The sequence below is a fragment of the Apaloderma vittatum genome, unplaced genomic scaffold (genome assembly GCF_000703405.1).
Source record: "Apaloderma vittatum isolate BGI_N311 unplaced genomic scaffold, ASM70340v1 scaffold4356, whole genome shotgun sequence".
Lineage (NCBI taxonomy): Eukaryota > Metazoa > Chordata > Aves > Trogoniformes > Trogonidae > Apaloderma > Apaloderma vittatum.
This window is the reverse complement of record NW_009719830.1, coordinates 1-63,890: the sequence shown is the minus strand read 5'-3', so window position 1 is coordinate 63,890 and position 63,890 is coordinate 1. Positions and strand designations below refer to the sequence as shown.

Sequence of the window (63,890 nt, the reverse complement as noted above, 5' to 3'; positions counted from 1 at the left end):
TGGCGGCACCTGCTCCGCTGAGGCGAAGCCTGTGAGTCTAGAAAGTTCTGCGGGACCCCGATGGGGGTGCGGGCAGCAGCTGGGCTGTCACTACAAGGAAGCCTGGTGGAAACACAGGTGGGATGAGTAAAACCCGTAAGGGGTGACCTGACCTTTCAAGTTGGGTGATGGCTCCATAGCTGCCTGGGTACCTGGGCTCACAAGGGGAGAGGGGTGTGGTGGTGCACCCCCCACCCCACAGCCGCCCTGAGGGGCGGTGGGAATTGAGGCCAGGACGGGGACGCAGCCTCTCCAAGAAAAGCTTTAAAGAAATCAGATTGGCTGGGTTTCCTACAGTAGGACAAAAACACAATTGGAGATGTGCGCAGCCAACGGGTTCCTCCACAACCTAGTGACAAATAGTAGGAGGCAGGATTAGGACGAGACCCCTCAAGCCAGAAGCAGCCTGTGGTGGTTGGTGTTGGCAGGTGCTGTGCAGGTAACTTCAGGGAGGGCTGGAGAAGCACCCAACGAGTGTCTCCACACTTTCTGCAAGCTACCTTTTGGTCTTTGCAGCGGTGGGAGGTGTGCAAACATGCAGGCTTTTTGGCAAGTTGAGACACTTGTATTGGATCCTGGCTGATGTTCTCCACGATTGGTTTTAGCATCCGTAGGGGTCTTTAGATGAGAGACAAGGGGAACACCCAGAATCTCTGAAGAGGAGGTAATGGAGACTCTAGTCCCAAGTTCTTTGGGTTGTTTGTAGCCAAGGGTGATTAACCAAATACGGTTGCTGCCTGCTAAATGTCCTGTGGCCAAGTGTATGAAATCAATTAGTCATTTGAATTAGTGTTGGACACGTGTCCATGTAACAGTAAATACAGGCTGTCACTTAAGCAGTTGTGAGTGAACTGCGTGAGTGAAGTCTTCTTGCACACCTGGGGGTTGTCGTAGTAGCCCAGTGTAAAAGGGGCTGGAGGGTGTTGCACTGCTGGTACCCCCACAGTACTGACTTCAAGTGCAGTCTGCAAAGAAGTCTACCTGGCAACTGCTATAGAAGTCAAATAGAAAATAATTCTCACTGCAGCAGGATGCCCATTGCTATGAACCCTGCCAGTGGTTTTTTCAAGTTAGCCAAGCTTACTGGCAAATAAATCTCTCCCTTGCCTTTAACTCTTCTACAGAAACTGCAGTTATGCCTGGTTATTCATGTCAAGTTTATGTAGTGTATATGCTCTTGAATGTCAAAAAAAGTGTTACATGTTAAAAGTGCTGGTAAGGTTACAGTATAATTTTATACTGGAGAATTCTTCCAGGAAACTGTTGCCGTTTTCATAGTTTGGAGCAACAAGTTTGCTACCTAAGTGGCAACTGACAGGAATATTGTCCTTTCTGTAAAAGCGAGACTATGAAATCATTTTTCCACAGCTAAAGCTGATGACAGCATGTGGCCTTCATTAACTGCGTTTTTGGAGAAGGTCTACTTTCTTGCTCTGATTAGGTCATGTTATACAAGATTAAAGGTATTTTTCAGTTCAATTCAATTTCTTAACATGATGTTAAATCATTTTCTTTTTTTTTATTTTATGAATACACACTGGCAGTATATTTTTGGTCTTCATTATATCCCATGCCTTGGCTTTGCTCTGAGACATACTAATTCAAAAAGGTGATGTCAGTGGGACTGTCATCACTTCAGACATCACAGTAGTGCAAAGGAGGAGAAGCACAAGAGAAAAGAGCGACTTACTTGTAGTAGATTACTGAAATGCAAGTTTGGTTAAGACCACAGTTTTGTGTGATAGGTTGAAGCAAAAGTAAATTCTTAAATTTGCTAAACTGTCTGGAAAATGTGATGTTTCTGCAGACTGATTTAATAAATGCTGTCATGTTCTTCATGTCCTGAAAGGGCTAAAAGCACGACAAAGGTTTCTGGCTCTGGAGGAGTTAATCATCTCCATGGAAACTGACGGCAGTGTACTAATGCAGTGTTTAGACAGACTAAACTACACGCTGGGTTATAAAACACATTGTGGGGAAGAAAGGGACTTGGCAACAAGTTTTTATCGGTCTTGAAACTCCTGACAGAATAGCAGCTCAGAAGGGAGGAGTCAATGCAGTAAGGGCTGGAGGAGGAGAGCTTTTTAAAATAACTCCTAAAACAGTACAAGAAATTAACTACCTAGGTGGCAGCCTAGGAGAGGCTTTTTATCTTCAGAAGCACTGAAGAAGGAGAAAACTTTTAGTTTAGGAGTGTAATACAGACTCTTACTGTTGGTCTTTCATGCCTAGCCAGTGAAGTCCTACAAGTTTATTCCCTTCTCCTTTAATCTGATCTCACTAGACATTTAGTTTTTGATCTTCCTGTGGCTCAGTATTGATACAGACTCCTAACTCTGCAGTCATTAGAAAGTTTTAATCTTCACAGAAGCAGATGGTCAAATAAACCCATTGGAGAGCACAGGATTTCAGCATATACATTCTTTGAAAGTGAAGGTTGTGGTCTTCTAGGGGAAGCTTGGACTCCATACACAACAATAACTTTTTCCTTTATTAAAAAAAGGAGGGGGGGGGAGAGGGAGGGGAGAGGAACTACTGCCAGACTGGTCACAAGGGGTCTTTTCACTCAGTGTGCATGTTCCAGCCTTATGAATGGAGCAAAAGTGAAGAGGTGTGTTTCATCTGGCCCTCTGAGGTCAATCAATAATAAAATTGCTGATTTAACTCTTGGCTTTCTTTCTTTCCTTAACTGGATAGATAAGTGCCAGAACAGGCAGTACAATAATTAGACAAACAGCAACTGCTATGACTTGCTATCTGAACTTTGCTTCTTCCACTCCCACCCCCTGCCTACGACCCCCTCCAGATGTGAATATTTTTCTTTTGTTTGAATTAAGAGACCTTTTGGAAGAACAGACACCAGGCATGCTTTGTTCCATTGTGACAGAGCTGTGACATTTCCAGCTGGACATAGCTGACATGAAAAGGGCTTGTTTGTCCTTTTTTTGCAGAAGCAGCAGGAACTTTTGAGCTTGGCTGCTGAATGTTGCATTCACAGGTTTGGAAAAACACCTCCTACCTGGTGTACTCTGCCCTATCTACCCTTCAAAAAAGAGAACTCACCCCAAAACCCCTGTGAAATTGCAGGCTAGTTTTTGAAAAAACAGTCTATAACCGATAAAGTGCTTTGTCCACTCTGCATGTCTCTCACTTTCATCTCATGCATATACTTCAGAAAAGAGCTATGGCACTACCTAAGTTCAAAGGAGTTCAAAATAGCATTCCATTCTGTAGTTCACATTGGGGGAAGAAATACCAGTTTCAGGAAGGATGGTGGTGGGTAGTGCCCCTCTCTGTTCTAAATAACCTCAGACTTGGCACTAAATAACTTCACACAGTTGGATTTGGTGAGCTTTGGGGAGGTGAAGGTAAGCTCTTAGTCGCTCAGTGCTAGGGAAGCAATTAATTCCTCCATCCTGCCATACCTGTAGCACTGAGTCTACAACACCTGCAGTGTCTCACCCTCTTTGAAGTGAGAACGTGATGTGAGAAGAGCAAGAAACGGTAGACAAGGAAAAAGCTCATGAATTTGTTTGGCCTGAAGTCTGAGCACCTAATTGAAAACCTGCCCCTTGTTTTTCGTAGGTTTTTTTGAATTGTTCATGCCACCTTCTCAGTAATAAGCTAAAAGAGATAGACAGAATGACTTGATCATACATGAGATTTTGCACATGCAGTCTTTGCCTTGACATAGACTCTGCAGTGAGGTCACATGCTGTCTTATCCTTTAAGGCAGACAAGTAAGGTCTGCTAAGTTAAATTAAAATAAACCAGCTCCAATTAATTATAATACCAGTCTTTTGAGTGGAGTTTAATTTAAAACAAATTTTAGAGTTATGTGTCATGACAATGGTTGCAGAAGTGTTGCATCCACTTTGGAATCCCGACTTTTTTGGAGGAAGTAATGATGCAATTTCATTTCAGACTGGGCTTCCTGTTTTAGAAGCAGGAAATCAGAGAAGCATCCCATAAAGCTTGCAAAAAAACCACCTGCAAATTCCATTTTACCTGGAAAGAACTCAAGGAGATTTGCTTAGCTTGGGGAATTCCAGTGTCCATGGTAAAAACTGTGGTGAAAGAATGTGTTCCTTGTGACTCGTCATGTCTGACAGAAAGATGGTCACTCTAAACAGAATTGTCCTATTTAATAGAAGTGGAAATAGAAGTTGCTTATTTGTGTTTTTTCTTGGTTATGTGCAGTTAAAGTCCATAGCAGAGAGATCACCTTGTGGGATCCAAATCTACGTATTAAAAAAAAAAGTCGAGGTTACTGCTTGGAAGATGTAGTGAAGAATGTTATATAAGGATCCTTTGGTATCACGTTACTATCGCATATGCTTACTCCAGATTTCCTGCAGGAAGTAACTCCAGCAAGACCTATGAGCCAGCAGACAGCCAGATGTTTTAACCTTGAGCTCCATGTTTGATGTAGACATTTCTTTTGTTCTTACTTTCACTGATTAGCCACCTGTTCTTGCGAATGGTCCACCCGCCAACTGCTTGTTTCTGGGAAGAGGTGAGCTGGTGGGAACATGGTTATGTACAGCCTTATGCAGCGCTAACATTTTTTCAGCTTAGCAAAGGTTTTCATCTGGAGTTGGAAAAAGCCTGCTTTGTTCATGTCTGTTTGTCAGGATGCGCAGATTTGATATAGGAGTAGTGGCACAAGGTGATAGATTCATTCTCAGCTTCATCAGTGGACTTCACATTTTCCAAGACACAAAATACAGTTAGTCCTGCCCTGTCAGAGTCGCTTAGCTGTGGCAACTGGATTGGCACCTGATGAAACGGACATCTGCATAATCCCACTGTCAGTCATGATGGGTGAGACCAAGAGTCTTTAGTAGGAGCATTCAGTGAGTCACCTTGGCCTTAACTGGATTTTAAAGCTGTTAAGATGGAAACTTTTTTTTTTGATGTAACACTGTTGTCTGAGGTCATATTTCTTCTTCCTCACAGCTCCAGTACCATGTGGTGCTCTTCTGTAGCCCAACCAAACATGCATCAGTGAAGAAAGGAGCCTGTTGGGGCTGGGCAGGAGGTCTTATAATTAAATGAAACTTCCACTGGATGCTTTCTGGGAGTTTGTCAGAGCTAGTAAACCTGAGAGGGCAGCTTGAGTTAACAGGCAAGGCCAGGCTCTGAATCATACTAAGCTGAGGGACGGATTTCAGTCCTAATAATATGTGCAGTGTGTGTCTCTGAGTTTCCTTTTAATTATGAGATTTATATTTTTTTTCCAGTTCAAGATGAAGAAGCTTTTGCTCTGATGTGCTGCTTATTGCTCTAGACTTTCCGAGAATGATTCTGTCTTTCAGCTGGTGCTGTTTTAAGACTGTCTTAACTTTTCCTCAGTTTTGTGGCACTTGCTGCAAATAGCAGAGCTGGTCAGCCTCTTTTGTAGCACTCCGTGTCTAAGTACTTGGAGCACAGAGGAAGGAGGCACGCTGCTGAGGCTTTATTAAATACCACAGCTCTTCCTTTAGAACAGATAGCTGAAAGAGCACACCAAAATTAGCAGTGCTCTGGGCACTGGTGACTCTGCTACCAACTTTATTTGCCCATATCAGGCTAGGTCCTTATTTAAAACTGTAGTTAAACTGGATTTGCTTTGGAATAACTTGAGAAAATAAGTTAATTGGTCAATTTCAAATTTCTGCTGTTTGACAGTATTAAGTTGGTGTTGGGTCTGAGGTAAATGAGACCAAGGTAGGTTAGATGGATTTATGCCCTCACACTAAATCTAAAATCTGGCCCAGTTATCAGCATGAAAAGGAAATATTGGACCACCTTCATAACTTGTGTAAAGCAGGTGCAGTGCCACTTGTCTTAGCAGCATTTCACCATCCTGTATGAGAGCTGAATTTGTCTAGATGTTTTCAGGTTTCTAAGAGGACTGTTGCAAACACTAGAGAGCTTAAAATTATTGTTAAAAAAATAACCTTCTACTGTAATGTGAAGTAGTTCCCCTGAGTGACCTAAGTGAAGATCTAGTGCATTAACTGACAGTGTCTAATAACATAAAAATGCCAGTAGTTTTACACAACCCTGATTATTTTATTTATTCAAAGTTGCTGCCAGCTACAAAAGATTCTGGGAGTCTTTTGGAAACAAGATAGAAGTCTCTTGAGTTGCATGCTGGTAAAATAAATCTTGACTATGAATAGTCCAGATTCCTGATAGTGTTTATATAAGAACTTTCCAAAGGGCAATTTCAGCCCTTAGAAATAGTATAAAGACAGTAAAACTCAAGTTAAGTAGCAGAGAGGCACATATATGCAAAAAATAACATCAGACCTTGTCAATTATGGTTTGCTTGAGAGGTAAAATCTCATTTTTATTTTAAGAGGAAAGGAGGTAGTTTGGTTTGTCCTTTCTGGGACTGAAATGTGCCAAGAACCAGCAGAGAGCAGTGCTGGGGAGAATGCTGGGGAGATGACTGTCCGCTGAGGTCTTGGGTTGTGCTAGTGGTCTGTGCCAGTGGGCTCAGCTCTGAAAACTTCTGTCTTTGTTACAGGTGGGGAAAGAGGATCACAGCAATAGGCTCAATGGGAAACTTGCAGTGGAACAAATTATTTAGGAGCTATAGGAGTGCTAAAAGCCCTTCAAAGAGGAGTCTCGGTGTAAGGAGAGGACAAAGATTCATGGAGAAGGGAGACGTCCTGTATGGGAGCATTGATAAAGAACTAAATATAGGCTGGTCAAGCTAGGAAGAATCGTTAGCTGTGACACAGGACAGGCCACCCCATCTGAAACTATGTGATGCATGCCCAAGGTGGATCTAATTCATGCAGGAGAGCAAATGGCTACTGTGGCTTAAGGGAACACGTGAATAGGAGAACCTGCATAAAACAATCCAATGCTATGCTGATTCATCTCTGACAACCTGTAGCATGTTCATTTCTGAGTGGCAATGAAGGCTTAGGCTTTGAAAAAACCTGGCTGGGTGGCACTGGAACAGGTTGCCCAGGAAGGCTGTGGATGCTCCATCCCTGGAAGTGTTTAAGGCCAGGCTGGATGGAGCATTGAGCAAGCGGGAGATATCCCTGCCATGGCAGGGGGGTTGGAACTAGATGATCTTTGAGGTCCCTTCCAACTCAAATCATTCTATGATTCTATGACTGCCCATGGGTAGAGCATACATGCTTTATCTGGACTCTAGCCAAGCTGTTGCCTTCCTCCATTCAGGTGAATAAAAAGCTCCTTTAAATAGCCTTTCAAGAAGTGCAAGTTGCCTGGCTGTACGTGCAGGATTTGAGTTCCTTTTAATTTCTCCAGGTGAGTTATAAGGAAAATAAAGCTTAGCTGTAAAGTAACGCAGATCACGCAGCAGGAGAAGCAAATGAAATGAAGCCAGATCTAACATGTTGTCTAAAGGTACTTTTGATATACATGTGCACTCAGAAGATAAAAGGAGAGTGTGCAAACGGCAGAGCCATCAGTGTTCAACACATTTGTTATTGATTCTGGACAAGAATACACACTAATAAAAAGTCTACCATCTTCTCTAGTTATCTGTGTGCTGTTAAAAGTGTCAGAGCATTGTATTCTGCTGGTTCTGAAGAGCTTAGAACTAGTTTATTAGGGATGCAAAGAAAGGTATATGAAAGAGCCCAAGGATGAAAAAGAGATACCATAGATTCTTCCCTTCTTAATGCCTTGATTTTGACATGAAAAGGCCCAGGTTTCTGCTGGCCTGCGTGATCACTGGTGATTTGGCAAAGCAGATATAAATTGCATGAAATTTGCACAATGCTTGCACAGATAGTAATGGCTACACCAGGTGCAACAGTATGAATTATAGCATTATTGCTTCTTGCTCCCTGGTGGTTCATTAAATAAAAATAAAAATAATCCAGCACGTAGGAAATGGGAGTACTTGTATTCTGCAGGGCCATGTTCAAAATGACCCAAGCTCCCGCTGGCCTAGACTGAAAGATGTGAATTTTAACTCCCTCATGCTGTATTGTAATTACAGTATGGGGATTTCAACATCTGTTTCCTTTTCTCCATGTTTCCCTCTGTATTGGGTGTTACTGCAGTGCAGCCTGCAGGGAGGACTGCTAGCATTATGTTAGTCTGTTAATTTTCTGTAGAAGAGCATTGGAGCATTTGTTCAGAGAGCAAGTTCAATCTCTCATGCTCAGTGAATACATGAACAAGCAGAGATATTGCTCCTCTGATGTTTAATCAGCCCTCTCAAATTTCTTGGATCAGCTGTACATAGGAAGATCTCCCCCTAGTGAGCAGCTTTTGGTGTTGGTCTCCAAACAGTTAAAATATAAGGGAAAGAATGTCCTTGCTTCTACCAAGACAGGAAAACCACAGAATGGAAAACTTCCACTTGACTTTGAAAGAAGGGAAATGGCTGGTGTTGGAAGGGCGACAGGTAGAGGAGGAGAGAGCCAGAGGATATCTCTAGAAACCCAGCTATTCCCGAGACACTTCTTCAGCTCTGTGTTCTTTTGGGGAAGGAGTTCCAGGCTGGTCCCACTGTTCCAAGCCCTTTATACACTTTCCAAACACCCGCCCCAGTTTCCTACTTCCTGCCTCTTCTGACACTGCTATAAATATCCCGCCTGTGTTTTGTAGATCGAGAGAAATGCACATTGCAGATTAAAGGGGATTGAGGTGACAGTATGAAACAGTTTTTAGACCAGCTCTTGTGAAGTGTGCGATTGCTGGGGCCCTTCTGGGCAAATGAGGGACTCCTTTAAGACCGGAACAGTGTCCCTGTTTATCATACTTACCTCTGGACTAGGATACACAGGCCTGTTTCTAAGTATACAGTTTTCTCCAATAAATAATATGCTACTTATGGTGCACAACTAAAGGCTGAACAATTTCTGGTATTTGGGAGAAGGGAGGGTGGGGAAAAGAGCTTTAAGAAGTAAAAGGAGACTCTAGTCGAGGGACCACACTGCACAGAGAAATGAAGCACTTGCAATAATGAATTACCTTAAGCATGTTGGTGAAGAGGATCAATCCAAGAGGAAATAAAAGAGCAAAGTGACCCCTGGGGCACTTAAGTAGCTATCATGTACAGTACTTCAATAGCTACAAAATACAGGGCCCTCCCTTAGCATCCTGCAGGGCAAAAATCACAAACCCAGAGAAGCGTGGGAAGATGAGCAGCAGTTCCTGTGCAAGAGCCTCAGTATTGCAAAGGACTGTGCTGGGGATAAGGGCAAGATGAGTTCTTAAGCCCTTTGTTTCAGTTCTCTAAATAGGAAGAGCAGCACCTGTCCCTTTTTGTTCTCTTTTTTTCCCCCCCTTTTTTTCTCTTTTCTCTTTTTTCTTTTCTTTCCCCCCCCCCGGAGGGTGAGGGATTAAGGATTTAGTTGGTTATTTCCTTAGAGGATCAGGATAAAAGGGAACTTCAATAAGTCTGTTTCCATCTTCTCTAGAGGCAGTATATTTTCAAGAGAATTAAGCAGCTGTTCTGCTTTTCCCCCAGGGTGTAACAGTTTGCAGATTTACAGAGAAGCGCAGAAATGGAGGATTCTACAATATCAGACAGATCTCTTAGGTGGCACTTTAAGAGACCCCAAGTTATCACAGGAAGGCTTTAATGGAATATTACCCATTTGGAGAAAAGCTTGTAGAGCTGGTAGCAAATAGCCAATGACCCTTATCAGTATGTTGCCTTTAACACTTCTACTTCGGAGCATGCACCTTGCAGCAGAACCTGTGATAGTGAGTCATATGCATAATCCAGCTATGCTGGAGTTCTGACACTCATAAAATATACCTCCCAGAAGCCTGATGTGGGATAGTCTGACTTTCCCATAGCCCCTTTTGTGGTTGTCATCCTAATTCCTCATAGATAGAGATTGATTCAAACCCTGCAGTTTTAAATTTCTTCCAGAACTCTTTAAAAGCATTTTATTATTTTAATTCTGGAGTCTATTTTTGTTATCACTATGAATGTCTAATCTACCTCCCACATGCACTCTAAATTGCAACTCTCTCTTGAGTTTCCCAGTGTATTCTGGTTTGCTCTTTTTCGTTCAGATGAGAGGCCAACAGGATGGAAGTCATGTACATACATTTTACTCTGAGGACTCTCCTGATGCTGAATAATTATGGGACTATTAAAAAATAATAAATCCTTGTCTTGCAGAGCCCTACATCCCTCTGTGTTGTATGATTTAGCAGGAGCCTGATGGAGTAGCACTGCCAGCTTGATCCCAAGAAGACTTGTCTTTTCCAACAGACTGACACTTTTGAAAGAACAGCAGAGTGGGAAGCAGGTCCTTAATGGCTGTTATTCCAATGACATATTTAAATTGGTTGAAGAAGTAGTGTAGATTAAATGAAGTAGGCAGCACCTGTGTATTTGCCTGGATGGGAAGCAAAGCTTTCACTAGTACCGGAAAAGTTTTCAAGCCAATAGGTTCCTTCCTGTAAGTGCAAGATCTCATGTTTGTTTCTGAATGCCCTTCTCTCATACCGATTTCCTCCAGTCCTAATGGCTTTTGGAATGGATAGGGTAAAGGAAAGCACTGGGTCTTTCTTTCTCCCCTGCCTCAGAAACTGTTTTCCTGTTTGTCTTCTCTGCAGTATGGCAGCTCAAGCTATTGACGTAAACTTTGTCCTTTGAGTTGTTCAGAGCTCCCTGTTTCTGAATTTGACAGCATTGCCTACACACATCCTGACTAGGCAGCCTTTTTGATAGAAGAGCAAACAGAACAGGATCCAAGGGTGACAGTTCTCGGCACATCTTGGGGTTCACGGTTTTGTGCAGGGTGTGGTCTGTATTCATCAAACCATCACAGGGTCAGCACATGGCAAGGTTCCTTCCAGCTTGTATTCCTCAATATGTATGTGGACCAACAAGGAAAGATTGACCGAAGTTGTTACTGAATAGTATTTTAGTGGTGCTTTGTGGCAGCACCACTGGGTTACACTGGGAAAACCAAGTTTTGTTCAAAAAACCACCCAGAGTCCTGAATGGGAAGGAAAGAGTTCACAGGAGTTTTATAGGAGGAGGTGCTTAGCCCACTTAGACTTCTTTCTCTGCTGAAATCCATCAGAGCTCATGACAACCATCCTAACTTGGGCAATTACAAAATGCTGATGCATCCTCACTGAATTTTGGCCTGTATCTCTTTATTTTATTTTTTCCTTATGAGAACATCTCCTCTAAAGTTGCTGCAACAGCTGTATTGTCATAAACATACGAATATCAGTAATGTGAATGACCAGCGTACACTAGTCAACAAAGCTAAACGGTTAAAATAAACAAATAAAGTAAATTATTGTTTCTGTATTCCCAGAGTAATTTTGCTTGGCAAAGACCAAGCACTGAATGGAACTATGCGGTCATGAGCTAGCTACATGTTTGCCTGCCAATTTAATAGCAAGAGCCAGCAGGATCTGTGTTCCTTTCACCCAGAGGGGGAAAACTATATTTTGGTGAGATTTCACTAAATTGATAATGGCTTCAGCCCCATTTTGGTTTTAGACTGTATTGACAGCAAAGCTACAGCTGACAGGACTAGGCAATGCCAATCTGCTTTCTGTAGAAGCAGAAATGCTTTCACTATCCAAGACTGTATTTCTTCCCTCTCCTGTTTGGAGGGTGGCAGGGGAATCCTTACTTATATTGGTGTATTTTCACTAAAATCCTGTACCAGAAAATGTTACTGCAAGCTGTGGCAATGAGAATGTAATCTGTGGCTGTTTTGCGTAGTTGGAAATTTGTTGGGTTTGTTTTTAAGCCAGTTTATGACTCTCTGAGTGTAGCACTGCTCCAAACCTTATTAATAGCAGTCCTTGTCATTTCAGAGGTTTTATCTTTTCATTATTACTCATACATGCTCATTTCTGGATTTGCTAATGCGCACTTGCACTTCCTCAGCTTCATTGCTTGTGAAAGGAATCAGTGGAAGGAAACCGCATACAACAATAGCCCCGTTTTGTTAACTCTGGTTCTGCTTATCCTGCATAATATTAGAAGTAGGCATGAAACTATACATTGATAAGCCACACCTCTGATTTTTCTCACGTGAAAAAAAGCCATATAACTCTTCTTCATTGGTATATTAAGTGTGAAATTAAGCAGTTCCAGTGGGATGAACAAGTGGTGTTCAGGGGCAATGCCTTTGTGCTTCTGTCTCTTTCCATCAGAGCTACAACAGTTCAGTATTCTTGACTCCAAGTGTTTCCCTTGGTGTAGTGGAAAATCAGAGCCCAGCAAGGCAGCTAAAAATCCAGGCTTAGACGTGTGCCTCGTGTGCGTGTGTGTACATCTTACAGTTCAGTGATGACCCTGATGACTTCTTGAACTTTTAATGACAATGCAGCTGTCTGTTCGTGGTGCTAATTAACCCAAAAGCTGATCCCTTCCTCCCCCTCGTTATCCATTCTATGGATGAGATGTGAAAACAAGAAGACGACTTTTCCCGTGCCCTTAGGGCTGTCTGAGCCTGGCAGCGGTGACCCTGCTTGAGTAGAACTGAAAGAGCTGCTGCCCAATGGCCCATACTCCTTTTTAATGGGTTATTAAAATTCCACCTTCTCCCGTTCCCTCCAGTCCTGTTACAGTTTAGGAGTGAAGGCACTGGGGGGAAAACAGCTGCAGGAATAACTCTTCCTCTTTTCTTTGGAGAGGCAGAGGCAGCTGTTCAGTTCCTAAGTCTGAGGATTCCACCACTACTTATTTAGGGCCTGATCCCGCTCCAGTTAATGTCAGAGGAAAGATTCCCACTGGGTTCAACAGGCAGCTGAAGGAAGCAGCTTCAGGAAGCAGCCTGCAAGCAAACAATGCTGCTTCAAAATGCTGGAAATGGCTAGAAAGGAAAAAGGGAGTAGGAAGGCATTTGTCACAGGTTGACTTGCTGGCTTGCTTGCAGTCTCAAAGTACAAGCACTCAGCAGGCCAGAGTTTTCCTTGAGAGACAGGTTAAATGACTGTGTTTGTGGTATCCTGAGTCGCTTTTTAAAGATAGCTCTAGTATGTACACATTCATTTACAGTCTGAAGTGTTGACAGACTTTTATTGGCACAGTGAATTAAAGGACTGATCTCTGATGTCGAATGCTTATTTTAGGTTAGATACTCCTTGAGATCATAAAGGATAATGGCTTACTTTTTGAAATTATGCCAGTTCTCAGCACCTGCAGCTCTCATTGATATGAATTTACTTGCTGCTTCTGAAAAACGAGGGGAAAACCAGAATTTGCTCTTGCTTGTTGTCACCTCTGATTTATACAGTGAAACAGGAGTCTAGAAACTTGCTGGAGAATTTCTGTTCCATAGAGCATTTTGAAATGGTGGAAATTTATTCAATGTGAAATGTGAGGAAAAATGAAAATACCAGAGTCTTCAGCATGGAGTCTTCTGGAAGAAGGAATTTTGATGCCTCTGAATCTAATGTTTTGAAGGGTTAATTCAAAATGTCCATTTTGAATGAAGGTGTCATTTCAAATCAACATTTAGACTTCAAGTGTAGTTGAAGACAAATTTACGATGAAAACAGGTCTCAATTTTTCTGAGAAGAAAAATAAAAACCAGTTTTGCTGAGGTTGATGCTGTCCTTAGAAATTTGTGGCTTAAGTAAAAACACGTTTCCTGGCAGGAAAAGGCATTTCCAGAAACATTTCCATGAGTCCCATCCCTGATGGTTTAACAGTAACAGCCTCCCCTTCTGGAAGTGCTGATCTTGATCAGGTTACATGCTACCTCTCAGGCTGGGAGAGATTCCAGTTCATTAGTCCTCTGGGGTTTATAGTTAGCTTTTTCTGCATGCTGAGAATTCCCGTTAAAACACCAATCTACATGCCCCTTGCTTTCTCCAGTCCTTGGCGATGGGCAGTTACTGCATTAATGAACAAACAAGTATGTGGTTGTGCTACTGCCAGTGGACTGAGACGAGGTATTTCCCCTTGTGTTCCGGTTAGTTCCCTCCCTGTCAATGTTTAAACGTCCTTACACCTGTGTTCCAGGTGCAAGCTTAACTGGAGCTCTGCAAAGCTGGCTCCTGGGAGGGTGGTTCATTACTTTGCCAAAATAATCCTGCTGCAGCAACCTCTTGGGAGACCTGGACAGGCAGGAAGCAGTCAGGCTCGGTATATGCCCTGGAAATGATTACCCTTATCTGTAAACATTCAGCAGCGCAGTTTCCAGAGAATTTCTGCCTCCCAAACAGTTAATGGGCCTTAGAGCATTCAGAAATAGCAATCGGTGTGCCAGGGAAGCTGTGAAATGACTACCCAACTGATTCTTGTGATGTTTTGGTTTTTTCCTAAGAAGTTACAAGGACACCTACTATATATATACACACACACACATACATATATGTAAATAAATATATCTCCCCGTGTGTGTGTGTGTGTGTGTGTGTGTGTGTGTGTGTGTGTATATATATATACACAAGGATACCAGAATGCAGGCTTACCTCCCCCATATTGGAATTTTATGAAAGTTTTTGTTAAGAATACTTTACGAGTCTCTCAGACTTAAGCAGCACAGATGAGCTGACCGGTAGGTTTGCTTCAAGTAAATCTCCATCAGATTCATGTGGTCAGACTTCAGAATTTCCATATACAAAACACTAATTAGCAATACTGACTAGGAATAAAACAGTATGAGTTAGTTTTGAATTTGTATAAATACCTGTTCTGAAAAAAAGAAAGGTCAACAACTGCTCGTAGACAGACACTGTTAACCATTTAGTGTGTTCTCTGTGCTCAGGGAAGACTAGCCAAGAGTCATATCTCATTAATATATTTCATTGAGAGCATCAGGATGCATGTGAGTATCTGAGTAATGACACACAACTTCTACAAACCTACTCTGATTATGACCTATGAGGTTGTTCATGAACATGAACTTTTGATGCAAAGTTTGTATGAAGAAAGTTTGGGTCATAAGAGAACAAGATAGCTATACCATTTCTCTCTCCACTGCAGTTTCTATGGAACAGTTTTGGTCGGTCTGTCAGTGGGACAGTCAGGGAGTTTCTGAGAAAATTGTTTGAGGAACAAAGGTAACTGGCCAGTGTCTGCCTACCCTTTGTGCTCTCAGTGCTGTGTCATTGAACAAGGGAAAATCCTGTGTCTTCAGAACCAGAGGCTGTACAGTGTGCAGCATGTGTGGTACTCATGTCAAGAGCTGCTGCCTGCAGTTGTTGCCTTCTTAGACTTCCAGGTCTTCTTCTGGCCTGGTCTCAGCTGATACGGAGTTAATTTTCTTCCTGGTAGCTCTGGTATAGTGCTGTGTTTTGGATGTAGAATGGGAACAGTTTGATAGCACACTCATGTTTTAGTTGGTTCTAAGCAGTGTTTACACTAAGTATATTCTTCAACTTCTCACATCACCCCAACAGTGAGTAGGCTAGGGGGTACAAGAACCTGGGAGGAGACACAGCCAGGACAGCTGACCCAAAGGGATTTTCTATATGACATCATTCTCAGCATATAAACTAGAGGGAAGGCTGGCCAGGGGCCAGTACTTGGGAACTGACTGTATATTGGTCCGCAGGTGGTGAGCAATTGCATTGTGCATCACTTGTATATTCTTATTCTTTATTCTTTATTCTTCTTATTCTTACTCTTACTCTTATTGTTATTCTTAAATTGTTTTCACCCTTCCTTTTCTTTCCTAGTAAACTGTCTTTATCTCAACCCACAAATTTTACTTTTTTTTCCCCCAATTCTCTCCACCATCCCAGGGTGGGATGTGGGGAGAAGAAGCAGAGGAGTGAGTGAGTGACTGAGCAGCTGTGTGGTGCACAGCTGTCTGCCAGGTTAAACCACAACATCTCATTACCTCTTTCATAAGATGTCTCATATCACTCTCCTTTGTTTTTTTTTTTACCTTACTCCCTCAGCAAATCAACACTTGAGTTCTTCTGGCCTTTGATATTTCTCTGAAGGTCCAAAATAACGAATGATGTTTTGGAACAGTTATGACAGGGTACTACATGGGATTCTAGATAGGTGGGCGTGCTGATGAGCCTGAGGTTTGCCCTGATACTGTCCTAATCTTGACCTGTAGTCTAACTGTGAATTGTTGTACTTAAGGCTGATTCAGGACTCAGGGAAGTTTTCCACTTGCTTTAATAAACACTGGATCACAATCCAAGTGCTACACCTAAGTCTTTACATGGTGCTCAGACTCCAGGGTAAAATTCTTCATGTAGCTAAGCTCAGCTACATGCCATTAGTGACTGTGATTATATAATAGACATTAATAAGATGGGCAATTAGAAAATTCCTTAAGCATTATGATAAACTAGAACTGTGTTATGAACACATCCGGTGTGTGTGAACAGTCTGCCGACGCTTTCACTTGTGAACAATTTGTAACGGCTTAAGAATGGTGGGCAAAGGTACTGGCTTCTCACAGGAGGAATTGTTTGAATGCAGGTTTAATTCCAAGGTCTGGCAGGCCTAATGCTAGGTCCTGTCAGGTCCAGTGCAAGTAGGAACAGCAGAGCAGCACATATAGACCTGACCTGGTTAAATATGTATACCGCTTTGGCGTGGACAGCTGCTTATCCTATCAGTTTAATGTAAGTTTTCTAATGCAGGAAGGAATTTGCAGGCCCACCCAGTACCCTTGAAATCTATACATGTTCCCAAACAGTTCTTCCTCTCTAGCTCCTACGTGCAAAATTGAGTGTAAACCATGTGATTAGTGGTGTGCAGCCTCCTTGCAGAGTGCTGGCACCCATCCCAGCTGGGCGAGGTGCTGAAGCAAGGAGGGTCCTCTGAAGTTGCTGGAGGAGGGAGTGCCAGGACTGTGGCTTTTGATACTCCCTGTTTTGAAAGGTTTATATGGGCTATCAGAGCTGCCCTATTTCTAATGAGCAGAAGAAAACTGCTTTCAGATGTCCTCTTTAGCAGCACTCCCCTTCCTCTTTGTCCTCCTCCTGCTGTTGGGCCATTTGGATGTGAATTCCCAGTGTGTTCATGGATTGTGTGATGGGTTAAGGCCTAATAAGTATTGATAAGTAGACAGATTTGACTCAAGATTTTTCTGTTGCCTCCTTGAAAAATACAGCGATGAATATATTACACTGTTAACTCTGGATATCCCACAGAGGATATCTAGCCATACCATTTCTACCTATCTGGCTTTGCGGATGTCTCACTATTAGATGCAATGTAAAGTAGCACTACCAGATTCAAGCCCTGGACGTTCACTGAGTGCTGTATCAGAGCAGCTTTCCCCACTTCTTGTGATGTATGCGAACAGCCTCTTGAGTGCTTGGTGAAGATAGTGGTTTTGTTCCACCAAGATGTCAAGCTGCAACACAACAGCTTGCAGAAGGAATAGCCATATCCAAGTAGAACAACTTATCTACAGCTTTGCAGGCTAAGGAATTTTCCTTCTCAGCAGAAATGAAACTTCCTAGGAAATTCGCTGTCAAAAAGAAAAAATGGAACGAAAGGGTATGTCTGCACTGCCTCTTCAGCCTCAAATCATGTGAATGCTTGCAGCAACAGACATCTCATTTTAGGGCTGTGTATTACGCTTGCTTATGATCAGCAGTACTTCATTCTTTAAGCAGTGCCTGTGACCGCAAGGGAGTAAAAGTCTGCCCCATGTGAATCAGAATGGGATTTCTGTGATTGTAGTAGATTCTTTAAAATACCACTCAATCCATTTTAATCACTCTAGCACTTGCTCTTGTAGTTTATTATTATGATCTGTGGAAATGGAAGATCAGCCTCGCTTGCATCTGTATCACTAAATCACAGGCAAAGGACGTGCTTTCTCCTTGCAGAGGCTGCTCCCCTAACTGCACTTCTTTAGGCAATTTATCTCTCATTATGTGCTCCAATTTGCTTTCCATGTTACTGCTCACTTGATGGCTTGGGAAAAGATCAATGCCAGATGCACATTCCTTTCAGGCAGTAAATGCTCCTGCAGCAGTAAGTCATGTGTACCAGCTCCTTGTTTCATTAAAATCGCATATGGTTTCCATTTGCCCCTAATTGGTCTCACTTCAGCTCTGCCGTATTCTCAGAGTGGAACGCTTAGACCTGTGGCTCCTTCCAACAATTCCAAAGAGCTATGAGAAACCAGAGCCTTGTCTATCTCAGCCTGGCTTCTTCTCCTCCTCTGTGTACTGTGTCTAGAAGTACTTGATCTGGAAGTGAGGATTGAGTTAAATCTTACTGCACAAATCTTACGTAGACTGAAAGAAAATGGTAAAGGTGTTTTGAGCTGAGCGTTGCCTGACCAACTTTGAGTTATATGCTTGTTATTTTTATCCACTTTTGTAAACTGGCTTTGGAAGTTCTTTTGTGTGTTGGTTTTGTCAAGCATCTTTCCAACTCTGCTAACCTTGGCTGAAGGCAGTTGTTTCTTTGGCAGTTGTGAGTGGCACAAAATGAGACAAAATGCTCTCTGCTGAAAGCATGCCTTGGAGAGAGATTTAGGGTGCCTCTCTTCTGCACTCTTTTTGTGAAACTCCCTTCCCTCCACTTGCACTGGTTTTCCTTCCCTTACTCTGATATTTGTTTACTGCCTGTTGCCTCTATCCTGAATTTAGTTTCCAGCAACTAGTTAAAAAATATTTAGATGGAAAGTTAAAAGCCTGCCAAAAAGGAGTCAGAGAAATGGCTAGATGGAAGGAATGACTTTGGTTTATCTTTTTATTTTACTGGAGGTTTTTCAAAGCTGTAGGCACGCTCGTTAGGTAGTCTGCAGTTTCTCTGCATACATCCATAGCAAACCTATAATGTTTTCTTGGTGCAAACTGTGAGACTACAGTAATGTGTGTAGCTTCCATGGCTCAACTAACTCGGTGCCTGTTCTGGCTAATCTCTTGGGCCTACCTGGCTTCCTCGAGTTTAGTAGGTGTAATAGCTAGTAACAACAGACATTGTTTTTTTTTTTTCTTTTTTTTTGGTTCCTTTAGTTTCCCTGTGTTTATCACAAGGTAATTCCTGAAACTAGTTTCCCTTGGCATGAAACATACCGTCTACACATGGATCTAAAATAGTCTACTTGTAAATGGATACAAATGCATTTTTGATTGCTCCTTTCTTCCTCCTTCTTTCAGTCTTTCCTCCATCCTCACAACAGTGTATCCATGTATGATGGGAAAGCAAAGGAGATGACATCAGGGGTTAGATGCAGGTACAGTGCTGGGCAGCTGAAAATACTTCAACCAAATTGTATATAGGAACCTGAATGAAGTGTCTAGAAGAGAATTTGCAGTTTCTTATCTAACAGAGACCTCTACTTTCTCTCTGATTTTAAAGTATTTCAAGGTGAGCTTGAGCTTCCGTAGAGTCAGATGCATCATATGGAGAGGAGAAAAATGCTTGCTGCTGCTGCCATCAGAAAGAGAGTATCCAGTTAATAAGATACAGATGAAATGCCAAGCACAAAGCATATTCTACTTATTTTATACAACCTTATGTCTTTAATTTGTGGTCTTGTTGGGAGGATTAGCTTTCTCCCAGGTAAAGCCCTTCTAGAGCAGTTCATACTTTTTGAAGTGTTGGGAGGTCTGATGCAATCATAGTCTTGTATGAAAGTGTTGTATCACTCCTTATTTTGCAGAGTTGGAAATCAAGCAGTACAGCATGTTGTGCAAACAGATTCCTAGTGACAAGGAAATCTACAGGGATGAGAAACCTGGTTAATGTTTAGCAAGTATAATTGTGATCAGTTGTTTTAAACAGAGCTTGGGCCTGAGTGAAGCCATTTAATTGCCTTCCACTTTTTTGAGTGGCTTTCAGACAGCCTTATCATGCCTCAGACGGGGAAAGTGATTTGAAGCTGTAAAACAAAGGCCAAAAGTAAATGTCACAGTTCTGGTTAGAAAATAGGAAGGAAAGATGCCTGGGTGTTTTGCCTTCCTGTTTTTATTTAGAATTTTTTTGTTAGTCAAAATGTTCCAACAGCTTTGCTGAAGTAAGCACAAGTTCTTCCAATGTGATATTTATGTGGCAACTTTCTGACTGGTAGAGGTGATCGGTGTCAAGAAGCTGCTCTTACTCGGTCAGTTTTCCTCAGAACACTGAAGAGGCAACAGGTCAAGATATGGACTGCCAGTAATGGGAGCTAGATTGTCGGTGAGGGGTATGAGAGGAAGGCAGCCAGCAGTGAACCTCTTACTTCACAACCTTTCTTTGCTTTCTTGATGAGATTCTCTGGTGGAACTGTGTACCAGCACAGTTGTATTTGGCTTCTACCAAGACAAAGCAAAGGAGGTTTGCTCTTGTGGCTTTGGCTGGAGGTCATGACGGAACATGACAAGAAGGCTCCTCTGGTTTTTTTTTCAGCCTTCTCATACTTCTCGAGAAGCCTTCAAATGAATACTCTAATTTGTAAAAGAATTCTGTTTTGATTATGTAGGACGAGGTGACTTTCAGTACAGACAGATCATCAAACAGACTGGAGACTTCCATCTGTTTTTCTCCCTCTTCATTAATCTCCTGCTGTTATCACAGAATCATAAAAGGGCTTGGGTTGGAAGGGACCTTAAAGATCATCTAGTTCCAGCCCCCTGTGCCATGGGCAAGGACACCTCCCACTAGACTGGTTTGCTCAAAGTCCCATCCAACCTGGCCTTGAGCACTTCCAGGGAGAGGGCATCCACAACTTCTCTGGGCAACCTGTTCCAATGTCTCACCACCCTCATGAAAAAAATTTTCCTCATAATATCTAAAGTCTACCTATCCCTCTTTCTGTTTGAAACCATTAGCCCTTGTCCTACTACACCACTCCCTGATAAAGAGTCCCTCCCCCTCTCCCTCCAGGCACCCTTTCAGTACAGATGGGCCACTGTAAGGTCTTCCCAGAGACTTCTCCAGGCAGAAAAACTCCAATTTTCTCACCCTGTCCTCATATGGGAGGTGTTCCGGTCCCCTGATCAACTTTGTGACCCTACTCTGGACTTGCTTGACCAGGTCCATGTCTTTCTTACACTGGGGCCTTCAGAACTGCACACAGTACTGCACGTGGGTTCTCATCAGAGCGGAGGGAGAGAATCACCTCCCTTGATCTGCTGGCCACGCTTCTTTTGATGCAGCCCAGGATGTGGCTGCCTTTCTTGGCTGCAGCTGCACATTTCTCGCTCATACTTAGTTTGTCACCCACCAACACCCCTGAGTCCTTAATCAGCATTTCTCTCTCCGTTCTGCATTACTATGGAAGTGGAGGAATGGGTGAGAGGCTGATTTCTTCTCCCTGTTCCAAAGCAAGCCCTACTCGCTGCTGATACAGCCACTAGGCACTATAACCGAACTTCCCAAGAGGCTGTGTATAGCTGGACCAGACTTCCAGTCCAAAGGACAGAGTCCACTTGTAGCTTTGGTCCTCTGTTTTTAGGGAGGCTAAGAGCATTGGTAGTAATTACAAACAGATCAGCCAGAGGAAAAGCAGTACAGCTCATGAGAGAGAGGGAGCAAGATAGACACAGCAATTCTGTCATTTTAGCAGCCCTGCGCTGATGGCGCCAATGTTAGAAAATCTGTGTTTCAAAGCATCCTGCCTTGCCCGGGTTAGGAGACACCCCCATAAATGCTAGAATAAACTAATACCTCAGTAGTGTGCTAAGTATGTTCAGGAGACTTAAACACACCAGCTGCCGTAGCCCTGTGTGATGTGAGCCCTCTAGCAGGTTCTAACACAGTAAGGAGTTCTTTGTGAGACCAGTTGAATGAGAGAGCTGCTAGTAAAGTTGGTAAAAAGTTCTCAGTAAATTGCTCTTGGAAGTGAGCCCTTGTATAGTCTTTGGATGGATAAAATGGCAACCATCCTCCTTGGTATGGCCTGTGTCTAGTGTTAAGGCACAATTTCCAAGTGTACTGTTCTGTTGGGGGTTGTTTTTGCTGTCCAGTTCCTAGTGTAGTCAGTGGCCTCAGGATAGAAGGAGCCTTTCTTGAGCCTCCTGGACACATGACTGCTCCCCGTATTATTTTATTTCGCCACTTTTTGGATGTGAAAGAATGTACTAGGAGAATAACTTGTCCCCTGTGTCTCCATTAGTAAACAACATGAATCCTCCACATCCTTCACTTGCTTAAATGCAATGAGCAGGCATGCCAGCCAAACCTCTCACTTAAAAATACTCATACTGCACACCAATAAACTAAATCCTCGAAACAATAATGAGAAGCGTAGCATTTGTTGCTCTCTTGAGCCATTCATGGTAACTGGTCACAAGGGAAGCGGGTTTGGAGCAAATCCTGGTCTCTCAAGGGTGTGTGCCTCCACTTAAAATGCTGTTTATGGATGACAACCAGCCCACTTGCGTGAAAGCATCTGGTTCTCATGGTGTAGTTGGGCATGAAACTGGCATACCTGCTGTTCGCGTCTGCCCTCTGGTAAAGGGAAAGCGAGTTTTGTTCAAGTGTCGCCATCTAGTGGCTGGTCCCGATGAAGGACTCGGGCTGGGATGATCAAAGGCAGTTGATGCCTTCGCTTTTCAGTTGGGTAGAAGTGCTGGTACCCATGTAGTAGCTAGAGTATTCCTGGATGAAATGATTTGGTCATTACAAGTCTTTTCACCATGGTGATTCCTCAGCTTGGCAAATGCTTGTCTTAATTTCACGTCTGCTTCCCTCACGTTGGTCATTTTCTGTTTGTCTGCTCCTTCCCTCATGAAATTCAGAAGGCCTTCTCCTATCTCAGCTGTAAAGACAGTGTCCTCTTCTGCTTCATATCTTACCTTTAGGCCTATTTTTCCTATGAATCCTTAAGAAAATGGCCACAGGGTAAGGGATAGAGTACTTGATAGTATTAGATATTTGATAGTATTAGATATTTGGGCAAATAAAAAGTACATATAGAGCCTTTTTCTGCCGTGCCCGTTCTGATTTGTTTGCCTTTATAAAACCTCAATGAGTGACATTTGGAAAAGATGTGGTTTTTTATGTGTATACATGCACATGCCAATGAAATACAAGGTGCTGTATGCTCTATACTTATGTCAAATCAGAGCCATCTCTGTTTTCCTAAGCAATAAGCTAGTTTACATTGAAAAAAGAAAAAAAAGGGAAGGGAAGAGAAATAAATATATTAACCTTTTGTGATACATTGTTAGATGTATTTCTTGAACCCTCAAACACAGCAGGTTGTTATTTTAATTACTTTTTTTTTAGAATATCAACTAAATATCCGGTTTTCTTTCTCTCTGTTCTCTCCCTCATCTTTTAAATCATGTCAAATCTTGAGAAGCAGCGCATATGTTTCCTCCTCTTTGAATCATGGCACGGCTGCCATGCTTATCTTATCAAGATTTATATCCTCATCTAATTTAACTTTTCATAAATAATTACAAATCACTCATGAGACCTTGCCAACTGCCTCAGTCCCACAAAGTGACCCGACCTGAAACCCCAAAGTACTGAGAAACATTCATCTCGGAGTATTTTCATAGGCAGTACTTCAAAGAAATTGTGGCTTTAAAATATGCAGCTATTTTGGTGACCACTTGTGTGGGATAAAGTTTCTCAGCAGTAATAGAAGGACTGTAATAGAGCTTCAGGGAGAAGAAAGGAGTTCAGGGAAGCAGTCACAGCACCTTTTGCCTCATTCTGCTCACGGAGTAGGAGTCCTCAGAAATAAACAGTTGACTTCGTTAACATAGCACGGACCAAATTTGCAGGAGAAATATAAATTTCCGATAATTTGCAGAGGGCAAAAAATTCCTCTGGCAAGTATGCATGGCACCCGCTCAGTTAGGAAACATATTCTTTGTTTTCTGACCCAGGTGCAAAGAGTGGTCCAGCGATTTAACTGGTGAGCGGCGGTTTGAAGGAGCAAAGATAGGAACTGGGAAACGTGGCTGCAGATGTGCAGCTTGGAGCTCTGTTCTGGGCGGATTTACAAGTGGCTCTCATGCAAGGAGGCTTAGGGTGGTGGAGTTGGATGCACAAGAGCAACCTCTGAGCAGTCCTGTCCGTCAGGCATTTCTCTCCAGTTACCCAGATGCATCTAATCCTCAGCGGGTGTGAATTTGGCCTCACAAAGTACAGGGGGTAGGCTTAAATCGGAGTATTTTCTGCTCCTTGCTTAACAGCTTGACTTTGCCTTTAATACGGAAAAAATGAGGCAGGATGGGTTCTTTGTTCCTAGCTTTTCAGAGAGGGAAGGAACTTATGTAGAAAAATCCCTATTTGGGTGATAAAGGCAGCATCTGAGCTACAGAGGGCTTGACCCATTTACAAAAGGCTTAAAGTGATGAGCCACACTAAGGTTTTTTGTGGTTTATTTGCTAGATGAATTTACTAGGTTGGTTGTTCTTCTCTAACTTTACTGGGGAACAATAATATGAAAATACAGATCCTTCTACCTGCTCGCAAAGGTAGCATTAGTTGAAATTGGGATGCTGTTATGTGCTGGTGTAGATGCATGTTTTGAATCTTTGGTCCGGTGGTGAAGCTGTTGGCTAGTCCATAAATCAAAGTTGGTTTCTTTCTGAAGTAACTGTGCTACTCTAACTGGTATTTAAAGGGCTGCCAAGTTAGCAGTGAAGTACTTGAAGAAAATGGGGGTTTAGGTATTTTGTCAGCAATTAGGAATGTGCCTGTCATCTTTTATGCTAACTGTGTTCTGGTTTGGAAATCCTGGTGTTTTGCAATATTGCCTTTTAGTATATAGCTTATCATTGTTGATAAGATATAAGATTTCATTGTTGGTTTTAGAAGTGTGCGGCAAACACCAGGTTTTTCAAATTTAGTGTATCAGATACGCAACAGATGAAGATAAGACTTTTGACACCCTTTTCCATAGTCTCCAGCATTAGTGAAGTGCTCTGGAACTCACAAAGCCTTAAAGAAAATTGTCCCCAGGCAGTCTGTTTTTTGTAGCTTCACTGATGGTTGGGGTGGCTGGGGGCAACAAATGGAAGAACCTAGTTCTTTTAAGATATTTGCAGTTCTCAAGGACATGCTTCAATGTAGCTACTAAATTTTGAAGAGGAGAGTAAATCAAAAGTCTGAACAACTTGTTAAATAGAAGAATCAGTAAAATTGTACTGGCTTTTACTGCCATTGGATAATAGAAGTTTGTGGGGAAAAAAAAAAGAAATAATGAAGTTTTACACTGAATGAATGAAGGTTTTGTTGGTCCTTTGAATCAAAGCCAGCAGGACTGTCTTACCTAGTTGAAAATTTATTTGACAAGTCTGACTGAAGCACAGGATATAAATCAGAGCAGAATGAGTTTGTCTTCATTCCACACCATGCTCATGGAACAAGTTCCAGGAGCTTGTGTGTATAACCAGACCTATCTCTTCCTTCAAATCTGTTCTTCAGATTATTTAGATGGGACAAGCTTTTTTGCCTCATTAATTTAGCCTAGGTAGTGAACAAAAACTTATCCTTCTCTTTTTCCTATTTCTTCCAGTGGGGTTCTACAGTTCTTTTAAACTTAAATGAGCAAAGAAGCAATAAGGTGCTTGTTTAATGTTCTATATACCTAGCAAAATGTGCCCCTGAACTTTATTACTGTGTTTAGATAGTGTTGTATTGTAAATAATAACTCAGTGTATTTTTCTGCTTGCAAAGGAGTACCTCCACCTCTTTGTCTCCCTTCCATGCCTTTCTGCTTTTTAATGAATCGTTTTCTGTGATGGATTAATCTGATACCTTCAACAAAACACTGATGAAATGCTGCAAAAGATTGGTGTCAAAGCAAGCAACTCTGTCCTGTGCAGGGAGTTCCGATCAGGACCTTCATAGTCTTGAGAGGAAATGATGTATGTTGTCCGATTTAGTTGCTGGATTTCAGTAGTCTGGAGACATTGGGCCACCTATGACACAGAGGTGCGTTGTTTGCGGTGGGGTACAGATGCAAGCTTTACGCAAAAGTCGCTGATATCTCCTTTTCCATGAAAAAAGGGGTTCCTGTGGGTTTATGTATAACTATACATTTGATGTTTCTTTTGATTGATGGAATTTGGAGTTCCTTGGTTGTTTTTTTTGTTTGGTTGGTTGGTTTGATTTGTTTTTTTGTCCTGTTGTTTGGATGAGTGATGTTTATGATATGGGGTTTTCTAACTGAACTTTATTCTTCCCAGGACTGTTTTTCTCCAATCTCAGTTTCTGCAGCCTGTGTACAAATTAAGCCACTTCTGGTGCTTGTATAATGTGATGTGATTGTTCTGGCAGAATGGGCTTTAGCTGAGTAAGCCTGGTGGTATCTGAAAGGTGGCAGCTGTAGTGAAATCCACAGATAGTGGATATTCCAGTGTGCTGTATTTTTGTGGTTATTGAGGAAGAGAAGCTGCATTGCACACCCTCAGAACAATTTGAAAGTAGTATCTTGCTGGACGTCATTCTATACATTGAGAGTTAAGATATTAAATATGAACTTCATCCTAGTGGCTTGGTGCAAATATTTTAATCTGTCTTGGTCCCAGCTATAGTCTGCTTTGCAGATTTCAGTGAGATTTCAACATAAATAATGCTTGTTCTTGTTCTTCACGCAGAACTGTATTTCCTTTAAATAAATACTTGCTTTGGCATCCCATTTTACATGCCTTCGTTGTGTGTGAGATTTAGTATAAATTGAGAGGAAGGTTGGACTGGAGTTCTGTTTTATTTTACAGAACAATTTATCTGTGTGGCTTTTTTGAAGTGGAGGGTCTAGCCTAGATGTTGTATAAAGCTGTTTATAATTTGTTGTATTTTTCCTCTCTTATGACAGTGATCCGAGCTAAAGTTGTGGGTAAGAAGCTCATGAAAGATGGACCATTTGGAACGATGCGATACACAGTCAAGCAGATGAAGGTATGTTTGCAGACATTTCACATAGGCTTGTAGAGATGATAAAGAATTTAATTAACATGTAATAACAAAGAGTTTGCACACTTAAAATAACAGCACCTCAATTTTTTGTATGTGTCAGCCAGAATGGAAGGTAACCAGTAGGTGGTAGAAATTAGGCTGGAGAGGGGAGAGGAGCAGGAAGAGGTCATTCCTGACACACAGTGCTGAATACCTGAATTTTTCCTTTATTTTTACTGTTTCTGGTAGTAAAAATGTCTGATGGGCTTCTCTAGTTACTAGAGTCCTGCTTGTGTTCAACATATGCGATGTTAGACTGTGGAAGTGAAAGCTTTTCCTTGCAGCACTTTGATTAAACTCAAGATGTGGTGCGAGTAAGGGATCTGCCAGCCTGGGGAGAGTGACCTTTCATCTTTTCGTTCCTTGCATTCTTTGTGACCACCAGTTAGACTGATGGCATTTTTTCTGATGTACAGAACAAATGAAATTTGTATAGTGAAGTCTCTATGTAAAGATAAACCAAACACTTTAACTTTCAAGTATCATCAGCTCAGAAGTGCTGTAATGTATGGACTTGAAGATGAGAAGAGGTAAATCTCCTACACCACTTGCTTGGGTTCTCTAGTTCGTCTCTTCAGAGATCTAATTCTTTGCTGCACAAACTGCACTCAACCTGCTGCTTTGGGCTCAGCTTTTTTTTCTTAAACTGAACCCTTGTTATGTAATGCTAAAAATCAGCCCTAGATTGTTTTTCTTGGCTATGGCATTCCAGTCATAAGACTGGTTTATGTCTTTAAAAAAGAAGAAAAAAAAAAAAGGAATGGAAAAGCTTGGCGGAGACTGCAGAAATCTGAAACATATTAGACAAAGTAAAGGTTCAGAAAAAAACAGTCACTTGCCTGCCTCGTAACAGTAACTCTCTTTATAAGGCATTTTATAGCTAAGCACCAAAGCTGGGAGGAGGAGACTCAAAGCCTGTTTCATAAGCTGTCGCAAAACCACACACGTAGCCAAATCTGTTCCTGGCATGGCTCTTCCACTAGAGTAGAATGCTTGCACTTTGAGTAAGTGCATTAGGTGCTGGGCTTACTAATTTCCTTAATCTTAAAAATTCCTTTTTAAGATTCAAAAGGAAATATGTATTTGTTGATTGACTTGTTTTTGTAAAGAAGGCACCTGGTTATGTTGGCAACTGTGAGACAATGCTGTCACTTGTTTTGTTCTTAAATTTAGATGTTTGTCCCTATCCTCATCAGGCTTGCAGCACTGTGTGCAAGTATACTTGTCCCGTTGCGAACCCCACTTCACAAAACTACACAACGTACATGTGCTGCAGTGACTTCATCGATTTTTTTTTTTTCTGATTTCATGCCATTCTGTCAAGGACTCCTGCTTCCTCTGCTACTCTGTTCCAAGAGTTTGGTGCTTCCTAATGTACCATCATGAGCAGGATCCACTGAGGATTTAGAATAACAGTAGTCCCCCAAATGAATTACTACTCTTTACCAGCCACAACACTAGCCTCTTTTCTAGCTAGTGGTGCAGCCTGCCCCATAGTCAGTCAGTGAGGTGCAGTGTCAGAGGTCTCTGGAGCAGCCTTAAGCCTTCCTCCTCTGACATGGGAGCCTGGAGCAGTGTCCTTGCTAGGAGTAGAAAAGGCTTCTGTGAGTCTGCTGGCATGGCAGGAGCAGAAGCCCAGGCAAGATGAGCATGTTGAGTGGAGAAGCAGCCACCCGACTGTCAATAGACACCATCATATCAATCTTTAAATAAGACACCTGAGCCTGTCCTGGCTGTTTTCATTAGGTTATTCTGCAGCACAGGACAAGGGTGTTTATGGCAGATGATAATCTGCAATGTCCACGTACCGAGAGCACGAAGGAGCAATTGCGTTTTTGCAGGAGCAGTTTCACAGTGTTTTGTTAGGAAGCTGGGTGTCCAACAAAAGCAGGAGTAATTTTAAAGTGGAAGTCGTCTGTTGGTCAGACTGCCTCTATATGCCTGCTACATCGGTGGTGGGCTGGTGAGATGCTGCATTGCACATTTAACTGTGACCTTTGGCAGTAAGGAACCTGAAGCAGTCAAAGTGCTCAGTAGAGCTGGAATGTCCGGAGGACATACTTCTTAATAAACAAACAAACCAAGTGTTGTTTGTTTTTTTAAACCCTGCTGTCTTTCTACTTAGCTTTAGAGACTTAGTATAAAGAGGGATTCAGCTCCATGCAGTGGGGGAGCTCAGAATGGTGCAGCAAATCTCTGCCTTGCTTGCCCCAATGAAAGCTGACTGTCCGCCTGCTGAAAAGAAAACTAAGGAGGCCTATAACTCCGCACAGCTGCATGGGAACAAGTCTGAAGATAAAAGTACCATGTCAGTGTTTTTTTGGCCACCTATAAACCCGTCTGCACCTGCAGATAAAAAATAAACAAACCATTTAGTCTATCAGTGTGTACTGAATTGCCTGTGAAAAGCATTGAGAGCCTTAAAAGGCAACAAACAATCTTTGTATTTCTTTCCTGGGTTCCTTGGAGTTTGCTGTGGCTGATTCTTGCACTCCTGAACTCATTGCTGAATTTCACAACTGAGCCAGCTTGGGGCCTGGGCTGGAGCACGAGGTCAGGCCACAGGCACAGAACAGTGCCAGGCTCTCTAGTGTTCAGCCTTGTTGTCTGAAAAGGCCTTGTGCCTCCCCGCATTACTTTCTCAAATAATTGAAGAATATTTCAAGACCACATATTAGAAATGTGTGCAGGACTGATCTAACCTCTGCACATGTTCTGTGATGATGCAGTACATTCTGATAATGGCCTGAACCTATTTTAGGAAACTGCGAAGGAAACAAGGAGATAAGATATTTCTACTCCATGTGCACAAACAGTCCTGGTTGACCATGGCAGCGCTCTGCAGAGGCTGCCAGAGACAAGGAAGCTTTCCTTGGTTTGTTGCTAATCTGTAAAATGAGTCTAAAGGGTGAAACGTGATAGTCCCAAGAGGGAAGAAGTGCAGTGGGATTAATTTAGTTTAATTTTAGACAGTCTGAAATGAGGTGTTGAGTCTTTCCTGCTCTCTTGATTGTGAATGGAGAGAGGCAGGAACCACCAAAGTGTAATTCAGTCCACCAGTTGTAGATAGCTATTTTAGGATGGACTGAGGTGTTCTGGAGCTGCCCATTCTTGACATTTGACTAGAGAGGGTGCTTCATTCGTATACAGCTCCAAAATTTTAGGTAGCTGAAGGTTAGGCAAGATGACTCCAAGCCTTGGTATCTAGTACAACCTCACATGGGAGGGACAGAGGGAAGACCATTGCATCACAGGGTGAAGTTAATCATGCAGCAGGAACCACAACAGGATTTGTATGTGCATTTCATAGGCAATACAGGGGCTGCTAAGGGGAGTGCTGACACAGCTGGAAATAGAGTGGCACTGGTAGACACCACCACGTGACGCTTGCTAATACTTTGTTCCCTGTCATTATGCTTCTGAAAATATGCATTTGTGGTGACAGGAGGACTCCGAGGGTAGCAGTTAAGAGAGGGGCTAGCTTTATGGTTGGTTTTCTTCTTACTGGTCTATAAGCACTTCCAGGATATTTTGTGTATCCAAAAATAACACTTAAGGTATTGTTTTATTTCTTTTGAAAGAGGACATATGTAGAGGACCAAATTTTCTTTTTCTTAATGCATGAACCAAGGTCATGGTGAATTTTCTTTAGTCATCAGAAGATGACTCGGTCTGCCCCACCGCTGGGTCAATTAGTGTGACAGTTGCTAGCATCAAAGAGGGTCTCTGGGGGGGGTGAGCTGAAGTGCTTTTTTAGAAGCTGAGCATGTTTCCATCAGCAACACTGACAGTGGTGTCCCTGATGGCAGTGTGAACAGGAAATTAGGTCCAGGAGTTGAAAACTGAACCCCAGTTTAGCATCACCAGTTACTTCACAGGCAGTCATGTTGAACTTGATGGCACAAAAGATGCGAGGAGTTACGACCGTAATGGTCCTGTAGGAAGAGCCTGAGCAGCTTCTCAGAGAAATGATTCGTCTAGCTTATAGCCCTTTCTGCAAGGGGGAGAATGGGCTCAAAGTGTGCCTGGGCACATGCAGGCTTCATAACACAGATACTTAATTAGCCCAACACTAGTTGGGCTAGTAGAGCTTAGTACTCTGAGTGACGGGTCACTTGTACTGCACATGCACTGCGTACAGCTCTCTGCAGTGTAGATAACGCACTGCCTGGGGAGACTGGGCAGCCCTGGCTGTTATCTTAGCTAGTCTTATCTACTTAGATACTGTTATCATAGCTTCTTGGTGTGACACTCACTGGAATGGGGTCCAGACACGTGACCTGTGTGCCTTTCCTCACAGTACCTTTGGGAAGCAAAGCAGAACTGTTCTACAGATGAGGAACACAAGTGTACTGAGGGGTAAATAACTCATCCAAGGACAGATACGATGCTTGTGGCAGAACCTAGATCTCCAGCTATCTTGATCGTGGTTGGAAAATCTGAGTAGATGATCCTATACCAAGAAAATTGCAGGGATAAAGTAGAGATTGGGCAAAGTTTAGTTCTTCCATATTCACTGAAAGACATTGCTCAATTACAGACACAAATATGGTCTGTGAGCTTTTTTTGATACAGCATGATTAATTAAAAAAACCCACTTTGGTTGCATATTTGCTGGGTGCAGAAGGAAGCCTGGAAAATGCAAATGTTTTAGTGTATCTTTTACTGTATACAGCAGTGCTGTTACTGAGTTGAGATACTGATATAAGATTATGCTGATTGGGGTAATATAACTAAGTAGATAAAAAACCTGGCAGACATTCTGTGGATGCCCAGAAGACAGTTTGACCTCTCAGCATAGCAGAATTATTAGTAGGGTTTTTTAAATATATATGCAGTATCTGAGCCTAGCATAAAATTTGTTAAATCAACAGATATTATCTCAGAAAGAAAAAGGTTTGTTATTTTTAAAGGGAGTGAGGGAATAGTGAAATACCCGTGGATAGTAGGGGACTTCAGGAAATAGAATGCAGCCTGGAGGAGAATACTACGGTTTAGGTGACACAGCAGCAAGGATCTATAGCTCTGGGATTGTTTGATACTTCTTTTCCTCTTTTGCCTCACTTCAATATTTATAGTTAAACTGAATGTGAATGTGTTCTCTATCAATAAAGCTGACAGAGGAGAGGATAGGCTGGGAAATGCTGTGAAACTGTAATTCTCTGTGAGTCTTCTTGTTTTCCTCTAACTTTTAAACATTGGCCTTTCATACAGTTGGTGGGGAAGAAAGAAAGACAGAATGCTTTGAAAAGATAACCAAATTTTAAGGATGAAATTTTCAGGAAAATCGTCCTCAATGTTTCAAAATTAGGATGTTTTATTTGGTCCAGTGTATACATGCAGTGGTTGTTTCATTGCACAAACTTCATTATGCTACTGACAGGTGGGCATGAGTTTCCCTGAATTGCAGCAGTAAGGTCAGGTCAGACAGGGACACATGCTAATTTCTGACTGAATCCAACTGCCAGTAAATCTGTGGGTTCACATTTCAACTCAACTGAACTGTAAGAAAGATACTGAAAAAGGAGGAGTGTAGAGGAATTATATATACATGATATTTTCTTTATGACTGTACTGGGCTAATTTTAGAGGGTGGGGTAAAATTCTATTTTTGCATTCATTTAGTTAGAGAAACATTAAATCCTTGCTGAGGTCAGCAGGAGTTGCGTATGCTAGGCGTTTAAGAAGGAGGTGTCTGGCTTGATGACTTAGATCAAGCGCCAAAGGTCTGAAACTCTTACAGCAGCAACGCTGGAAAATAGAGTCATTGTTTAAAAGAAAATTCCCTTAGTTCAGAAGAAATCGTTTAGATCACATGAAGGAGAAAGAGTCCATACTTGAACTAATTTAATTTTTCCCTAATTATGAGCTGTGTAAGGGAAAAAAATGTTCAGGATATTGGCAGAGCTTGCGGTGCTGGCACTTTTCTCACTCAGTGCCACTGGAACTAATGCGAGTGGGGAAAAGTGGTCCCTGTGCTGAATTGCAATGGCTTGTTAGCAGGTGGGTCATTCTGCTTTACCAGCAGATCTGGTGGGGAGACTTCCATCAGAGTTCAGCTAGTGCTATTAGTCCTTCACGCTTGTAAACACTAAAAGTTCACTGCTTACCACCACAGTCTAGGAATGTAGATTGTAAAGAACTTAAATGAGTAAAAAGTTGTCATCTTAAGGTGACTTAATGCATTTTTGTTCTTTCTCTAGATGTACAGGGGCTTCCAAATAATGCCACATGTTCAGTACATCTACACAGAAGCCTCTGAGAGTCTTTGTGGAGTCAAGCTGGAGGTCAACAAATACCAGTATCTGATCACAGGTAAAGGACAGTGTACTTCTTCATAATCAAAATCTCTTCTCTTCTATACATACATCTGCTAAGGACATGGGCAGCTGTGTAGACAGTGCTATACGCAGCTTCCCAAGTGTTAAGACGGCCAATAGTATTCTGGTGTTCAGTATTCTTTAACACTTGAGAGTAATAACCATTTTCTAGTTTTCTGTCTCTTTCCTAAAGTATCTCTTATACCCAGTAATGTTGTGACAAACATGCTGTATGACAGTCCACAGCTGTCAATTCATACCTGAGCTGACGTATCTGTCACTGGGAACTGGTTATTACTTGGCTATGCCAGAAATGGAAGATCCCTTTTGTAATGAGCTGGAGAAATGCAGGCTGCTGAAACAGGGGGATGCAGGGAGATAGAGATGTGGCAGTTGCCAAGTCTTGTTTGTAGTCAAGGTGTTAATTCCCTTTGCTCTCTTGTTGAGAGGAGCTTCACAGCATTGCTCACCTGCCTGTTGGCGCTAGTGCTTACAGCTGGCACAACGCTCCTAACTTACACAAACGTTGTAATCTTGCCGGCCAGAGATTCCTGAACCAGTTAATAAAAAGAAAGCAGTTGCTGAACAGTGACTGAAGCCAAACATATTGAGAGCATTAGCAATCTCAGGAAACAAGAAAAGCGTTTGAGCTGAGAAGTGCTAACTTGTCCCCGTGTCTCTGTTTTCAAGGCCGTGTGTATGAAGGGAAGGTTTACACTGGCCTGTGCAACTGGTATGAGAAGTGGGACCGGCTGACTTTATCCCAGCGTAAGGGACTGAATCATCGTTATCATCTGGGCTGTGGATGCAAGGTATGTGCACCTCTAATTAGATAGTGGTAAGACACTGAAATCTTGGAATTCTGTTTTTCATGGCTGGTAATACCGGTGATGCTAGTGAACAGCCAGGAAGAGAAACAGAGGACAATTTTCAGAGGAAAGGAGTAAAGCTCAGCTTTAGTGTTGAGATCAGAGAGGAAATAATCGAATAAAAATGCAGAGTCTATGTCTTTTTAATGCCCTGTTAGAGTTAATTTGGGTTGGGGAAGTCTTTCAGAATCCATGCAGAATCATTAGTGAACAAAATCAGGTAGCAGAAGCTTGGCAAGGTATGTCCAGCTTTTTCCATGTGTAAACATTTTGAGTGCTTCAAACCTCACAGCCTGGCACTGGCACTAAGATTTTTGCTCGTGGCCCCAGGCCTGCAAAAGCATAGACACAAGCTCAGCTTTCCTGTACCTGAAAAGCCTTTTTGACTCTGGAATTACCTGTGCTTGTGAAGCTAAACACATGCTTATGTGTTTACTGAGCTGAGGCTGAATTTTGGGTTAGTAAACAAGGTTTGAGGGACTGGAAATTTGAATCCCTTGTCTCTGGTAAAAAGGCATATTGTATAATGTTGTTTTTCCATGTAGCCTTACCTGATTGCTCTTTACAATTGCAGATTAGGCCCTGCTACTATTTGCCCTGCTTTGCCACCTCCAAGAATGAGTGCATTTGGACAGACATGCTCTCCAACTTCGGTCACTCGGGATACCAAGCGAAGCACTACGCCTGCATCCAGAGGGTGGAAGGTTACTGCAGCTGGTACAGAGGATGGGCGCCTCCAGATAAAACGATAATCAATGCCACAGATCCCTGAGCACGCTACCCCTTCCTTACCTCCCCTCTCCCTTACTTGTGGCTGATCTTCCTTTGGACACTAACTCTTACCAGATCATGACGATGACAATGAAATTAGTGCCTGTTTTCATGCAAATTTTAGCACTTCGAACACTTAAAAAAAGAAAAGGAAAAAAAAAAGGAAAGAAAAGAAAAAAAGTCTGTGCTACCTTACTGAATTTGTAATCACCTTTTCCATATTTTGATACCACTCATTTTGATCAGATGACATTTGGGAGCTTACTTTTGCACACCAGAGGGAAAAATGGGAGGAAAAAAAAAAGAAAAAAAAAAAGAAAAAAAGTAGAGCTCTTGCTCTCTTACATGTATCATTAGCTGTAGCAATATAATCTCTATTTTTTTAGGAAAACAAAAATCTAAAAACTGTGCCAAGTAGGCACTGTATTCTTCTATGCGCTGGCTTCCTGTCACCCCTCCTCATGCACTAAGTGCTGAAAGTATGTAGGCAATTCTATCTGAAGGAAAACAGGTTTCATTAATCAGATTGGAAAATGAAACAAACTGAAAAGAAACTCAGCCTATACTGTAGAAAAAATTACACCCGAGAGAAATCCTCCTCTGTGGGAGTGATTGGCAGTGTGATTTACTCCAGGATCAGGAGAATTCACCTGGTGTGTCTGACCACATAATCTGGTAGAAGCATTGTTGACTGATTGTCCTACAACAGCACATTTGAAGTTCTGACTTTCGCCAGAACTAAAGAGAGAGTATTTTGTGTTTTTGTTGTTGTTTAAAAAACAAAAGCCCCATCCCCTATGTTCAGGGAAGTAAATCCACCTACAGCAGACAGATGAAGTGCTGTGCCATCCTGTTTTGAGCAGCATTGGCCCCTGAAATTTTTGCAGTTTAGCTACAACAGCAAAACCAGCTTGTAAACACCTTAAACCAAATAGATGCAAAAATGCCAACTGTAAATCAATCACACAGAAGAGGGAAAGGGGAGACTTGCTAGAGCTCTTATTATAAAAAAAAAAAATTATTGCCAAAATAGTGTTTTGCTGAACTAAGATGTATATACACATAATGACATAAGCTATTTTTGACAGGATATGGATTTTTTTTTTGGTGTTATAAACAAAAGAATGGTTTGTTTGTGTTTTAAAGACAGAAATATTGACATTCCGAGACAGTGGGTTGTTTTTAAGATAGTGAAGCTCCAGTGTATGTGCCGTAGTGGCTACAGTCATCGTTTCCTCTGAACCTTCTTGCAGCAGGGTTCCTCCCCTGCAGCTACACTGGCTGCATTTGTTTATATAGCGAAAGGAAGTTGGGGAGGGCTAGGCAACAAAAAGTGGTCTCCTAATAAGTGCTGGCTGGGATCGTAAAATTTCAGCTGCCCAGAGGATTCCTTCTGTGTCAAGTGCTGTGTTTCCCTGTAGGCACTGTAAAGCGTAGCTCTGGGCATGTGCTCATACCACGTCCTGCAGTGATGTGGGAGGGGGAGCCTTACTGTCTTGTGCTTTGCTGTTGACTGGAGAAGTTTTTTTCGTTCTATTTTGTTTTTTATTAAGAAAACTATAATATAATTTTTCTTATCAAATAAAAATATTTTAAGTTTTAATGGTGGTAAAGAAGGGGTGCTGACAAAATGGGTGACTGAGTTTTGGATGGGGAGGGCTTGGGCAGGGAGAAGATTATGCTTAACTTCATTTTTGTATTATTATGATTATTTATCTTAAGTTTCCATATATCTTCAGTTCATTCCACTTAGAAAGCAGAGCTGCCACCAGCAGGAAAAAAGTGTTGCAGTGATTCCAACTCGGGGCAATAAAGCATTTTACAGTCAGTGACCTCAATTACTGGAGAGTTGTTTGGGCCCTCTTTGCCAAATGGGAAGGAAAGGGTGTCTGAGGTGGTACCTGATGCATTTTTACATTTCTTGCATGCTACCAGAGCTCTGCCAGACATACATCCCCTGAAATGCCTCATGTACTAGATTAATTGTTGCAGCAAAACATGCGTGGCTTCATTTTAAACGTGAACTTTAAAGGGCATTTTGAAAGATTTGGTGTAAGAGGTGCCTAAGTCTGCTGTGTATTCTTTTTATTCAGCTGCTCTGAGTGGCAATGCAGCACAAAACACATTGCAAGTCTATTGGATTTTCCTGTGATTCAGGCTTGGAACACTCTCCCAAATCCTCTTCCCTTTGACTACTCCTAAATTACAGGTTGGAGATGAGAGGGAGAGCAGAGTGCTTTACAGCACCCGTCATAGTATGGGGGGTGGGTCAGAATGTTGCCCCTCTTGGCAAAGTACAGGGTTGGGCTTTGGGCACAGTGGAGCAATCTGTATTGGGCACAGCTGACGAAATCCCTGGGCGTCACTGAGGGCAGAGTGGAGCCAGCCTCGCCACCCTCACTTGTTTGCATCGAGTGGAGTCGGCATCGCTGGAGATGGCCCTCCTTGAGCTCAAAGCGATGTTGTAAAGCTGACGTCTCTTTGAGCCGCAGCTGTTTTTCATGGCTTTGGAAGGCTAAATGAAAATGCCCCTCGATGCAGTGAAGTGTTGATTTGAATTTTCATTAAATTGCAGCTCTGCGTATTTTACCTGTCACTGATTCATTTAGGTAGCTGAGACATCACAGTATTGCACTCAAATTATTGTGAAAATATTTGCATTCTAATACTATGAGGACTTTTGTCCCTAAGTAGGATATAATGTAGCTATATGCTTTGTAAACAACAAAACAGCAGATGCATTACCAGAAAGTGAAGCGTATTCCCATTTTATACTGCAGACGGTAAAATATTTCTGAGATGCAGACAGCTAGACTGACAAGGGTGGGGGTTTGGTAGCAAATCTTTCCCCTTGCTGTGTAAAGAAACAGTTGTTAAGGCTTTTAAAAATGTGGAGCCAAAAGGAGGGGGAAGAATCCAGTAAAAATACATTTCTTTTGGGAGGCTTCTTAATTTTGTTTCTGTACATGCTATCAGGGACATGTATTTCTTGGGCTAAGCTTTAGCTTGTGCTTACATTAAGAACCTGACTGAAGGCTCCCTTGAATTGAGAGGGACCCATTAAATGGATTGAACAGGCTGTAAATCAGGCTGAAAGACTTCTCTCCCTTTCTATCTGCTCTCCTTTCTTCTGCCTTGCTAAGTCGCTTCTGCCTGCCCGTGGACAAAACTCTCTCGCTCATTACAGCAGCCCATGCAGTATGTGGGAACATCAGGCACGGAGATGTGAGGAGGCAGGTGTGAAGTTCTCACTAAAATGTTAGGCTGTGGAGCGTACAATGGTTTGCAGCAGCACAGAAATCTTCCTGTCACCTCTGACATGCCCCTCACTTCACCCCGTAACCTAAGGGTGGAGGAAGTGTCAATGGCACAGCTCATGTGAGCACAGCCTTTCGACGTGTGCAGGATGACAGCTTCCACCCCCATCATGCTTTAGATATAGCAACATTATTCGAAGAACTTTTTAAAGCGCATAGCTCGTTTCTAGGCTGTTGCTGTTAACTTTCTTATTTATAGATATTTTTCCATAGAATCATTTAGGTTGGAAAAGACCTTTAAGACAGTGCCCAATCGTTAACGTAGCAGTGCCAGGTCCACCACTAAACCATGTCCATACGCACCACATCTACACATCTTTTAAATACCTCCAGGGATGGTGATTCAACCACTTCCCTGGACAGCCTGATCCAATGCTTGACAGCCTTTTCTGTGCAGAAATTTTTTCTAATATCCAATCTAAACCTCCCCTGGCGCAGCTTGAGGCCATTTCCTCTTGTCCTATCACTTGTTACTTGGGAAAGGAAACCAACCCCCACCTTGCTACAGCCTCCTTCTAGGTAGCTGTAGAGGGCGATACGGTTTCCCCTGAGCCTTCTTTTCTCCAGCTTAAACAACGTTTTTTGCTTGAGAATGTTTTCCCCTTCAGAAATAGAAAAAATAGATTGAAAAATTGGAAAGAATTGGATTTTATTTTCCTTTTCCAAACTGAAGGGGGTAGAGAGCAGGAGGAGATCTGTGCATGGAGTACTCCGAATAAAGTTCTCTTGCGGGAGGCTTCCGCCTCCCCTGTATAGGACAAGACTGCCATTTTAAGTCTAAATTTCCCGTGTTTTGAAGAGTTACTTGGCCCTTTAAGTAGGAATATTCTAAAAACTAAATATATCACCATATCTCATTCATACTTGGCCACAGTGAAATGCTGCCTCACGGTGATGGGAAACATACTGTTGTGTTTTTTACAGTAAAGACCGAAGTAAAAGCCTCCATGGGAAAAAGTTTCCATTCTTTCAGATGTCTCTGAAAGTCTGTCTCACGTATAAAGTGTTTTATAGCTTAGAAAAGCAGAACAAAATGTGGGCAACTGCAAAATTTTTTTGTCGATTTTTAGAATAAGTGGCTTTTGGGACTACCAGTCTTGAGAAAAATTTTAAAAGTCCACTAAACTTTTGCTCCTGCTTTGCCTGGCTTCTCCTTCTCTCTGATACTGTCCTTCTTTCATAGCATAGAGCCACTCTGCTGTTCCTGATAGTCATGGAAACTTGAGGAGGGAACCAAACCCGTGTGAAAAATCTTGTCCAGAAGGAATGTATTTGTTGCTAAATTTTCTAGCACTGTTTACAGTTTTCCTCCATGTTATTTATAAATTTTATATTCAGTGAATGTATATTGTCTTTTAAGGTAATGTTACATAATGTTCACTTTTTATAGTGTCCTTTTATTCTAAACAGTAAAGTGGTTTTATTTGTATCACAGACACTCTGTCTCTGCTTTACTTATATTAGTAGTTTCTGCCCACTTCAGATGTACACAAATGCATTTGCAAAGTGGATTTATTCATTTCCTTCCCTTTCCTGATACTGTTTTATTGGGCTCAAAGCAGATATTCCACCTCTGGCAATTCCTGCACTTTAGCAAAGATCCTTCCCTCTTTTTAAGGAGGTTGATTGCTCTAAGAATTGTTACCGGGGTCATAAGCCAAGGAGAGGTGAAAAATCCCTTTTGAAGTTCATGTATCCCACTTGTCAGCTGGCCATCGGGGGTCACTGCAGAGCAAGGCAGTCATTATGGCTGTGGTAGCACCAGTAAGGCCTTAGAAGACCAGTCGTCAAGTTGCTCGTATTCCGAGTAAACGGATCACCCGGGGAAGGAGGGTTGAAAGGTACGTGCCGGTCGCAAAGGGAAGAGAGATTCATCTTTTGGATCTTTTTCTGCTCTGAAGTGCCAGAGCCTTGTGCGCTCTCTCTCTAATTTTACTGTTTAAGCTTGGTGAAAAGTGCTCTATTGTCAGAAGGAAGCTCACAAAGGTGAGCCTGCTGTTAGAAATTTCCCTTATCTCACTTCAGCAAAATCTCTACATGGATGAAAGTATGAAACAGATTTTTAAAACCTGTTCTGTGTTTAACTCAGAGGTTTAGACAGCAAGCTTTGGAAAGATTTGAATATAGAAGGATGAGGCTCTCTTTCGTGAGAACAGAATTGCTTGAAGTATATCACGTTGCAAAGAGGTAAACCCATGGCACTAGTTATAAACACTTCCAGGGGGTCAGCCATCAAAGGACCACAGTGTGTTTTATGAGTGCTAACTGGTACAGTTTGAAAATGCCTCTAGGAAAGGGAAGAAAGAGAGGGGGCAGGGGAGATCATTATATTCTCATCTGACACATGGAGAAGCTGACATGCAGTGGGTAAGCAACATTCACAGGTACTTGATTGAGTGATAACTGCAAAGGAGTTTGCTTGGCATTTGCCCTCTCAGCCTCGCACTGCCCAGGATACTGTGAAGATGCACCCAGAAAAGAGCTTAAGAAGTTACATAGATTCATTCCATAAGGTGGACTCCCCACCTGGAAAGGCTGACCTGAATTTGCCCAAGTGGATTGTTTTTTGTGTAAATGTTTGGGAGGTGACTGATTTAAACCAGATTACTCAAGCTTGCATATCAACAATAGTGTTTGTGTTCAGAGGAGATAATCTACAGTTTAAAAATGTTCCTGTGTTCTCTGGAAGTAAGCAAGTAGGTGATCAGTTATAAAGATATATTTATAACTGATCAGTGAAATTAAGATCAGTGCGCTCTTAAACCAATCTACTATGCTGGTAACAAATGCATTTACATGCTGAGGAATCAAGATTCAGATTACCAGAAGAGAAAGTAATGCTAAAAGTGCTAACTAATGTATTTGCAATGAAAACCTTAATCAAATCTTCCAAAAATACCATTCCAGAAGTGATGGTGAGACAAAGTCTGGCCTGAAGCTGTCCTGAAGCATTACACATCACAAAACTCTCATTATAAATCAGCAGGAGTTAAATGCAACAGGATTAATCAACTAATTTGTCTTAAAAGTCTGCAACAGACTGTCACATAGTGTTTAAGAACCATCTGTTTCTTTAGGTCTTAAATGACAATACAACTCTTACCACTTCAGTGCTTTGCAGCAGTCATGACTGTACTTACCTTCATGAGATGCCTGTGAAGTGCTTTTGTCCGCACAGCACAGGCAGAGAACAGAGTATTGAAACAGAGAGATGAAGGACTGGCATTTCAAGGGATTCAGGTACCTAGTGAACACCAGTGGAATTTTTCACAAGAATCTAAATGAGACTTCATTTTGAATTTTGAAGCTCCTGGTAGATGCTTATATCCACCATCAGGTACCTGCACCCCGCTACCCATTGTGGTTGGCCCACAGTGTTGCATCAAGTGTGTGAGAAAAGAGGGGTTTGAATGTTTTTAAGCCCTAGTTTGTTGTCTCAACAAGACTAACCTTCAGGCTGCCAGTGCTGCTCAAGTTCACAAGCGTGGGGAAATAAGCTCGGCCAGCCAGTGTCACACAAAATGGGTCACAATTCATAGAGGGTCTCATCAAACCCTCAGCCCGGCGAGAAGAGCCACGAATTCATGGATGTAAGTTGGGAGCAAAAATTCATGAAGGACTAGTCATCCTTTTAACCCCGGGAAAACAAGAGACATGAACAGTTTTAAACAAAGCCACCAGCTTTGCCACGACTAAAGGCATCTACACAGATCTCTGTAAATGGCCCTAAGATTTTGGTACAGGGCCTGGCAGCCACACAGGGCACTGAGTGTTTTGTTGCTGTCAGGAGGACTAGACTTTACAGTGGATTTTTGCTTTGATTTTGAGCCTGTTCTCATTGTTTGCTTTGTCAGGGTCCATATGTGACCTGGGGGAGGGCTGGGCAAGAAAGGAAAAAGATTCCTGGCAGTGCTTTTTTGCATATTGCTTTTTGACTAGTAATTCTCTGTAAGTAAAACTGAGATTCTTCCCAGTATGCCCACCATCTCTCATGCCCAGCTCACGTTCGTGGCTTCTCCCCCATCCATGCTGGCATCAGAAGAAAGCAAAGGTACTCACCATCTGCTTATGGCTTGGGAAGAACGTTTGCTCCACAAGGGGGAACTTCTCAGGACCCAGCGAGTTGAAGATTTTAATGAGCTGAGAGAACTTGGGGTGAGGGAGAGGGAACAAAAAACAGACACAGCGTATGTCAGTGGCTTAGTGTGTAATAGATAAGTGCTTGCAAAATGTTCTAATAACTTGAAGGAGGTGAGAGAAACATGTTATTTTGCCTTTCTCACCTTGCTTTCTTGACCCCAGAGCTGCAGGGAAATACAAAGTTGCTGTATTTACCCACCCGCAAGTCAGCCTGTGTACGTGAACCTTGGACTAAGAGAGCAGAGAGAGGGTTCAAGAGGCAAAAGGGGATGAGCATGGGTTTAGTTACATATCTGCTATGAGCAAGCTTTGCTTTTCAAATGTGGCTGAGGAGAGGGCTCAGAGGAGAGACCAGGCAGGATATCAGTGTCACCACTCCTGAGACAAGATAAATCAAAACTCTCCCTTGGATCTCTGCCCCACAGTCAAATCAAACCAAAGCACATTTATCCATTGTGCTGAAGGGAAGGAGAATTGTAAAGGCACAGAGGTGACAGAGGGAATTTCCAGTGCTCCCTGGTTTGAGTGTTAGACCAAAGAAGCATGAGCCCACCATCAATCATAACTGACATTTACTATGAATCAAGGGTCTCCAAACAGCCTCCCATGCATGGTAGGAGGAAGGGGAGATCCTCCCCTTCCCCATCTGCCAGTGAGGTCTGAGGGAGACCTCAGTCTCTGAGGATGGTATCTAGAGAACGCAGCATGCAACATAAACGGGGAAAGCAGCAGTGTTGGTATGTCATGTACAAGGGTGAACATTTGTCATTGTTCCCACCTGTCAGCATGAGCTTCACCATTATCACCACTGTTAGAAACTGTTTAGCATTCAGATTGTGCTAGACACAAAGCTCTCTGTGGTAAGACTGACTTTTGTGTCAGTTCAGGTTCCAAAATCCTAACAGAAGCATCACACAGCTATCTGTGAAGCAAGCAGAATGTTCTGTACATTGCCTGCATCCTCCCTGTATAATCTATCATTGATCAGCTGGAGAAAAACACAAAACTGTAAGAGAGAAACTTAATAGACATGACAGAAAATGTTGTTAAAACAGGGCTGGTTTACCGAAGAGAGTAAGAGGTGAGATACATATATATTAGGGAGAAGTTCCTTTCTGTGAGGACGGTGAGGCACTAGAGCAAGTTGCCCAGAGAAGAGGCAGAAGCCCCCTCCCTGAAAGTGTTCAAGGCCAGGCTGGGTGGGGCTTTGAGCAACCTATTCTAGTGGAACATGCCCCTGCCCATGGCAGTGGGTTGAAACTCGATCTTTAAGGTCCCTTCCAACTCAAACCATTCTATGATTCTATGATATATATCCCAGAAACCTTCCAGCTCTCAGGAGCAACTCAGATTCTTTACAATCACACATCTAGGGGTTCTGTTCTCTTTCTGAAGAGGCCCAGCCCCATCACCACGGACAATGTCCAACTATCAGTGCTGTTGGTGAAGTGGTTAGGCTGGCAGCCTTGAAGAAGGGGCAGTAAAGCTGAATAAGGTAGCTTGATTATTGTCATGGATGTTAAGAGAGTAAAATGATTGGGGTTGTTCCATTGGTAAGAATCTGTGTAATCTTTCGTGTTCTGAGCACTTTTGAGCAATGGCTGAAGACAGTAAATGCACCAAATCACAACCCCAAGGTTAGAGAGAGGTACTGAGAATTTATTCTGCTGATTATCTATGTTAGCGCTCCTGTCCTGGTTTCTGGGCCAATTTAAGCAAAAGTATTTCCTATATAAGACATTGAAACTTCACCTCGCTATGGAGAAGAAATACCTCTTTGGGAGTTAAAGGGTGGTATGAGTGTAAAAAAAAAATACAGCCAGCAAAAAAATTGGGCTGCAAGGTGTGTGCCAGACCTAAACCACATGCTGAAGGGGTGGCTGCCAGCAGATTTGCGGACAAATGCAAGGAATCCTTTTTCTAATCTCATAGGTCAAAATGTGACATTTAAGAAAACCCAGAAAACATCTAGAGGTGGCACATTCCATCACTAACACCACCACTACCACCCCTCACATGCATCGGCAGATAAGAGAAAAACTACTCATGTAGAATAATTAATTATTGTTGGCAAGGAGCATATTGATGTTGGGGAAGGAGGACAGCTTGCTTCTCTTAACTACTTGCACTAGCACTGCACATCGCAGAGACGAAAAATAAAGCCCTGTTTTGACTAGCAATGTGAGCAAACAGCGCTTAAAAGTTAAACAGAATGAGACAGAGACAGGGAGGAGAGGAAAAACACCCTGGCTGAGAGCAGCATATGCCCCTTGCTGTGTGTGTACGCAGTCCTGATGAACCATGGAGACCATGACATTGAAGTGACATACATTTATCCTAGGAAAACAGCTCAAACAAAGTAACTGGAACAACTGCGCAGCTGTCAGTGTCCTGACTTTTTCCTTGGGCTTCCTTTTGAAGCACACAGCTCTTGGCTCTTGCTGAAATACCACGTGTGTCACATGGGCAGATGAGAGACTCAGTCATCTGGAAGCCTCTTCGATGGGCCAAGCCTGCAAAAAGGTCTGATTTTGGTATTGACCCTCATGAGACAATTATCTCCTTTTTTTTTTCCCCTTTTTTTTTGTTCCAGTTGTTAGAGATGGTATATTGGCAAAAAGACACCCATGTTACTCAAGTAGCTCCTCCCACTGCATTTTAGGTGTGTAGGAATGTTCTGACAGCAGTTCAGCTAGATATATCTGTCCCTTCCACATTTTCTTATCAGTTCTTAATTCCCGTGGTTCCACTGGTTTTAGTGAGATTGTATCTAGCCAGCAAAGCAGGCTACAGGGCAAGGCAACATGGCACAGCCCGGGTTTTAAGTGAGATGCCTTGCCCGACTGGTTAGACACCAGAGTTACTTGCAGGGGAACCATACAAAGAAATAAAAAAGACCCATTCAGAGGGTCTCAAGGCCTTTTTCTTATATTTAAAGTGCCTAGGTTGTCAGGGAGCCTATATCCCTTGACAGTCAGTAACAGTTTGTCTGGAAGTCTCTTGGACTCTGTAGGTAACTGTCTTCAAGACTTTGTATTTCCTGCAGTCTCACAAAAGTTGCCTCACAGTTACGGACGTTACTGCATGTAACATGAACATTGCTCTGAGCATTGTCCCCACTGCATTTTGAATTGTTAATTTTATAACAAAAAAATTATTTTTAGTGGTTGAAGCATTGTGTTAAGTGCGTTTGTAGCATTATTTCTCAATAATTTCGGGATCGTCTTAAAATTCGGGTTTCTTAGATGTTTCTCTGTGTGTGAGATCCCCCTGAATACGTCTGTTTCTCTTTCAGAAATGCCTATTTCAAACTGTGCCCATGTTTAATGCAGATTTTAACCTTTGAAGAAATTTGTGTATTGCAGTACTGGAAACCTGGCAAATGTCACTTAAAAAATGGGGCTGCATGTTTGAGTAAACTCAAGCTCAAACTCAGCTGATTGTAATTAGAGCTGCTGAGAAAAAACGTTGTTGCAAATTGCCAAGGAAAAACAGTCTCACTTCCATTCCCCTCCACAAAATCATAAACATTTCTATGAAATGGGGCCATTTTTTGGGGGGTGAAAAAAGTGAGAGAGAGAAGCACATTTCCCAAGGGTATTTAATTTCATTTCTTCATTTATTTCAACTGTTTTGAGGTCCAAAAAGTTCCCAGTGATCTTTGCTAAGCAGTTCCCTTATTTCAAGATGCCTGTTTTGCAATCAGACTGGAACGTGCACCAAAGTAGTCTGTCCCTATCTCTCTTTCCAGCTATCATAAAAATCCGAATTTTCTGAATCTGCTGCCAGTGAAGCTTTCTGCCGTCAAGTGCCCCAGTGCAACCTCTACTTGAGCTTCAACCCGATAAAATTTCAGTGATGCCAAATACCAGCTCAGGTCTCACCTGAGATTTGATCATTGATTTGAGGCATCATGTGTGTGGAGGGGCAGAAGGGAAAAGAGGCATTCTTCAAATCTGCTTTAAGTGTTTACAAGTGGTTTCCTTGAGTCCTCTGGGAAGGTTGTCTGAGCCAGCTGTATTCTCTGTGAGGGAAGTATGGCACAAACGGACCCAGAATAGCTTAAGCCAAGTTACTGGCAGAGCCAACTTCTCCCACACTGCCTTGCCAGCCCTGCTTTTTCTTTTTTTTTTTTTTTTCCCTATGTGCTGAGTTTGTTTTCTTTTATTTTAGATTCCTAAAAATAAGTCTGTCACATCTTGAGGTCCCTGTGCACAATCATAAACATAATTACAAGGCATGAGCTGAAAAATATCAACTAAACCTTGACTCAACCACCAAATCAGATGGAACAGACCACATGACCCTCTTCCTCAGCAAGAGCCAGTGTAAATGCAGAGGCTTTCTGTCTGGTCACCAGGGTCAACATACTCACGTATGTAGGACCAGTTGTAGGAAACAATACAAAGGTGTTTTGCTGAGCCTGATACTTGATCCCTTCTTCCTCCCCTTTCTATTCTCAGCAGCCCTCAACATTCAAATGAGGACTGAGGCCAAACGTACGTCATCCACCTAAACAGTGATGGAAAAGTGAGATTTTTCTCGCTACTCTCATTAGTGCACTGCAGCATTTTTGAAAAGGCAGGAGCTTGCTTTTGGTCTCCACAAAAGCCCCAAATGTCATAAAAGGGATCAAAATAGAGAAGACCATGTCTATTACACTGGCATCTATTTGGTAAGAAATGAGTAAAATCCAATGTTGCGTGGTCATGGAAATAAAAGTCTGAGACATTACAGGCCTTGAATTTGAACTACCAGTCAACACACTGAAGACTAACAGGATATTTATTCCAAGGAATAAACAACAACAAAAAAAGACTTAATTAGGTAATGAGGAAGATAGTTACCACTTACTATAAGCATTCCATCTCACCCCAAGCTAAATTTATGCAATGAGTAAGAGGAATTCCTGAAGATTTATCTAAAAGTTTTCCATGGGGGGCATACTGGAAAGTCCCATCTCCTTGTGACATCCAGATAGCTTGTAGTTTCCTGCTTCCTACGTAGAACAATGCAGGGAAACTTCCGTTCTGAGATCACCAGTGATCAGAGAGGGCAGTTTGGGATGAAGCTTCTTGGAAGATCCAGATTTGGACTCCAAAGTGTAATCAGCATCTGACTTCTTCCTGCAGGTGCTACAATAGCCAACTGTGTTCCTGTGGCTCATGGTGACCAGCCTTACTCCTCCAGCTCTCCTGCTCCTGCGGTTTGACTTAGAGCTGGCCATAAAAGAGGTCTGGGGAATTTTTACAGACTTTGAGTCAGGGCTGAGACAGAACAATGATGATATGTTCTAAGGTCTTCTGGGATTTTTAGGTGTACTTGACAAAATTTAAGGAACAGGTGAAGGCTTCCAGTGCAAAATGTTGGGTTCTCCCCAGGAGCTCACTCAGCCCAAGGTGTTTCCAAGGTGCAGTCTTTCAGGATCAATGAACCAACACTTAGTAACCTTCCATTTCCTTCTGAAATTGCTGAAAAACTCAAGTTTCCCCCTTTTCTTCTGCTTCTTTCCAAAGTCTTTGTCATTCTGTTTTGATTTTTTTCCTGGACCTATTTGTTGAAGAACCCATCTCTTTTCCTTTCTTCCCTCTCTTTTCAGCTAATTTCCTCACAGCAAAGCACCACCCAGAAAAAGTAGGAAGAGAAGACATGTGCAGGTTACACTTCTTCAAAGACTGGAGAATTTTAATCTTAGCCTGGGGCACATGGCTACCACAAGTGTGTAGCAAACAAAAGATGCTAGAAATAGCATAGTTCAGATACTTTCTAAACCAGTGAATACTAATGTTTCCTTTAAGGTATCTCTACTGTGGTTTTGGTCAAGACAGAGATATGCTACCATTGAACTGTTATTATTAATCTATTGCTGTTCATTTACTATGCCTTACAAGAAATCCAAGTGTTACTGTACTGCTAGCTGTTTATGACACACTAGAGTTTGGGAGAGATGAAATGTCCTACTCAAGGTGAAGAAATATCACCCTGATATTACTAGAGGTTGATAAAGAAGCACTGCTGATGTTTTTCTCCCCCTAAGAATTCCCAGCTAGATTCCTAAGGGTGTTTAGGTTGGTTTTAACCTGAAGAGATTAATTCCTATAAAACAGAGTGGAAGCTGAGTTTGGTGCTTTATTGGTACCAGATACCTGCTTTGCAGTGTTGGCACGCAGTAGAGCTGAATCGCCACTTACCACCCAAGGCTTGCTGCAGAAGTTGTAGATGGAGTAGAGGGAGTTGACTGTGTGGATGCCACCGTACTGGAGGCCGATGATGAGGCTGCGGAAGTCCTCTCCCAGTGCCATGCTGTAGGCGTGCTGCCGGATCAGGACAAAATCTGGCTTGAAGGACCTGGAACAGATGAGAGGAGTGATGTTTGACTTTCAAACTCTCAGCAACACTTTTAGCTTCTCCTTGTTTCTTGTGCATCCTTGCCCTTTCTTTCATTAACCCCTGTGGTTCTCTGAGTCTCTCGTCATGGGTTGCTTGCATTAGAAGGTAACAAACCAAACAACCCCCCCTAGTCATTAGAAAAAAGGAAAAATCCAGCGTATCTGCAAGTGTGAGAGTGTAGAAACAAGCCAGACAGCTTTGCTGCAGTTTCCATGTCACTCAGGCATGCACAGGAACAAGCCACAAGCAGAGCCAAGGGTCATAAATTCACTGGTGGGGGGATTCTCTTTTCTTTCTAAAAGCTTGTCCGTATTTGGCAAGCTCGTTGCAATGTGCGACGCAGATGAGGGAGCAAGTTTGTTTCCTGACGATTGAACTCGATATTGAAGCAATGCCCAGTGGGTGGGAAGATCATGAGGGATTTCAATAAGCTATCGCGCACATCCCTACATTGACATACGTTCCCCCTTTAATCAGTTTACTACATAGGCAGCACATCCCAGGCTCTCATGGCTATGAGTCAACAAATAAAGGGCAGACATGGTAATGTAATTAATCAAATGAGCAGAGCCCCTCATCCAGTGCTGTGACTCATGGCATGGACTCCCAGAATATTATTTAGCAAGACTGGAGCTGAGACTCCTATGCTTCAGCAGCAGCAGCTCTCAGCATGTGCACAGAAAAGTGAGGCCCTTTCTAGGTAAGCCAAGAGGCGACAGATTATTTTTCAAACAGTCAGATTTCATTCCTTGCTGACGCTGTGTCTTCAGAACCATTCAGGAATCTCTGGAAACAGCAGCTGGAAAGAAACTGTTCCCAAAATGGAGCTCAGCGGTTGATTCTTGAAGGTATGGAAGGGTCTTTTCCACTGAAACAGGGGATTATTTTATACATTACAAATGTTGCATCAAGGACATTGGAAAAATTTCCATACTGTATTAAAGTTTTTCAAAGAAATGAGCTCTGTAACCAGGTCCCATTACCTCACTACCCTTGAACATTTTCCTTGCTAAGAGACTGTAATTTCTATCCTTTGGATGTATGAGCTGGAAATGCTTTGGGTTTATAGCCCTTATTTGTATTTCCATCATCCTGGCAGGGAAATCCGAGATTGTGACTCTGGGCCAGATTGTGGCAAAAAACACTGTATACAAAACCCAGCACAGTTTCGTTGTTTTAAAGCTGTTCACTTTGTTTGTTGGCCTTGGCCTTTTGTTATCGCCTGAGACATGGTGAGGAGCGTGCTCTGCTTTTGTGATGCAAGAGGCCAGGCTTTGGAAATGTTGTGATTCCCTCCCATGGAGTACTTTTAAACTCAGGCATGTTTCCTAATGTACTTGGCACCAAAGGTGGTTCTTTCCTCCAGCAGCAGGATGCATAATGAGTATGGGGAGGGCTGCACTATCCCTGGGCAGCTGATTGATGGACCTTCTTGGTGACAGTGGGGGGTGAGGCAAACGGTAACCCCCTGCTGAGAAACAGTAAGTGAATACAAATCTTGGAATGCTTGAGCTGCTCCATTCTGCTGGACTTGTCGTGTAGAAAGTACCCTAGAGGCAGGTGCACGTCCTCAGGAAGGATCAATCATCTTCCTTGGACCAGGACTTGGTATCTGTGCTGAGTTAATAAACAGTTGTGGTGCCTGGAGGGACAAGATCTTCAGGCATGCCCCTCCTTCATTCAGCTTTCTAAGTGTATGAAGAGGAAAATGGTCCCCATTACAGCTCAAGTCTTTCCTCAGACTCAGCTTAGGGAACACCACTTACTGGGGCTGCACAGTAATAGTTCACACCATTGCTCCAGTCTTGCCAGAGAAAGCATCAGTATTTGCCCTTGGGCATCTCCCACAACATCCCAGGGTGGGGACATGGTGCTGTGGTGAGGAGGAAGCATACAGATGAGCATGGCCAGCTAGTGGGGCAGTTCACACAGTGGCTGGGAAACTGCCTTCAGTGGCTTTACTTCTGCCAGCCAAAAGTTGAGGAAAAAAAAAAGCTCTTGTCTTTTCAGATCCTGGCAAAGGAAGAGTTTCTCAACTTAGAAGATGGACACAAGAATACAGAATTAGCATAGAGAAGCCTATTCTCAATCTCTGCATCGTGTAGGAAGGCAGAGCATTCTGTCATGCAGCAGATGAGGAGTGAATCTCTAAAGCCAAGGTGGACACTGAATCCCTGTTCTGAGCCTGGCGGGACAATGAGGATGTTCCCATGGATACTGAGAACAAGGCAGAGGAGTGCTGGGACTAGCTGTGAATAAACATCAGCTGGAGAGCCCCAGAGTCTATGAGATATCTGTAATGGAGAAACAGAGACCAGAGGCAAAATGGGAGACGAGGGGCTAGGAAAGACAGCAGACAGTAGAAGGGAAATGAATAGTCATGATAGAAGTGGTGGCATGAGAACTGAATAACTGGCGTACCAGCGATCTGGGAAGAAAAGAGCTTAATTGCTTCACACGAGGATTCTGGCTTTTCTGGTAGAAGATTACTTTTGCAAGCTAATGCTTATTCTCAGAATGTAAAGCTTAAGCTAACATAGCGACCCTTGGATTTGAAATAGCTGGTAGCATAACTGTTTTCTTTGTTACTTCAACCCAACCCAGTAACATCTCCCATGTCAGAAAGTTGAAATCCTTGGCAGACAGACGGGTTAGGCAGAAGTCCCACGTTTGAAACATTGCCATAACCTTTGGGTTATGCACCTACTGTGCCAAGGTCCGAAGAACCTGAGTCTGGCAGGACTGGGAGAGCTATGACAGGAGCATGTACCTTGCCTCTCCAGCAGATCTGTGCAGCCATCGCCTAAGATGACCGCAAGTGGTCTTGAATAAAATTGTACCTAGAGCTCTGCTAAAAATGGGTCATGGGAATGGGTTTGGTCACAGAAAAAACACAGGAGAGCTCATCCAAATATCTAGTGGACAGGGAGATGGGATAAGTGAATGGAACTAAAAGTAAACAAACACAGGTTTAAAACATGTCACTTAGAAGCTGTGCTCTGCCCTTCCTGGGCTGCATGGAAGACACCTACCTGAAGTCATGAATCTTCCTTAGCATGATAGCCAGATGGAGGAAGCTTCCAGGAGGAAGCTTCCAGAAGAAAGCTAGAGCCCATCCTTGGCACAATCCTTTTACAGAAGCCCTTTCCTATACCCCAAGAGCTCAGCACTTATTTAGAGTTTGGCTCCTAGCACTACCTAGCAGAATAAGGGCCACTAAAATGCATGTAACATGTTCCCAAAGTGGTGTAGAGATACAAGAATCCTTTGGTTTTTTAAAAAATAAGTAAATCCAGGAGACTGGAAAAATTTTATTTTGAGATTGAAAAGGCTGGTGAGATTTCATTTTTCTCTGGAATGGAAAGGTGCTTTCCTTTCAGCTCGTGTCACCACAAGCAATGGTCTCTGCCACACATAGCACAGGCCTTTCAGCTGCTCCGAGTGGTGCAGGACTGAACTGGACACCCCCAGAATGAATCAGCCTCCCCTTCAAAGTGCCTGTGGCTTCTCTCCCTTTGCAACAGTTGTCCCAGCTGCTAGCCAAGGCACATAGCAGTCACTTAGACTACCTCTCCTCCTGGCAATTGAGATCAGCCAGCGATTACCAGAGTCAATCACTCCCAGATGATGACGAGTGTCTGGCTCGAAAGCTGCTAGTGGTGCCAGTCCTGAGCCTAGACTTCAACACCATGGTGCAGGATGCGTATTTGCATTTAACTAAGTCTTTTTCAACTTGTTCCAATGCATTTTAGCAGTCTCTTTCCTTCTTAGCAGTAAAACTATATTTTAGAGACAAACCTAAATGTAAAGCCTGGGACCAGAATACCTAACAGGAAGAGGTCTGACTGCAGGGTACAATTTCTTATACTGGATTCATCTACTCTTAAATCTGTGACAGCATTAGCTGTCTTGGAAATAGTTTTATCAGAAGTGAGGGAATATAAAACAATTTGAGAAATTCTTGATGTTAAATATGGAAGGGAAACATGTCAGGAGTAGCAGTAGCTATTCTTCTGGTGACCATGTGTCTCAGTTCTCTAATTAGGAGAAGAGGATAAGATCTGAAAAGATCATCAATAACATTTCTCTGCAGAAAGCAGGTCCCCAGCCTGCTCTGGGGTACAGGAGATGATGACAGCAAATCCTACTGGGAGGTTTCATGACTTAAAAGTATTTGGATTTCCTGTTTCTTTTTTTCTGTATATAGTTATAACTCTGGCTTGCTTCCTGGTCTTTCAGCTTTTCTCACTGAAGCACAAAGAGCTTCGTGGGCATGAGGAAAAATCACACAAGAATAGATTATGATGTCAAAATACTTTTTAAATGATCTCTTCCATTGTGAATAATCACCTGCAGCTGAAGGGTAGACCTGCTTTATGCTTGAGCACGATGGTGGGTTTAAAGAGCCTTTTGCTGGTGCTGAGGGAGAAGGATGGGCCCTCCTGCTTTGTTTCTTAAAGACTGCCCATCTTACAAGACTCTTGACCCTTCATGTCCATAGACAAAGATCTTCCCCGATCACTGAAGATGCACATCCTCACTTCAGGTTCCATCTACACTCCATTATTCAAGGAGGCTTTATTCAGTTTCCTGACACTTCCCATTAATCAACACTTTTTCACTAAATTCTTTTCTAAGCCTTTCATATCTGCTTGGCATGACACGGAGAGGAAGAAAAGTGCATAATTAAGCAATTGCATTACTGATAATTAATGGAGCCTTCAGGCAAGCTTCTGAGGCCCAAGTCCAAGCTGTAAGTGGATGCAACTACCTGAGAAATGCAATAATCCCCCCAACTATGCAGTGCCTCAGGTATCTGGAGCTAATAGAAAATGGCATTTACAAATAGGAACAAGGGGTTTTTTTGTGCTTTACTTGAGTGTTCATAGTACGTTATTACATTACTGAAAAGTAGTAAGAAATATGTGACTTTCAACTATCATGATGTTAGATTTTGTGTTATGTTGGATGTCATAGTAAAATGGGAAATTTGGTAAAAAAAAACTCAGTTCAGTCAAAACCTTATGTCATATTTTCCATAGAAAGCAGTAAACCCTGCTGAAGCTATTCAGAGAAAGAAGGAATGTTTTTGCTTATATTAGTAAGGCAACATAGAGATGGTTTTAGAGAAACAAGAGAGTAACGTAGAATAAAGCGTGACCTCTCTTTACTAGGCTGGAGAAGAGGAGCGGGGCATATTTTGGGATACTGTAATAGAGAATGGCTGGGGCAAAAAACATGAGGTGTGTAGGACATTAGTGTAGCAAAAGCAGCAGGAAACAGGAATCATGGTTGCAGTAGGACCAGTAGCACTTTATGCAGACAAGGATACCTTGTAAGGTGCCCTGATTTGCTTCTCAGCCACAGACTAAAGGTTCATGAGCCATAAATTTGCATGCCTCATGCTCTCTGAACTGTACTGTGGCTGTCTTCTAAGTCTGCCATATATTTTACTTGTAAACTGCTCAACCTTGACAAGGAAAAGCATGTGGACCTTGATGATGCCTCGAAGTAATAACAACTGCACCTGCCAACAGCAATTTGCCTTCACAATGTTTGTGACCCAAAGCTTTTATAGAAGGTGATTCAAATACTTTCCAACATCACAGAAAAAAAGTCATAGAGTAATTTAGGTCAGAGAGCATCTTTGGAAATAATCCAGCCCAACACCCTGCTCATTGCAGAGCTTACTTTAAAGTGACATTAGGTTGATCAGGGTCTTGTCCAGCCAAAGCTTGAATATCCCCAAGGATGAAAAACCCCTAGCCATTCTGGGCACTCATTCCACTATTTGACCACCGTCACTGTGGATTTTTTTTTTTTAAAATGTATCTAATTAGATTTCCACCTGTTGCAACTTGTGTCTGTCTACATTTCCCTTTCACTACACACCTTCAACAAGAGTCTGACTTCATTCTTTCCACACCCTCCTCTTAGCTGCCTGATGGCTGTATGTGGACCCCCTCAGCCTCCTCTTACAGACTGAACAAAGCCATCTCTCAGTCTGTCCTTGGATGTCTTAACCCACTTCAGTGAGCTTGGTGGCCTTTCACTCAACTCATTCCAGTTTGCCAATGCTTTTTTTTGTATGGAGGAGCTCACAGCTGGACAGAATATTCCAGATGTGAATACTGTCTTGTTAGCTACACACTTGCTAGTACTGCCCAGTGAATCTTAGGGCTTCTTCACCACAAGGGCACAACAGGACCCCCGGGTCCTTTTGTGCAGAGCTGTATTCTCTCCAGATGGCCCCCAGCAGTAGTGGGGTTATTCCTACCCCACTGCAAGAATTTGCAACTATCTTTATTGAACTTCAGGAGATTCAATTTCCCTAGCTGTTGAGGTATACCCTCTGGCATATCTATAATCTCCCACTCTCCAACTTGTTGCCACTCAAAGCTTGTTGAGGCTGCATTCTGTCCCAATATCAGATTATTAATGAAAAGCCATCTTGATCAGTATAGCGCAGGTGCAGCAGGACTTGGCTCTTGACTTTTCTGCTTGCCATTCCTTGGAAGAAGCCTTAGTAAGAACCGACAGAGAAAGGAGACAAATTAAGACAGGACTGGGGAAAAAAAAAAGCCAATCACGTCTGAAGCAATCTACAACAGTCTTTAATCATTCTTACATTCATCCCAGGATTAACTAATTAATGAGCACTCTAGGCCCTGGCAGTGCATTTCTTACTGGAAAGAATTACTGTAAATGCACAAAGGGCCAGGGAGTAGTTTAGTCTCAGAGATACTCCCCACCCTGGCCTGCGCAGAGTGACTTGTGCTTTCTGGCAGCTGCCTGCATGCCAAATGTTTTCCCAATCGCTGTCAGCATCCTGCCTGCACGTCGGCTGGGAGCCAGCTGCTGGGGAGGTGAAGGGGGACATTATTCATCCGGGAGATCAGTAAACCCCAAGGGGGGAAGCAGGCCTCCAAGCAGCTGTTTAGCAGCAGGAGCTGAGGTGGAAGCAACTGAGAATAAATACATAAATAACATACTCCAACTTCTCTTTTTTAGCTCCCGCTCAAAAAAAATAAAATAAGGAAAAACAAAAAAGGAGGAAGGGGACAGGCAGGTGAAGAGGGGGGAGATATTAGTGAAAAATGATGGTAAATCATCCCATATGTGGTAACAATTTCTCACTTGATAAATATTTACTGGAGGTGTTAAATTGCTTCATGTGTGCCTGTAGCTTGGCTGGATCTACCCTATTGGAGAACTTGTCCCAGCTCATTTTGTCTTCAGGGCATTTTAGTAAGGGAGGTGGTCATTTGGTACCTTGGTGTTTTGCTTGAAGTGCACTTTCAAAAGCTTACATGCTGTTACACACACTTCTCCAGTACATTTATGGATTGCCATGTCATCAATACAAAAATATTGCCCAAATGTTGCTCAGTGTTAAATATATACCACATATTGTTACTATAACATGTGGCACATTCTGTGAATCTTGGGAAAACTGTTCGCTCAACATATTTCTCCATCTGTCTTCTAGAAACTTAAACTCTCCCAACCAGTTTCTCCCATTTCTTCTCTCATCTGCATCTTCACAGAGATTTTCAGATTTTCGGTTTGGAAGCAAGAGAAAAATAGAAAAAAGACATTCTAAAAAAGACCTCAGTTAGATCAAGAGTTAAACTAAAAAGACAGGGACTAGACAGAGCCTAGGGTTCCTGTTTGACACGAGCTTCCTGGAAGATGAGAAGCTGGTAAGTGACCTACAGGCTACCAAAATGTCCTATTTTGGTGTCCAGGGACAGTAGCTACTCCCACGACCTCCCTGGATATTCTCCCTGTAGAAGAACTGCAAGAAGCCACCAACACTTGTGAATGAAGAGACCTCAAGAGACAAGAAAATATCCATCTTTTAACAATGTGCAGCTACTGTGTTGTGAGAAAGCATGGCCTCTCTAGGTTAGAAAACCCACATGGTGCTTTCAGAGAGCAGCTTGTCAATGACCCTGTGGGGTGGGTGAACTTCCTGGGACAGGAAAAGTTCAGTGGGCAGAGGAAAGCGTCCTCCTTGGACTTTAACATGTCTTGCACCCTGGATTGGGCAGATCTTTTTTAGCCAGAATACGTCTCCTTGAGCCTGCAAGCTCTGAAGAGTGGGAAAACACCTGCTACTGAGCTGGCCAGTTTCTTCCCCACTCCTCCTATATGAAGGGATTTGCTTCCTCATGCTGTGATTGTACTGCAGCTTGCAGTGCAAAAAATATGCTTTGGGGAAAAAAAAAGCGCTTTCAGGTCCTATTCTATTTGGGATGGTGATTCAAAGGGCTGCCATCCTTTTATCAGAGTGCAGAGCACAGTAGAAGCACTGAATCAGCTGGAACCAACGGGAAAGTTGGTGTTAATTAAAGGAATGAATGGGCTTGTATGGAGGAATTGAAGCCTGTAGGACCAAACACCACTCCACTGCAGAGGTCATTCCCCACAGCAAGGCTTTGTCCACAGCTCTCAGCTCCTCTTTGCTTTGCTGCCAGTTTTGTCAGCCCTCCCCACTTGCCAGGGCCATTGCTCCATGAAGGGCTCTCCCCATTTCAGATCCTGGGCATCTCCTGGTCCATCAGCTGTTGTCCTTACTGTGGTATCACAGTGGGTCTGCATACCACATTGCAAGTGGTATGGCCACCACTGTGGTAGGTCCCGTGCAGACACACACAGAAAAAATGTGGTTTCTCCCTTGGATGATCAGCCCCAATGGCAAAAGAGGCAGCTCCACAAGGAGACAGGAGATGAGAGCAGTCTGGTGTGTGATTAATTTATATCCTTAAAAGTCTGAAATGCTCCCAACGACATTAGTATTCCCCATGTAAGAGAGCTGTCTAGATTTTCAACATATCCCTGCCTTATTCCCACATCTACTGGAATTAATAGCTGAAGGCTTGTAAAGCCCAAAAGGCAAACACAGGACTGTGTTTAATCTAATGCAGAGGCTGAGATCATAGTTTGGGAGTGTATAAGTGTTGTCAGAAGCAGAGACAGCCCAAATTCTCATTTCTAATAAGACACTTTTATAATATCCTGAAAGCGTAAATGCGTCTCAGAGTGGGTGCAGTGCCGGCCTCTTTGCACTATGGAAACATTGGTATGAAGGGCCCTTCAGAGAAATGGAGACAAGTCAAAATGAAAATCCCATTCCTTACGTCTATCCCCAGTAGAGCTGACACAGCCCAGGAGCTCTCAAATGTAAATTAGACTCCAGACAGTTCACTCAGTGTGTGTGTGTGTAGACCAGTGGAAAAGGAAGTTGTGCATGCACTGGAAGGAGGATGAAGAATCCATCCAAGTGGTTTAAAAGCAGGCATCAGCCCACGCTTGCTTTTTCACACTGCTTAGTAGCCCATCCATCACACCCAGAAATGACTCAATTTCATTTCTCTGTTGAAGGGGTTGCTATGTCTAGGTTGGTGAGAGGTCCTTTGGGATGAAAAAGTACCACCTTCTGCTTCCCATATTTAATTTGTCACTGGTGCCTATTTCATCCAAGGAAGTGCTGGAGTAACAAGGACCAACATGTGGGAGATTCCCCCTTCCACTAGCCCTGGCTGAGCCCAATGCTGCTCCTGGTGCCCAGCTCGTTCCCCTGCACTGTCCTCAGTCAGGGCACGTCTTATAGGGCACTGAATTAGGAAAGTGCTTGCTAGAGGCTGCATGAGATACTCCAGCTCCTTTTCTTCTAGCTCTGAAGAAAATGTGCTGAATAGGCTGATGGAACTATTGCATACCACAGTAGAACTGGCACAGAAAACACACATGCAGTTTTTTAAATTTGTTAGTTGATAGTCTCTCCAGTAGCGTATTTCACTGAGACTATCAAATCCCTCACCCCATCTTAAGTAGAGCTTTATTACGGTGCAATTAAATTGTGGGAGTCACACTTGTTTTAAAAATTAGGCAAGCAAAGTAATGTCTAGCTTCAGCGATGTTGCTTCCTAACTTACTTGTAGCTGCTTGTTTCAAGATACATGGGCTAGCAGTCACAGGGGTCTCTATACTTACAGTTCCTTGCTCCCTTTAATTGACGATAATGCTTCTGAAGCTCCTTTTTTGGTTTATTTGTTTTAAAAAATTTGCCTGGGAGGAGTGGTAAACGTAGGGCTTCAAGGATTGTTGTACCTTATGATTAGGGGATTTATCTTCCCCATAAAAGAACCGCAATTCTTCCCTGGTGCAATTCAAATCAGCTGGCACAGGATCTAAAAGGGTGCTTTAACTCCAGGGTGACAGAAAGGATCAGGGGACCTGCAGAGAAAGAGCTTTGATTTAAATGTGCAACAGGATGTCGCTAGTTTGAGGAAAGGAGACCAGCCACAAAATGACAGAATTTAATAGGCTTACAGATTTTTAGATAGCTTAACATAAATTCAAACTGGAAAGAATATCCTAATGGTTGCTTTATTATTATTACTATTACTATTACTATTACTATTACTATTACTATTACTATTACTATTACTATTACTATTACTATTTTGTTGCTGTTTCTGTTATGTTTACTATTTTATTGATTTTAAGTATTCACTAACTTTCAACTAAACTGCCATGCTCTGTCGCTTTTACTTTGAAGAGGAGTGTGAAGAAGGCAGGATTCCCACAGAAGGGCAAACCCAGCCATGCCTGTTAGCAACATACTGTCGTATTTCCTTCCTTTAACTTGTCAGTGGGATTTCCGAGGACTTTGAGTATTCAAAAACCATGATGAGGATTATATCTCACATTCGGACTTGTGACGGAACATTTGGCTTAACAGCTAACAGAGGCCTACCAAGTGATCGATAAAAAAGATGTCAGCAGCAGTAGGGTTGGTGTACATTGTGAATTGAAGGTGTCCAGTGTGGCATCACCTTGTGGTTGACTAGGCAGGACATGGCTGCGCGTGGAAGGGGAGGGCTTGGAGAGTGTGGGAATCAAGCTGCACCCATGTGGATGGGCCGAGGGATCTCCAAACAGCTCAGTAGCAGTATGCTTCATAATTCACCTTCTAAAGTGAGGAAAAGTTTTTATTTCTGTAACTTCTAAAGTGTTGGTAAGAGTGTCTGTGGAGGTTGGCTGGTCTGGGCTATTAAACTCACACAGCTGGGCAGGACAGGGGCACATCAGCACAGGCGGTAAACAAATATCTAGTGCTTGGGTTTGTTATAGGACTGTAACAAACCACGGACAACACATACCATATGAATTTGGTATCCAGCAAGTGTGTATTTGCCAAATCCACTTCCCCCCACACAAAAACATGTGTCCTTAAGCATGCATAGTCAAAAACAAAAGAACTGACCTAGTACCACTGACAAAAACATGCATTTCCATATATAAATATCCACGCAAAGAGGCTAGCTCTAATACCTGTGCATTTATGGCGAGCAGCAACATGAAACACCATGCCCCAGACACTTGTGAAATAAATTTTGTCTTCAGTTTCAGTTTAATAGCTCAAGATCTTTCTGCCAGATGTATGAATGGCTTTGGGAGGAAAGGCATGGGAAGGAAAATGAAGATGTGATCAACCTAGGAAATAGTTCTTGGGAAGCCATCCAGCGTCGTGAGCAGGCGAATGCAAGAGCACATTAGCCCAACATGCTGTCTAATCGATGCTCCAGCGGCTGGTTCGCGGGACATTCGCTCTGTTTCACTGAGGAACAGACATTTGTGGGATGCGAGAAAGCAAATGGATGTAACAGACTCAACCTTAAAAGTTTTTAGCAGAGGCTTGTGAAATTGCACAGAAGAACTTGTGGATGTATTAAGTGCTGTCAAGACCTTAAATGAATTGATGGACCACCGTCAGAGCTAATTGACAGTGACAAGTGTTGCTTTGCACTGTTTGGACTGGAAATGACATCTTGAGAAATTAAACTGAGGGCAGCACACTCAGAATCAGTGGTTTTCAGCTGTTCTCATAATCCTTTTCAAAAATATCCTTGCATGCTGCATTATGTGTCTCTATTTCTGAACTAGAAGCAAACAGACACAAGCGTTGATTAAACATGTGAACAATATTAAACTCGGAAACGCTGGATACACCAAAAAGCACAAAAGAATTGTACAAAAACAAGTAGGGAGGTTAGGAAAATGGATTTGGAATAGCAATGAGATTTCAATACAGGCAAAGAACTGTTGTATCAAAGATGAAGTGTAGAGGTAGTGTTGTAATGACAGAAACTCATAAAAATGTAGGCTTGGGAATAAAAGAGTGAAAAGTAATATCAGGGCTATGTAAACAGGCGTTTTACTGTCGTACACAGATGTGACACTTTACACTGCTCTTTGTTTAGCACCAGTAAGAATGCACCTAACATTTCAGGCACTCTGATGTCAGAAAGAAGGGGAGCAATCCTTTTTGAAAATGAATTGGACGCATGATTAGGGAAGCATTGCTCAGGGAGAGTCTGCTTGCAGTGACTGCAGTTACGAAATAATACTAGTAGGGACAGAAATCCCCATGAGAGATACGGTATTACCTCCAAGATATACCACAGGACAAGGCCAGAGCATTGGGAATCTCTGGCAAAAAAAAAAAAAAAAAGATAATTTAGGAGCAAATCAAGCTGTTGAGAGTTGGGATCACTTTCGTCTTTGTGGCTAATGAAAGGGTAGTCCACTGGGATCAGGACTTCACACAGGTAGGCTAATGAATGCAAGCCACTGTGTGCAATGAAGATTAGCTGACATAGAAGGAGAGAAAAATCAAGGGAAAGGAAGATCCACCATCCCTTTACTGAGAGGTCTGAGGCCAAAAAGAACTGAAAAAGAGGCATTTGTGGTTGCATGAAGGGTCTAGACTGGAAACAACGACTGTATGGCATAATGTGCCATTGAGACCTGATACAAAACCACCAGAGCCAGGTCAGTCTTTCCATCACTTCCAGGAAACCTTGAAGTCATCAAGGCCACACTGCCCTAGTTCAGATACCAGTCAGACCCTGAGGTCATCCTCCTGCCCCAATATTGCTCCAGAAAGCCCAATTTTTCAAGACAAGCTGGTGCTCCTCACCTTACCACCTTGGTGCCATTCCTCATGACCTGCATGTCCACCATGCAGCCGCCCATGACGTAAGCAGCCAGGTTCAGCTCGGAGAACTCAGCCTGGAGCGGAGCAAAAGAACAAAGCGTTACTCAAGGGCAGCAGAGACACAAACACACAGACACAGATAAAGAATTGTCTTCTGCTGGAATGTGCCTGCTTTTTTTTTTTTTTCCCATGAAGCAATGAGAGATCCAGTTACAGCTGATTTGTCCTGAAGAGACTGCAGAAGTATTTATGGCTCCCACACTTAGGGTGTACAAGTATACAGAATTAGGTTTATTGCACTAATAAGTGCTGAAGGAATTCAGAATAAGCAAGATGAAAAATGCATACAGGAAAGAATAATAATAATGAAAAGAAGTAAGGTCATTTGAATGCAAAGTCCAAGATTCCACTTGGAAACATCCATTTAGAATTATGTCTGAGAAGGTTGTCGTGCCACTGGTGAGCTATAAACCTAATACAAAAGATTTAAACCTAAAGAGCTAAAGAGCTAAAAAGCCTCATTATGCTGCAGGAAGGTGATAAGCAGAGAAACTCACTTGATGCTGTTTGCTTATTAAGATTTTAACTATTAAAGGGTTAGTAAGGCTGGGTAGGCTATTAACAGTACTGCTCAATTATTAAAACACTTCATAATTTAAAAGAGGTGAGACTTACAAGGCCCAAAAGGTTGGCAAGGACTGTTTAAACTATGAGGAGTAAAAGGCAGTGAACATGGGGGCGATTACGACTGCAGTGGGTGTCAGTGAAGGTTAAGACATAAATCAGAGGGATTAACGGGGAGAGAGGTGTGCTAATCCTCCTGCATGGCCACTGGCTCTGCTACCCCTCAGACAGGAGTGCCAGAGAAACCCGGTGGTCTCAGATCACTCACAGTAGGAGGATGATGACAGAATTAGCTGATCAGTACTCACCTTGGGCTCCAAATCCTAACTCTGTTCTTTAGGAGCAAAATGAGTAGACCTTGGGTATGCAACAGTGCAAACATACCTGTGCACATTAATGTCTCCAAATATAAACACAAATATATTCTATCTAATCCATCTATACAGTTCTATATAGAACTCTATATAGAATATATGGAATATATGTTCTATGTATTTTTTATATTCCATATAATTGATATAGAAGAATATAAAGATAAATAAATGTAAATAATCAGATTTTATTGTTTCAAATAGATTGTTCAATCTTCTCCCTTTTAACAGCTTTTTTCCCACTTCCTGTTAAGGCGTTTCTTTCAAACTTAGTGTGATGGAGACTGGGCAGTGGTGAAATAATCTAACTTCATGGCTACCTGATATCACAGCACTTAGATAGTGTTGCTAATGCTTGTGTTTCTATTGAGCTCTTTGTACCATTTAATGTTCTTCTGATACTTCTACTAGCTAGAACCAAAAGATAGTGCCAGGAACAAATTTTATACAGAAAAAACCCCCCAAATTAAAAAAACCCCTTGTTTTGTCCTTATGAATGCATGGAAAAAACTTGCCAATGGAGAACAACTGCACCTGTAGAGGCTCAGAGGCCAGATGACAAATGAAAAAATCACTTCCAACTTTCTTTTTAAAAATCCACATCATTTTAAAGCAATGACCATGGACTGGTGACCCGATGATGTAATGAGTTTTCATGTCTTGCGGCCCTGTGTAAACCTTTCAGAGCAACACCCTTACATGATCTTACATCATTGTAACTCCCAATTACAATGAAAGGAGGGGGAAAATTCCAGTTGCCAAGAAATAAATCCTGCTTCAAATACACACACACATGCAGGGAATGGCAGTGGTTCAGGTGACTGGCCGGGCTTTGCTTATGAGATCACACAGTGTTTCCTTGGCCACAGCCACAATTCTTCAGTGATTATATTGGATCAGAGATAAGAAAACAGGCACCTCTAAAAGGCACCTGCATTTTATACATTTAAAAACCTCAGTAGATGTCAGGAGGAGCGGAGTCCACTGTGGACAAATTCTGCAAGAGCAGATGCTCTGGGTACCCTCAGTGAGGTCCCCAAGTTGCTGAAGGTGAACTTGTCAGCTTACATGGGGTCTTGAGAGGCTCTATTGGCTGGGGAGATGAAAGTATGTTTTTCCCACTTCTGTGTCTGCATATGCCTCAGAGAAGTCCCCTTCTGAAAGCAGAGTATCACTGAGCTGGGCCTTCAGCTTTGCAACTGAGGGATGCGTCCTCTGATGTGAACACCAGCTCAAGAGAAGGAAGCTTTATCACAGAATCACAGAATGTCAGGGG

The 63,890-nt window shown here is 42.5% G+C and overlaps 2 protein-coding genes across 2 annotated transcripts; one reads left to right on the top strand and one right to left on the bottom strand.

Annotated features, from left to right (window-relative positions):
- The first annotated feature begins 26,656 nt into the window (after positions 1-26,656).
- TIMP3 (TIMP metallopeptidase inhibitor 3) lies at positions 26,657-35,078 on the top strand. Its single transcript, XM_009870776.1, has 4 exons — positions 26,657-26,746; positions 33,007-33,118; positions 33,814-33,935; positions 34,567-35,078. The coding sequence occupies exons 1-4, from the start codon at positions 26,657-26,659 to the stop codon at positions 34,762-34,764; spliced, it is 522 nt and encodes a 173-aa protein (XP_009869078.1). The 3' UTR covers positions 34,765-35,078.
- Positions 35,079-40,405: 5,327 nt separating this feature from the next.
- On the bottom strand, positions 40,406-61,693 carry LOC104274973 (synapsin-3-like; the record flags this gene model as incomplete). Its single annotated transcript, XM_009870777.1, has 4 exons — positions 40,406-40,537; positions 42,140-42,229; positions 48,412-48,568; positions 61,602-61,693. Coding segments are annotated over 4 exons (471 nt in total), but the record flags the coding sequence as incomplete, so codon positions are not given.
- Positions 61,694-63,890: the final 2,197 nt, after the last annotated feature.

What these genes read in the sequence shown, in the direction of transcription:
- TIMP3 (XM_009870776.1), top strand. Translation starts at nt 26,657, where the DNA reads ATGACAGTGATCCGAGCTAAAGTTGTGGGTAAGAAGCTCATGAAAGAT. An exon ending in ACACAGTCAAGCAGATGAAG is followed by an intron (nt 26,747 to 33,006) that starts GTATGTTTGCAG and finishes TTCTTTCTCTAG; the next exon opens with ATGTACAGGGGCTTCCAAAT. An exon ending in ATACCAGTATCTGATCACAG is followed by an intron (nt 33,119 to 33,813) that starts GTAAAGGACAGT and finishes TCTGTTTTCAAG; the next exon opens with GCCGTGTGTATGAAGGGAAG.